The sequence below is a fragment of the Rhinoderma darwinii genome, chromosome 9 (assembly GCF_050947455.1).
Source record: "Rhinoderma darwinii isolate aRhiDar2 chromosome 9, aRhiDar2.hap1, whole genome shotgun sequence".
In the NCBI taxonomy this organism is placed as follows: domain Eukaryota; kingdom Metazoa; phylum Chordata; class Amphibia; order Anura; family Rhinodermatidae; genus Rhinoderma; species Rhinoderma darwinii.
The window spans coordinates 99,589,453-99,650,400 of NC_134695.1; the positions used below are offsets into that span (position 1 = coordinate 99,589,453).

At 40.8% G+C, this 60,948-nt stretch overlaps 1 long non-coding RNA gene across 1 annotated transcript; it reads left to right on the forward strand.

Annotated features, from left to right (window-relative positions):
* Nucleotides 1-16,371: 16,371 nt before the first annotated feature.
* On the forward strand, nucleotides 16,372-39,086 carry LOC142660523 (uncharacterized). Its single transcript, XR_012850507.1, has 3 exons — nucleotides 16,372-16,423; nucleotides 37,599-37,878; nucleotides 38,838-39,086. It is a non-coding gene; the product is annotated as an uncharacterized LOC142660523 (long non-coding RNA).
* The last annotated feature ends 21,862 nt before the right edge of the window (nucleotides 39,087-60,948 follow it).

The following is a 60,948-nucleotide window of genomic DNA, read 5'->3' on the forward strand; positions in this document are numbered from 1 at the left end:
CTTTGAATCCAATTGGATATATTTAAAGCGTGTATTTTTGGATAAACTCATGTTAAAATGCCCTTTACTTTAATATGACATCCATCCATTATAGACAGTATATTTAGTAAGTCATGAAACCATGTAAATTTAATTCGTACATTGTCCTACACGCTCAATCCCACTTTGTCAGTAAACTACAATTTGTGAGTATATCTGGTATAATTTTCTCTTTTAAATGACAGTTACTTGCTCAAAATAACCCTGGAAGCTTCTAGGCTTTGCAAGACAATAACATTGACATTGCCGAACATCACCCATTAAGGCAGAACAGCGTTGGATAATTTTATTCTTTCCTTAATCTAAACCATTGTTCAACTGCCTGCCAAGATCTAGCACCTAATGATGAGAGGAGTACTGACAGATTGGGATCTGACTTATGACCGAAAGTTGTTCTGTGCTTATCTCCAACAAGGACGTCTCTATTTTATGTATAGTATACTGCTTTAATGCCTACAAATTAACACATTCACGGCTGGCATTAATTATAAATAAATAAGTGGATTATATTTTTTAATATTTATATATATATATATATATATATATATATATGTACATATATATATATATATATATATATATATATATATATATATATATATATATATATATATATATATATATATATATATAAAAAACATGTCCCTTCACTCTCCAATCTCCACTGTGTAACCCTTCGTACATCACCATCAGTACTATTTGCAGTGTAAACAATGGGGACCCCCTATGACTTCATAACTGGGTCTTTGGAAATGGCCATAGTGCCTGTTGGAAGGGTATACTTAAAGGGAATGTGACGCTAGAAAATTTTTTATTTTTTTTTTAGTTAAACAATTAGTGTATAGGTGATTAAACATTGTTCTAATTTTTTTCCCGAGTCAGGAAATATTATAAATTAGATTCTAATTTATATTTCCCAGTGCTGGTCACTAGATGGAGCAATTCCCGAAATTGCAGCATTGCATGTGGTAAAGCAACCACATTACTTTATGCTGCAAAATTTGAGAAAACTCACTCGCTCTAGTGAGCTCTCAGAATCCCCCCTCCTTTATCTTGGCTAGTGCCGGGAGAAACGAGGGGATTGAACGGTCAAACCTCCTACACTGTGTGTCGCTATTTTTTGAGCTAACACACAGTGTAGTAGGTTTACATACAGTAGTAAACACACAGTAAAACACGTACATACACAGAAATAACTTACCTGCTCCTGCCGCCGCCGCTCCCTCCGGTCCGTCCGCTCCATCTGCTACCTCCCGCTCCAAGTGCACAAGTCCGGAAGCCGCGACCGGAAGTAGTAATCTTACTGTCCGGCCGCGACTTCCGGTCCACAGGAAAATGGCGCCGGACATCGCACAGTTCAACTTGGACTGTGTGGGAGCGGCGCATGCGCCGTTCCCACACAGACGGCGTGCAGCATAGTGGATGGAACGGGCCCCGTTTGCATTCACTATGGGACTGGGGCTGCCGTATGTCATGTCTGTATGTGTCGTTAATCGACACATACAGAAATGGAAAAAAAAGTGGCAGCCCCCATAGGGAAGAAAAAGTTCAAAAATAAAAAAAAGTAAAACACAAACACACAAATAAATATAAACGTTTTTAATAAAACACTAAAATCAAACTGATGTAAAAAAAAATTTTTTTGTGACACTGTTCCTTTAAAGAGGCTCTGTCACCACATTATAAGTGCCTCCTACATAATCTGATCGGCGCTGTAATTTAGATAACAACAGTGTTTTTTATTTTGAAAAACTATCATTTTTGAGCAAGTTATGAGCAATTTTAGATTCATGATAATTAGTTTCTTAATAGACAACTGGGCGTTTTTTAACTTTTGACCAAGTGGGCGTTGTAAAGAGAAATGTATGACGCTGACCAATCAGCGACTGATCAACATCATACACTTCTCTCCATTTATGTCCATTTGTACTCAGCACAGCGTGATCTCGTGAGATCACGCTGTGCTGTCACATACACCCACATTTACTTTACTGAAGTGTCTTGAGAGTGAATAGACATTACCTCCAGCCAGGACGCGATGTCTATTCACATTCCCAACACTTTGGTAAAATTTGTGTGGGACTTAATCACAGCACTGTGTGATCTCGCGATATCACGCTGTGAATGACAGCACAGCGTGATCTCGCTGTGCTATGTCATTAAGTCCCACAAAAAGTGGGAGTGTCGGGAGTGTGAATAGTCATCGCGTCCTGGCTGGAGGTGATGTCTATTCACTCTCAAGACACTTCAGTAAAGTTAATGTGGGTGTATGTGACAGCACAGCGTGATCTCGCGAGATCACGCTGTGCTGAGTACAGCTGAACATGAATGGAGAGAAGTGTATGACGCTGATTGGTCAGCGTCATACACTTCTCTTTATAATGCCCACTTGGCCAGAAGTTGAAAAAACTCCCAGTTAGGTATTAAGAAACTAATTAGCATAAATCTAAAATTGCTCATGACTTGCTCAAAAATGATTGTTTTTCAAAATAAAAACCACTGTTGTTATCTACATTACAGCGACGATCAGATTATGTAGGAGAGAGGGCACTTATAATCCGGTGACAGAGCCTCTTTAAGTGAGAACGAGTATTTGTCTGTGTAAATATAAAAGATAGTAAGATATCCCATATTTTTTTTTAAAAATCCCTTAAAGCGGTTTTCCCATCACAGCAAAGACTGATTCTTGATAGAGTATTCAGCTCTCGCTAATAAAGGAAGATCCCATCAGCTCAGAATGCAGTCGAACTTGAATTGGAGAAGACTGTAATACTGTGAAATGCCCCTATTAAGTGTGTCGGTGATTCACAGTACGGAGCAGGTAAGGAATGAAGAGGAAGCAGTCCTCGCATGAGCGCCGCAAAACCCTTAAAAACAGCTGATCAGCGACTGTACCGAGAGTCAGGGTATGTTCACACGAGGTCATTACGTCCGTAATTGACGGACGTATTTCGGCCGCAAGTCCCGGACCGAACACAGTGCAGGGAGCCGGGCTCCTAGCATCATAGTTATGTACGACGCTAGAAGTCCCTGCCTCGCTGCCGGACAACTGTCCCGTACTGTAATCATGTTTTCAGTACGGGACAGTAGTTCCACGGAGAGGCAGGCACTCCTAGCGTCGTACATATGTATGATGCTAGGAGCCCGGCTCCCTGCACTGTGTTGGGTCCGGGACTTGCGGCCGAAATACGTCCGTCAATTACGGACGTAATGACCTCGTGTGAACATGCCCTCAGACGCCCAGTGATGGCTTATCATTTGAATAAGTCATCAATTTCTTCTAACTAGAAAATCCCTTTAACCCCTTGGAGACGCAGCCAATTTTCTTTTTTTATTTTCATTTTTCCATCGTTGCATTGCAAGAGCTATAACTTTTTCTTTTTCATTGAGGGCTTGTTTTTTTTGTGGGGCAAGTTGTAGTTTTTAAAAGCAACATTTAATCTACCAGATAATGTACTGGGAAACAAAAAATATATATTTGTTGGATGGAATGGGAAAAATGTGATTCCGCCATTTTTGGGTTTCGTCTTTACAGGATTCACCATGCGGTAAAAATAATATGTTAACTTCATTTAATGGGTCAATACAATTACCAAATTTACGTAGTTTTATTAATGATGTTCTACTTTTACAAAGAAAAAATTATTTCTATAATATAAAAAAAGTTTTGTGTTGCAAACTTGCAATATTCTTAGAGCCAAATGAGTGGTGCGAGGGCTTGTATTTTGCAGGCGAGATGTATTTTTTTATTGGTACATACAACTTTTTGATCACTTTTTATTAAATTTAAAATTATTTTTTTGGGGAAGCAAGTTAAGCAAAAAACAGCAATGCTTACATTGTGAATTTTTTTCTGTACTACGGCGATTTTAATATCATGATATTTTAATAGTTCGGACTTTTTTACGAATGCGGCATATCAATTATTTTCATGTTTGTATTGTTCACTTATTATACACATTTTATTTACATTTTGTACTCTTTTTTTAGTCCTCTTAAGGGACTTTAGCATGTGGTTTATGCTCATGCAATACACTGTAATACTTAAAGGGAATGTGTTGCCAGAAAAACATGTTGTTTTTTTTTTAATTAAACATTTAGTGTGTAGGTGATTAAACATTGTTCAAATTTTTTTTATTTTTTTCACGAGTCAGGAAATATTATAAATTAGATTCTAATTTATAATATTTCCCATTGCTGGTCACTAGATGGAGCTATTCCCAAAATTGCAGCATTGCAAAATTGGGTAAAAAGCCCTCGCTCTAGTGAGCTCTCAGCATCCCCCCCTCCTTTATCCTGGCTAGTGCCGGGATAAACTACGGGTTTGAACGGTCTAACCTCCTACACTGTGTGTCGCCATTTTTTGAGCTAACACACAGTGTAGTAGGTTTACATACAGTAGTAAACGTACACAAACACGAACATACAAAGAAATCTCTTACCTGCTCCTGCCGCCGCGGCTCCCTCTGGCCCGTCCGCTCCGTCTGCTGCCGCTGGTCCAAGTGCACAAGTCCGGAAGCCGCGACCGGAAGTAGTAATCTTACTGTCCGGCCGCGACTTCCTGTCCACAGGAAAATGGCGCCGGACGGCGCGCATTTCAAATTGGACTGTGTGGGAGCGGCGCATGCGCAGTTCCCACACAGACGGCGTACACAGAAGTGGATGGGACGGGACCCGTTCGCAGTCCCTATGGGACTGTGGCTGCCGTATTCCATGTCTGTATGTGTCGTTAATCGACACATACAGAAATTGAACAAAAAATGGCAGCCCCCATAGGGAAGAAAAAGTGTAAAAATAAGAAAAAGTAAAACACAAACACACAAATAAATATAAACGTTTTTAATAAAGCACTAACATCTTTAACATATTAAAAAAAAAATTGTGATGACACTGTTCCTTTAAAGGGGTTGTCCGAGATTTAATGACTTTGTGTTAATGCTTGTAAATTATAAATGTAAATACATTTGCAATATACTTACATTTTCCAAAGTGGCCACGCTTCCAGACCCTGCCGTGGGGAACTTGACAGGGGACATCATTCTCTGCACTGGCCGCTTTGTTGATCTTGAATTCTTTGCCGGGTATACGACACGTCACTAGTGACGTGTCATGTATGGGCTGTTCTGCTTCACAGCCCGTAATGCGCATGCGCTGTCACTGCTATTTTCGCGGTCCCTGCTGTTCTCGAGATAACAGCAGGGGCCGCGCATGCACGTTACAACAGAACAAGCCGATATACACCACGTCACAAGTGACGTGACATATACCCGGAAAAGAATTCAAGATCAACAAAGCGACCAGAGCCAGAGCAGAGAGTGACGTCACCCGTCAAGTTCCCCACAGCAGGATCTGGAAACGGGGCCACTTTGGAAAATGTAAGTATATTACAAATGTAAATATAAATGTGTATATATGTGTATATAAATTACAAGCATTAACAGTCATTAAATCTCGGACAACCCCTTTAAGTATTGCAGTGTAATGCCTTTAGCTGTGCTCTACTATTAAGCCTTGCCTCTTGCAAGGCTTAATAATAGATCACAAAAGGCAGACCTGGAGGCCTTCAATATGACTCTGGCTGCCATGGTAACCGATCGGTACCAAGCAATTTCATTGCAGGGGGGCAGAGGGAAACCCTTCCCTCTGTCTAACAGCTCTGATGCCGTGGTTGCTGTTGACGGTGGCATCTGAGTGGTTAAACTGCTGCGATCGGCACCCGGCACAGACTGTGATTGCTTACTCTATAATAGTACGTCAGATGTTGCCAAGGGGTTAAGAAATGGATAGATAGCTCAAATGATTTAAAGGATGTTGTGTTTATAAAAGAATCAGATAGATAGATAGATAGATAGATAGATAGATAGATAGATAGATAGATAGATAGATAGATAGATAGATAGATAGATGATAGATAGATAGATAGTGTAACGTTTATGGCCGCGGACCGTCGTTCTGACTTACCCTCTGAAGGCCGTGGACGTGTGAGTTATCGGCGGCATCTCCCTCCTGAGAGACGCCAGCACTCACTTCCTGGTACAGTGACTATCTCCCTCAGGGCGCGCGCACAGCCTTAAAGGGCCAGTACACGTCCAGTTGCAGTGAATCTGCAATCAACCCAGAATGCTGTTGGACTATAAAAAAGGGCTCTGCCCTCTTGATCATTGCTTGAGCTTTGTTGTGTTACCTTAGTTTTTCTTGCAAATGGTTTCCTAGTGTTTTCCAGTTCCCAGTGTTACCCGTTCCTGCTGCCTGTACCCTGTATCCTGTGCTACCTTGCCTCTGTGCCGTCTAGAGTTGAAGTCGAGTTGTATCTTCCGCTGCATCTACTGTGTTACACCCACCGGGTGTCTGCCTGCTGCCGGAGCCTGATCTTAAGCCTGAATCACCGCTACTGTCTACATTGCCACAGGTACCCTTTCTGGACTATAGACATTGTATTGTAACTGGTTGGCTAGCTGCCTTTCCGCTACGTGGTACTGCCCAGTGGGTCCACATCCCTCATCGTGACAGATAGATAGATAGATAGATAGATAGATAGATAGATAGATAGATAGATAGATAGATAGATAGATAGATAGACAGACCATTTTCAAAGTTTTTGGTACATTTTTTAATTACATTTTAGTAAAAAAAAAAATATAAATTCTTGTATAGTTTTTCTCTTCAAAGCATCTCAAGTGACCATGTCTCACATTTGTTATCCTACTTACCGTATTTCAAAACTTGACTCAAGAGCGTAAATATTTTTTTCCCAATGATCACCAGAGTAACTCAGCCTTCCTTTGATATATTTTCCTTCCTGAGTTTTATGAATGCTCTGTAAGGGACTGTGTGAATATTATCTACAACAGTTTGAAATATGGCTTTACTATTTGTCAGGTTAAAGAAAAAAAAAGAAATAATAAAAAAATAAACTGGGAACATATGAATTAACTAAGCAAAGGTTATAAAACAATCCCAGTTTTCCACTTGAGAAAATATGTCGTAGATCATTTTTATTAATGTCTTTCTAGGAACCTTTCCACTAGATATGAGTGATAGAAACAGGTGAGTTTATGAAGGTTGATTTAGCTGCTGGAAATTACATTTTCACTCTGGGGTTTCTCCATTGATGGAATATGCTCATTTTCCGTCAGAAGAAAGTAAACAATTCCAAAGGGAAACAAACAACGACCGAAAAATAAAAGTCCAGACCGAAGCATATTTGTTCTCCATACGTGGGGACGATTCATCAGGCCGCTAGGACTCCACAGATGTGGGCAGAAGGCACCATTTCTCACCGCTGTCATCATGCCATTGTCTTTTCTGTAACTTATCACATGTACACACTTGGAAAACAAATCTCTCCGACAATTGGGCAGATGTTTTGTTGTATTATGGATATCTGCTGACACTCGTTCTTTGTCTATCTGCAGATTGTCCATTTTCTGACTCATTTAACAACCATCCTTGTTTTGCAGTATGTGTGTGATGTGTTTATAAGCTCATGAAATGTTAACGTTCAAATAATTTTATATATTGTCATAAGCATAAGAAGGGTTGATTTTTATATGATGTATCACTGTCTGTGGAGATTATTATTTTCTTTTAAACTCGGTAAACAAACTTACTTCATCTGTAAATCCACATTTTTAGTAAAAGGGTCCCTCCAATTCCACTCTCCTGCCCAATCTGATATGTACATGTGGGACAATAATGCTGCCAAGGCAAGGCAACTGTACGTCGCCCAGAGAGTATCATGCGTGGGACCAATTTAGTGCGGGATACTCTCCGGGCGTCATAGAGTTACCTTGGCAACTATACTGCCCAATGTGCACTAGCGTCTCTCCATCACCGATTTCAGATTGGACAGGGAAATTGGCAATGGAGGGACGCTTTTAGGGCTCATTCAGACGAGCATGTTCCTCGCCCCTATGCTGTGCGTTGAAATAACTCACAGCACACGCACCCATTCATTTCAATGGGGCTATTCAGACAAGCGTAAGTTTTCACGCAGCGAGTGTCCGTTGCGGGAAACTCACTGCTTGTCTTATATTGGTGCGTAGTATCACACATGATAGGATTACATACAGTGGCCCAGCAGACAGTATCACACATGATAGGATTAGATACAGTAGCTCAGCAGACAGTATCACACATTATAGGATTACATACAGTGGCTCAGCAGACAGTATCACACACATGATAGGATTAGGTACAGTGGCTCAGCAGACAGTATCACACATGATAGGATTAGAGATAGGGCCCAGTAGACAGTATCACACATGATGGGATTAGATACAGTAGCTCAGCAGACAGTATCACACATGATAGGATAAGAGATAGGGCCCAGCAGACAGTATCACACATGATAGGATTAGATACAGGGACCAGCAGACAGTATCACACATGATGGGATTAGATACAGTGGCTCAGCAGACAGTATCACACATGAGGATTAGATACAGTGGCTCTGCAGACAGTATCACACATGAGAGGATTAGATACAGTGGCTCAGCAGACAGTATCACACATGATAGGATTAGATACACTGGCTCCGCAGACAGTATCACACATGATGGAATTAGATACACCGCTCAGCAGACAGTATCACACATGATAGGATTAGATACAGTAGCTCAGCAGACAGTATCACACATGATAGGATTAGATACAATGGCTCAGCAGACAGTATCACACATGATAGGATTAGATACAGTGGCTCAGCAGACAGTATTACACATGATAGGATTAGATACAGTGGCTCAGCAGACAGTATCACACATGATAGGATTAGATACAGTGGCTCAGCAGACAGTATCACACATGATAGGATTAGATACAGTGGCTCAGCAGACAGTATCACACATGATGGAATTAGATACACCGCTCAGCAGACAGTATCACACATGATAGGATTAGATACAGTAGCTCAGCAGACAGTATCACACATGATAGGATTAGATACAATGGCTCAGCAGACAGTATCACACATGAGGATTAGATACAGTGGCTCAGCAGACAGTATTACACATGATAGAATTAGATACAGTGGCTCAGCAGACAGTATCACACATGAGAGGATTAGATACAGTGGCTCAGCAGACAGTATCACACATGATAGGATTAGATACACAGCTCAGCAGACAGTATCACACATGATAGGATTAGATACAATGGCTCAGCAGACAGTATCACACATGATAGGATTAGATACAGTGGCTCAGCAGACAGTATTACACATGATAGGATTAGATACAGTGTCTCAGCAGACAGTATCACACATGATAGGATTAGATACACAGCTCAGCAGACAGTATCACACATGATAGGATTAGATACAGTGGCTCAGCAGACAGTATCACACATGATGGAATTAGATACACCGCTCAGCAGACAGTATCACACATGATAGGATTAGATACAGTAGCTCAGCAGACAGTATCACACATGATAGGATTAGATACAATGGCTCAGCAGACAGTATCACACATGAGGATTAGATACAGTGGCTCAGCAGACAGTATTACACATGATAGGATTAGATACAGTGGCTCAGCAGACAGTATCACACATGACAGGATTAGATACAGTGGCTCAGCAGACAGTATCACACATGATAGGATTAGATACACAGCTCAGCAGACAGTATCACACATGATAGGATTAGATACAGGGCTCAGCAGACAGTATCACACATGATAGGATTAGATACAGGACTCAGCTTGCTGACATTGCGGCTCCAGCGCTGGACCCAGGAAAGGTAAGAATAATAGTTTTGCTTCTTTATGTGTTACTGATTATTTTTGTGTGTTTGTGTTTTTTTACAGGTTCAGTTGTTGGACTTCGGATACGAGGACTTCAATGACGGCGTTTTTTTTATTCTCAATAAAATGGTTAATGGGGCTTGTGTTTTTTTATTTCAATAAAATATTTTTTCTATGTGCTTGTACTTTTTTTAAACTTTATTATCACCGCCTTAGTAATGGCCTACGGCTGATTGACAACCTCCATTACTAAGGCGAGGCTTAATGTTAGCAGGTGCAGAGGCCAACACTAAGCCCTATTATTACCCAGATACCCACCGCCACCAGGGGTACTGGGAAGAGCCGGGTACGAACCAGTACCCGACCATCTGTAGTAAAGGCTAGGCACCGGGGCGGCCACAGGCTGGTATCATTAGGCTGGGGAAGGCAAAAAACAGTGACCCTTCCCACCCTGGTAATGCTGCCTGCTGCTGCTGTGTTGTATCTGGCTGGTTATGAAAATTGGGGGGGACCCCACATCGTTCTTTCCAATTATTTTTATTTTATTTTTTTTAAATGACGTGGGGTCCCCCCCATTTTTCATAACCAGCCAGATACAATAAAGCAGCAGCAGCCTAGCATTACCAGGGTGGGAAGGGCCACTGTTTTTGGCCTTTCCCCTCCTGATAATACCAGCCTGCGGCCGCCCCATTACCCGACCATCACTACAGATGGTCAAGTACTGGATCATACCCGGCTCTTCCCAGCACCCCTGGTGGCGGTGGGTACCGGGGTAATAAAGGGGGTTAGTGTTAGCCACTGCACCGGCTAACACTAAGCCCCGCCTTAGCAAAGGATGCTGTCAATCAGCCGGCGGCCATTACTGAGGCGGTAGTAATATAGTTTAAAAAAAAACACAAAGACATAGAAAAAATATTTTATTTAAATAAAAATAAACCACACAACCCTCATTAACCATTTTATTGATAATAAAAAAAAGCCGTCATCGAAGTAGTCCTGGAATCCGACGTCGTCCAACGACCGAACCTGTAAGAAAACACACAAAAAAACGATTAGTAACACATGTGTTAGGCTTAGATACAGGGCCCATGTGTGATAATGTCTGTGGGACCCTGTATCTAAGCCTACCACAAGGTAGGCTTAGATACAGGGTCCAGCTGACAGTAATCTTATACAGTAATACAGGGCCCATCAGACAGGATCACACATGGGCCATGTATCTAAGCCTACCATGTGATTGGCTTAGATACAGGGCCCAGCAGACAGGATCCTGTCTAATGGGCCCTCTAAGCCTGCTACATCGTAGGCTTAAAGGGGTTGTGCAGTCCCTAAACATTGATGGCCTATCCTCAGGATAGGCCATCAATAGCTGATGTGTCGTTGTCCATCTCCCGGGACCCGCCAATCAGCTGTTTTGAAGGGGCCGCAGCACTCGTACGAGAGCTGCTTCCCCTTCATTTCCCAGACTCTCTCACACTGTGAATCGCCGACACTGATTCACAGTGTAAACCAGTGACTGGAATGAAGGGGAAGCAGCTCTCGTACGAGTGCTGCGGCCCCTTCAAAACAGCTGATTGGTGGGGTCCGACTCCCGGCCAATCAGCTTCAGCAGACAGGGATATTAATCTTACCCTCCTCTTCAGCCGCGGCGGAAGCTCTGTCTTAACTCTATCCAGGATCACAATGTTGTGTGCGGCGCATAGCGTTGTGACGTCAGGACCTCCACTGCGATTCCGGAACCAGGAAGGTAAGTACTGTCAGTTACTATAGTAACAGGGGCCCGCGGCCCGACTTACTATAGTAACTTTTTATTGATGTGGTGCGGGGGGCTGCGGGCCCCCCTGGCTTTGGGGCCGGTCGAAATTGCGACCGCTGCGACCCCTATAGCTACGCCACTGCCTATAATATTGCAACATACACTACGCATAATACTGCTACACAGTCTACACACACAATACCAGTATATACACTATATACTCTACACATCAGTTTTCCCACTATTTACACAAAAGCACAGCAAAAAACAGTTTCTAAATTATTGCTGCAAAACTACAATGTGTGAATGTCCTTACAGCATCATATGTACACGAGAATCATATATATCCACATACATAGATTATATATACATATATATGTATATATATATATATATATATATATATATATATATATATATATATATACTGTATATAAAACACACGCATTTACACACTCATATAAACACTTCCCTTCTATGTAGGATCTCTAATGCAGACAGTCTCATATATAGACGAGAATCATATATATCCACACAGATACACACACACACACAAACATTTACACACTCATACACACACTTACCTTCTATGTAGGATCTCTCATGCAGTCTCCTGAAGCAGAAGGGGCTTTAGAAAATGTCCCATCCCAGGACAGCAGATATAACAGGCTGCAGAAGTAGCTGGTCTGTTAGAAGAATAGGGGGACACAGCACACGAGAGGAGGGGGGCAGAGTAGAGGGAAGCAAGGGGACACAGGAGAGGAGGGGGACACAGGAGAGGAGGGGGGCACAGGAGAGAAGGGGGGCACAGGAGAGGAGGGGGACACAGGAGAGGAGGGGGACACAGGAGAGGAGGGGGACACAGGAGAGATGGGGGGCACAGGAGAGGAGGGGGCACAGGAGAGGAGGGGGACACAGGGGAGGAGGGGGGCACAGGAGAGGAGGGGGACACAGGAGAGGAGGGGGACACAGGGGAGGAGGGTTATACAGGAGAGGGAAGCAAGGGGATACAGGAGACACAGAAGAGGGACACAGGGGAGGACTAGACACGGAGCTTCCTCTCTGCAGACGCTGAGGCTGTGAACTCTCCCCTCCCCCTCTTCTCTGTTCCGACTGTTTCAGACGAAAAGGGAGAGAGAGGGAGAGGAGGTAGTTTGTAATCACAGCAGTCCACCGCTCACCTCATGCGTCTCGTCACTAGTCATCTTGCTTGAGGAGAGAGCGCTCCTCCTGCAGACCTGCTCCTCTCTGGCGCGCATACAGCGTCAGAGAGGAGGAGGAGGAGGAGTGTTCTCACAGACGTGCCCATCATGTGGCACGTCTGCTAAGTAAAATAAGCCCCCTCCCCCGGTCCAGTCGGTCCCTGGTGCAAAATGCCGCCCCCCACTTTCGGCTAGGCTGCGCCGCCTGAGGCTGTCAGCTCACCTTGCCTCATGGTAGATGCTGCACTGCAAATCGGGCACGCTCGTCTGAATGTAGCCTAACTTTTTTGCTTTTGCTACATTTGGTCTATTGTTAGTTTTTGTATAACTACTTAAATACAGTTGAAAGCTAACAAGCAGTTCAATGAGGAGTCCAGGGCTACAGGTGGGGCTTCTTTCAGTGATACAATTACTACCGATACAGAAAATAGGGAAGCAAAGAAGTAAGAAAAAATGTATATACTATATTTATAGGATATTTTAATGACAACAACAGAACATCTGGTCGAAATTCACACATTCAAGAAAAAATATGCCTGATTTCAAACAGCTTATTACATAGTTTACAATTGTCTTCTGTTCAGTTCATTTTAAAACCATTTTGTTTTGTCTAAATCTTTATGATTTGACATCTGGAAGAAAATGTGAGAGGATTATCTTGAATTCACATATATTCTTTGAACCATGCCATCAAGTGAAACTAAACAACTCAACCTCAAACATTATGTTAATGTCTTTCGGACCATCTTACACCCATTACTAAAATAGTCCTTTCCCTCTGTTCCTTGATGTCTATCAAAACAAGACATGTTGCAGCATATTTCCTTGAACTTTATGTCTTAAATCTTCCAACGCCAGCTGAAGAAGATGTTAGACACGACAAGCTGTTCATGGCAACTGGGATTTGATAGTGAATAACCAACAGCAACATTGTTTACCTGTTGATTGCCTAAGACAGATGGCGAGAATGTATTTAAAAACTGGAGGAGTCTTCGCAATCTTGTGATATTAGGAGAATGTTTAATTAAGAATTCATCGGCATTTATTTATGTTATATTTTATAGTTTCACTTTGCCTACCTTTTGGATTGGAGCTGGGAGCCCATCTACTATACAATACATCATGTGCATGGGGGTTATTGGACAATATATAAGATCCGATTTTATATTATTTTGTATCCTATCAATGGAGAAGTGCTGTCATAATGGCCATCAACATAACGTGGCTCTTTTTATTGACAAAATACATCAGACAGGGGATAAAAGGACAAAATTGCTTGGTCAATTAAGCTAACAATCTAAATTATTAAAGGAGCACTCCCACAAAAATGTTAATTCTCTGGCCCAATAGAGAGGCACATTATGTAAATTGTGGTTAAGGTAATTTTCTTACCGGTGGCTGTACTTGTGAGTTATCCACTCCCTTCTGGTCCTCAGCGGTGTCATGTGACCAGAAATAGGACTCTCCATCTGTCACAGCGTCTCATGTGCGGAGAGGAAGTCAGTTTTTCCATTCGTTACTACCACAGCCTCGATGTGAGTCTTACAGGAATGAATGGAGAAACTGACTTCCTGTCCACACATGAGACGCTGTGACAGTTGGAGAGTCCTATTGCTGGTCACATGACACCGCTGAGGACCAGAAGGGAGAGGATAACTCACAAATACAGCCACCGGTAAGAAGATTACCTTCACCACAATTTACATAATGGGCCTCTCTAATGGGCCAGAGAATAAAACATTTTGTGGGAGTGCTCCTTTAAAGGGATGATAATGAAAGACGGTGGAATGTATTACATTGTGCATTTCTGTGGCCAATGATAGGTCATATGAGCATAGGGGATGGAGAATAGTTACTATGAATTGAGGTTTCATGTCTTTCTAAATTTGTTGATTTAAAATTCACTTATAGTATGAGAACAAAGAAAAGAGTCCTGAAAGCCACAAAATCTAATAAATAAGACATAGTCGTGGAAGTATCAACTTTACCATAAAGATAACTGAATAGCTTGTAGAATTAAAGAGGTTGTAATATCCGGAGACCTTATGTCCCATGAAGTAGCAGCTGTAGGTGAAATGAGTGTCGACATACGGCTTTCCGACACAATGGCAACAAAAAAGGAATTCAGGCAGCATATCCAAAAAAACAAGTAACTTTTATTCACCCATGCGACGTTTCAGCTCCTCGGAGCCTTTCTCAAGCATAACATAATACAAAAAATGACAAGTATTTAAAGTGCAAAACACCAATTACAATATATCAAACAATTAATAAGAACAAGTGCCAATGTTAGTGTAACATCCACGGCCGTGGACCGTCGGGACTACTCACCCCCTGACGGCCGCAGCCATGGACTTGGGAGCGCTGGTCCGCATCTCCTACCCAGGAGACGCCAGCGCTCACTACCGCTCCACTCTGCTGTGTCCCGTAGGGTGCGGACACATGTTTAATCTCACTAATTAGCCCATGACCACCCTGGACTTAAGAAGGGCCTTGCCCTTTTGCTCACTGCCTGAGCGTTGTTCATATTCCTCTGTTAGTCTTGCAAATAGTCCCTTAGTGTTATCCTGTTCCCATGCCCTGCTACCTGTATCCAGTATCACGTGTTGTAGTTGTTCCTGTGCCCGCTATAGTGTTGGAGTTGAGTTCTGCCATCTGCCACGTCTGTTGTGTTACACCACGTCTGGTGTCATCTGTCTCGTATGCATCACCTGCCATCAAGATCCCATCTGTGCCCAGGCGTTGCTACTGTCTGGACTATCACTGGTACCCTTGTGCTTGGACTATATATATTAACTTGGTACACTGTAGTTTGGCCAGCTGCCATCCCGCTATGGCAGTGCGGCCCAGTGGGCCCACACACCCACATATCGTGACAGTTAGTATATTCAAAAATAAACATTATATCATATATACAAAAGTGTGAAGAGCAATTCAAAAAGTATACAGAAAATTCATATAATAATTAATAAAATCGTGCTAAACATTGTGAATTATTAGGGATAGTAATAACTATCAATCATAAACATATGTGTATAAATAAAGAAATTACGTAAAGGAATTAAAAATTCAGTGATCCGACTCTCCACTCATTGTACCTGGCATCTACAAGTCACAACTGCGCATGTCAGCACTAGAAGGAACCAATCAATGCCGTCTACGCCATATACAGAAATAGACCTACCGCGCATGCGCCAAATACGTCATACACGCATGCTCAGTAGGCAAAAAGACACAAGAGCTTCCATATACAAAAGGGCATAGCCCTTAGCCTACTAGCTCCATGGAATACATATAAATGCAGCAATCCATAGATATAACCATAATTATAATAGCACCACTGATCTAATAACACCATAGATGAATATGGTGCATCTTATAACAGGGGATAATTGCTATTTCAGAGAAAACGCTATTACCTAATGCATTGCGTGTGTACAGCGCTCGGAAGAAATCCATAAATCTATCATAATATGACGATCTCTTTTCTCAGTTTCAAACTGGTAAAAAATGTACAAAAGAATTTAGTGGATACAATGTTTCCATCTTGGGATCTAACCACTTCTCTTCATATTCTTCATACATGTGTTGATTACCTGGTTGAAATATTGTTTAAAAATTTTTCCAGATTTAAGAGACTTATGATGCAGAGCGTCATGACGTCAGGGCGAGTCGCCATGGTAAGTATAATTTTTTCTTTTTAGTTTGCAGTGTTCCGTAGCGGACATTCTGGCCAGAAAACGGCACCACAATTGGGTGCGGTTTTTCAAACGGAATTCCCGGCGGCACACAGGGCGAATACGCTGTGTGCTTTTACGCAGCGTATGCGCCCTTTGTGAACATACAATAACAGTGACAATTGATGCTGAAACAGGGCAGACCTCCCCTGTAACTGTAGTACAGTGTAAAAACAGAAAAAGTGTATTACAGTGAAAAAGTATAGTGTAAAAAATAAATGAATAATATTGTCTCCCAATGATCTTTTCTGACCTTTGAGGGACAAACCATAAAAAAAAACAACAATAATAATATTAATAATAATAAAATGAAAAATCTAAAAATACAAAAAACAAAACAAAACAAAGCATGAATAAGCACAAAATAGCCCTCAGCCCAAAAAAAAAAGGCTCCCGTGTCGTACCGCTAGCCCCGGTCCAATTACCCTAAATTGAACATGGAATACATCAAAATTTATGGTAGACAATTACAAACACTAATAAAAAGTCTATTTTAGAGTCACACTTTATTGGTACCAAAAAATGAACTAGAATGTAAAAAAGTGTTTTTTTACTATCTTTTGAAATTATAAATCTAGAAAATTCAAATTAAAAGCAAAAATGTAGTATAAAAATAATAAATAGGTTTCCTACGTAATACAACCGTGTACATGATGCCTAACAGTGCTTACTATTGACTATTGGATTGTTTGTAAAAGACTGCAATTATTATTTGCTTCTGATTTACTAATGTATGGACAATCTTACATTTTGAGTGGAAATCCTGATAACAAATTTTAAAGGTTTTTATTTAAAAAAATGTAAACATTATTACTGGTGTTTTGGGTTGGGGTTTTTTCAGATTTTTTATATGTGACCATCCAATTCTAAAATATTCCGGTTTTCTCACTAGCCATTGAAGCACAAATAATAGGCTGGCATTTCGTATTTTCGGCAGTTCTATTTTCATCTTTGCTGTGTAAACTGGGACAGAGCTCTGCAGAGTCATCTTTTCATAAGAGGCAGGGGATTTAATGATAGATGACTGCTCTATTTTACTGCTGGAGGCCATGATAATGCAAGATAGTAACACTATACACACAAGTGAGGCTCTGTATACACCTCCACTACCATTGCCTGGAATCTTGAGGAGGGGTGGAATTCCATCTCTTTGTGGAGGTGGCATTATTCTACACTTTTCTGTCCATTATTGATTGCAGATACCATAAATTACACACACACTTTGCTGCACTGTCTATGCAAACAATACAGAAAGATGTATGAGCCTCCAATATGGCCACCCCAGCAAAGTTTTTAAAAATAATCATAAATAACTACACATTAAAAACATAATAAATTATTTCCTTTCTTACATTTAAATAATTAAACTAAAATTAGAAACACGATACATTCCATTTAAGTGCAAAGGTTTTCAGGGCTAAACACTCACACGGAAAATTGTAATAACTTTACATTGTGCTATCTGCCAACTGTTTACTGCACATATCATGTGTTGCCTCTAGCGGCACTTACTTCCTCAACACTCTACACCCATCTGACTCAATTAAAAACCAAAAGAAATATTAACAATTAGAATTTTTTGTTTCCGGGGGTAATGTATGTATGCAAGCTTATGGGGTTAAATGTAAAAAAAACAATAATGCCAATTCAGGTAAACCCTTATAGCATTTTAGAAGAAATGTATCCAATTCACTACATAGCTGTACCCTAAATACTAGTTACATAATCTGTATGCATACTTAAAAATGAACTCCGGGCAGCCTGGAGTTCCTGAATGACACTATTTTTTTTGTAGATTACCTACAGTCCTCTACTGGGCCACAGGTGAAGCCTGTGCTGGAAATGGCAACATTGCATGCGACACGCGCATGAGTTGCTTGGCAGGCAGGATAGAAAATCACCTCTTGGACTCCCATTGTTTACTAGAACGGGGATCGTTGCCCCCCCCCCCCCCACCAGCTTGAATGGAGCGGAGGATGATAATGCACCCTGCAGCTCTATTCAATGTCTATGGAACTGATGGAAAAAGCAGAGGTTTGTATTCAGTTGTCTTCTTTAGTTCCATAGACTTTAAATGGAGCGGTTCCTGCATGCTTGTCCACCGGTCCATTCAGAGTTATCCTCACTGCCATGGTGCAGGGAGGAAGAACGGATGACTTGGGACCTTGTTCTAGTAATCGGTTGGGGTTTCAGCAGGGAATAGGTGAAAAATTACTATTCTAGGAATATCCCTCTAAGTCCCTCTATATTTCATATGTACAGAACCCTGGAAGTTAATAGCACTATTTAATAAACAATAATGCTGAATTATGATTCCCACAGCTAGCACCATGAGGATTTTGTGTTAGTTTATAGGTGCAAATGTGTGGGAAAAGTGAGGATCCGAAGACATGTGCAGAGATTGGTCATAGAAGACGTCACCTTTGAGTCACTGAATGTAAATATTTATTCTCCCTATAACTGGATTTACTATATGATCTGAAGCAAGATGATAGTACCATTATTTTTTGTGAAATATCATATCCTTACCATATTGGTTCTGGGACTTTATATACTGAGGTTGGTTCTGATGCTGCATATATGTATTGAGCTTGGTTTTGATACTGTATTTATGTACTGTGTTTGATTCTGGTACTATATTTCTGTACTGAGCTTTTTTCTGGTGCTATATATATGTGCTGAGCTTTTCTCTGGTGCTGTATTTATGTACTGAGCTTTGTTCTGGTGCTATATTTATGCACTGAGCTTAGTCCTGTTGTTGTACCTATGTACTGAGCTTGGTTCTGGTGCTGTATTTATGCACTGAGCTTTGTTCTGGTGCTGTATTTATGCACTGAGCTTTGTGCTGGTGATGTATTTATGTACTGAGCTTGGTCCTTGTGCTGCTATATTTATGTACTGAGTTTTGTTCTGGTGCTGTATTTATGTACTACACTTTGTTCTGGTGCTGCTATATTTATGTGCTGAGCTTTGTTCTGGTGCTGTTTTTATGCAGTGAGTTTTGTTCTGGTGCTGTATTTAAGTACTGAGCTTGGTCCTGGTGCTATATTTATGTGATGTGATTGGTTCTTGCACTGTATCTATGCACTAATCTTAAATCTGGGTCCACATTTATATATAATATTTGAAATATTTTATTGTTTTATTTGATGAGGGGCCCAATTTGTAGAACACCCAGGCCTTATGGTCTACTTAATCTGCCACTGGTGGGGGAATGTCGAAGGAAGTAACAGTACAATACTCATTTATAGTTTGAAGTGGTAGGTGCGTTGGTGATGATAGATAGATTGATAGATAGATAGATAGATAGATAGATAGATAGATAGATAGATAGATAGATAGATAGACAGACAGACAGACAGACAGACAGACAGACAGACAGACAGACAGATAGATAGATAGATAGATAGATAGATAGATAGATAGATAGATAGAATCTTGTACATAAGGGGCAGTATTATATTAGTTTTATTTTTGTACATAAGAGGCAGTATTGAAACACTTTACTATAGTAATTATATTCTTGTACATAGGAGGCAATGTTATAGTAGTTATATTCTTGTATATAGAAGCAGTATTATAGTAGTTATATTCTTGTATATAGGGACAGTATTATAGTAGTTATATTCTTGTATATAGGGGGCAATATTATAGTAGTTATATTCTTGTATATAGGGGCAGTATTCTAGTAGTTATATTCTTGTACATAGGAGGCAATGTTATAGTAGTTATATTCTTGTACATAGGAGGCAATGGTATAGTAGTTATATTCTTGTACATAGGGGCAGTATTATAGTAGTTATATTCTTGTACATAGGAGGCAATGGTATAGTAGTTATATTCTTGTATATAGGGGCAGTATTATAGTAATTATATTCTTGTATATAGGAGCAGTATTATAGTAGTTATATTCTTGTATATATAGGGGGCAGTATTATAGTAGTTATATACTTGTATATAGGGGCAGCATTATAGTAATTATATTCTTGTATATAGGAGGCAGTATTATAGTAATTGTATTCTTGTACATAGGAGGCAATGTTATAGTAGTTATATTCTTGTATATAGGAGGCAGTATTATAGTAGTTATATTCTTGTATATAGGGGGCAGTATTATAGTAGTTATATTCTTGTACATAGGAGGCAATGTTATAGTAGTTATATTCTTGTACATAGGGGCAGTATTATAGTAGTTATATTCTTGTACATAGGATGCAATGGTATAGTAGTTATATTCTTGTATATAGGGGCAGTATTATAGTAATTATATTCTTGTATATAGGAGCAGTATTATAGTAGTTATATTCTTGTATATAGGGACAGTATTATAGTAGTTATATTCTTGTATATAGGGGGCAGTATTATAGTCGTTATATTCTTGTATATATAGGGGGCAGTATTATAGTAGTTATATACTTGTATATAGGGGCAGCATTATAGTAATTATATTCTTGTATATAGGAGGCAGTATTATAGTAATTGTATTCTTGTACATAGGAGGCAATGTTATAGTAGTTATATTCTTGTATATAGGAGGCAGTATTATAGTAGTTATATTCTTGTATATAGGGGGCAGTATTATAGTAGTTATATTCTTGTACATAGGAGGCAATGTTATAGTAGTTATATTCTTGTATATAGAGGGCAGTATTATAGTAGTTATATTCTTGTATATAGGAGGCAGTATTATAGTAGTTATATTCTTGTACATAGGAGGCAATGTTATAGTAATTATATTCTTGTATATAGGAGCAGTATTATAATAGTTATATTCTTGTATATAGGGGCAGTATTATAGTAGTTATATTCTTGTATATTGTGCAGTATTATAGTAGTTATATTCTTGTATATAGGGGCAGTATTATAGTAGTTATATTCTTGTATATTGTGCAGTATTATAGTAGTTATATTCTTGTATATAGGGGCAGTATTATAGTAGTTATATTCTTGTATATTGTGCAGTATTATAGTAGTTATATTCTTGTATATAGGGACAGTATTATAGTAAGTAATATTCTTGTATATAGGGGGCAGTATTATAGTAGTTATATTCTTGTACATAGGAGGCAGTATTATAGTAGTTATATTCTTGTACATAGCAGGCAGTATTATAGTAGTTATATTCTTGTATATAGGGGGCAGTATTATAGTAGTTATATTCTTGTACATAGGAGGCAATGTTATAGTAATTATATTCTTGTATATAGGGGCAGTATTATAGTAGTTATATTCTTGTATATAGGGGCAGTATTATAGTAGTTATATTCTTGTATATAGGGGCAGTATTATAGTAGTTATATTCTTGTACATAGGGGGCAGTATTATAGTAGTTATATTCTTGTATATAGGGACAGTATTATAGTATTTATATTCTTGTATATAGGGGTAGTATTATAGTAGTTATATTCTTGTATATAGGGGGCGGTATTATAGTAGTTATATTCTTGTATATAGAGGGCAGTATTATAGTAGTTATATTCTTGTATATAGGAGCAGTATTATAGTAGTTATATTCGTGTATATAGGGACAGTATTATAGTAGTTATATTCTTGTATATAGGGGGCAGTATTATAGTAGTTATACTCTTGTACATAGGGGGCAGTATTATAGTAGTTATATTCTTGTACATAGGAGGCAATGTTATAGTAATTATATTCTTGTATATAGGGGCAGTATTATAGTAGTTATATTCTTGTATATAGGGGGCAGTATTATAGTAGTTATATTCTTGTATATAGGGGCAGTATTATAGTAGTTATATTCTTGTACATAGGGGGCAGTATTATAGTAGTTATATTCTTGTATATAGGGACAGTATTATAGTAGTTATATTCTTGTATATAGGGGTAGTATTATAGTAGTTATATTCTTGTATATAGGGGGCGGTATTATAGTAGTTATATTCTTGTATATGGAGGGCAGTATTATAGTAGTTATATTCTTGTATATAGGAGCAGTATTATAGTAGTTATATTCGTGTATATAGGGACAGTATTATAGTAGTTATATTCTTGTATATAGAGGGCAGTATTATAGTAGTTATATTCTTGTATATAGTGACAGTATTATAGTAGTTATATTCTTGTATATAGGGGGCAGTATTATAGTAGTTATATTCTTGTATATAGTGACAGTATTATAGTAGTTATATACCTGTATATAGGAGCAGTATTATAGTAGTTATATTCTTGTATATAGGGGGCAGTATTACTAGTTATATTCTTGTATATAGTGACAGTATTATAGTAGTTATATTCTTGTATATAGTGACAGTATTATAGTAGTTATATTCTTGTATATAGTGACAGTATTATAGTAGTTATATTCTTGTATATAGAGGGCAGTATTATAGTAGTTATATTCTTGTATATAGTGACAGTATTATAGTAGTTATATTCTTGTATATAGGGGTAGTATTATAGCAGTGCTATTCTTGTACATAGGGCCACAATACATAGGGAGTACAATTGGGAGAAAGAACAGTAATAACACAAGACTGAGTAATAACAGATAGACAACGAAGTAAGGGTGCCATTTTTTCAAACTGACAGTGTATAGCTATGCCCGCCCATGCCACCTCAACACTAGTCACACTTCTGCCCTGCTACATCTATACAGCCATTTATTTTATTTAAACTGTTTCATTAACTACATTCAAGAACAGTTCAGTATCTGTAAAGTCCTTGCCACCACAATGCTCTGCTAAAAGGTTGAATGTTTAAAATGTGTTGGTTTTCATAAATAATTTGCAGGGGTTTCTCTTTATTTATTTATTTTTTTGTGCATCTACAATAATTTATGCTTGAATAAATAATACAGCCAGTAGCAAAAAGTATGGCCTCAGCCCAAAATTATTCCATTTGGCAGGTTCGGGATCTGTTTTTAGTTTACACATGAGTAGCATCAATCTGCATGTAAATAAAGACCCAAGCACATGGCTCTGCGGAGCTCAATGCTCCATGTTAACACTTCTATGCTAGAAAAAGTCATTGGACACATGAATATTTGTCCTTGTGCTGACTTGCCAAAGAAAACTATTAAGTTTCTTATGGCCAAGTTTACTTACTTATTTTTTTACAAGGAGCAATACTGAGAAACTCCTTAGATCTTGCTTGAAGCTTTGGGTTCTGTAGTGACATTGATGTTGTCAGTTGAGATTAAGTGCTGTTCCTAATGCATCTTGACAGCTGTTTTCTTATGGTATATACTACTTATCCTTATGAAAGAAAGTGGACAGCAGTCTTATCTCCTTTGTCTATTCTTTATCAATGGTAATGTATGCTGTTTTTAGCAAAAATTCAAGGCTCGAGAGAACTCAGATAATCTAACAGGGTGAATGTTGGGCATTTAGAAAAAATTTGCATAAATTGAAAAATGTTCATAACTTGGTCAATAACAAATGTTTTTTTAAAAAAAAAAACAGTAGTTATTTATCTACATCAAACCTAGTAGATTAGGTAGGAGATAGGGAAGTTATAAACTGGTGACAGAGCCTTTTTAAGACAGGTACTCAGAGGGTAAGAAGTAGATCATTTGAGGGATCGGTTGAGGTCCCAGTGTTGGGACTTCTAACAATCCAATAGTGATGGCATATCCTAGAGTTAGAATATATTTGGCATTGGCGATGGATCAATACAATGGATATTGAAGTGATCTTAGGTGCTCTTATGTAGTCTCTTGTAGGTTTTTTTTAAGAGCATCCAGTTCCTCAAGTACCTTTTAGTTAAAAAGTCAAGAAGACAACCCTGTCTATAAGCCCTAATAGGTTATATGAATGTCATAAAGGAGTTCCCTTGTTTAAGATTCCACCTCTATTAGTTGCTAAGAAAGAATAGCACCTGCTCTGGCAAGCTTGGCCCCGCCATGTTTCACCTGGTTGCCCATTCATTTGAATAGGCACCATGTAACATATTTGCCAAAATTCCCAATTTTGGCAAGACAATCCCGCAAATCTAACTACAAAGGATCAGAGTTTATGCAAATTTGAAAGTGAACATTTCCGTGTATGGGGGTTGTTTATGGGTAGAATGTGGTGGGGCTTAAAACGGTCGTATGAGTACGGTGCGGTTTTTCATACTGATGACCTATCCCTAGGATAGGTCATCAGTATATGAGCGGTGGGGGTCTGACACCCTGACCCCGCACCGATCGATCAGCTGTTCCCGCTGCCTCCGGGCATCGGATGTTAGTCAGTGTTCAGTGCCTGGAGCAGATGGCTCTGCACAGTGCATAGTAACGGGGCTGCGGAGCTGCAACTCTACTCCTACTTACTTTAATAGGAGCAGAGCTGCATTACATCTGCACGGCCGCTATACTGTGACCGGAGCCATCTACTTTTGGCACGGACATCCTGTGCCCGGAGGCAGCCAGAGCAGCTGATCGTGCGGGGTCCGGTTGTCTGACCCGCACCAATCATATACTGAAGGCCTATCCTGTGGATATGTCATCAGTATAGAGAAACGGACAACACATTTATTATGTCCCAATTTTGGAAATTTAAATCTTGGTGTGTATGCATGAAATACTACATGTCTACTATAGTAGCTACTGTTGAAGTAATGTGTGGTCGCCCACACACAATATACAGATGCAGCATACTAAAACTATCATTCGAAGGGTTTGTCTGCTTTTTGTGTAGAGACTTTTATCTACAGGGTGTATCTTGTATTGCAGTTTATCCCCATTTTCACGAGAGGACCTAGACCGCAATATCAAATACAGCCCAAAACAAGAGTGGAGCTGTTGCTGAATAAAAGCAGACTCTTTTTTTTATCATCCCAGACAACCCCTTCAGGTGTTATTTTTGTGCACCATGATAACTCTTTGAGTTTTGATAAGGCTGGAATCACACATCATGTATTTGTTGCAGGTTTTGATGCCTGAAGTGGTTTAAAAAAGAGTGATAAATACAAAGAAATTTTTGTTTGTCCTTTCTTTTGGATTAACTTCTGGTTAAAGAGGCTCTGTCACCACATTATAAGTGGCCTATATTGTACATGATGTGATCGGCGCTGAAATGTAGATTACAGCAGTGTTTTTTATTTAGAAAAACGATCATTTTGGACGGAGTTATTACCTATATTAGCTTTATGCTAATGAGTTTCTTAATGAACAACTGGGCGTGTTTTACCTTTTGGCAAAGTGGGTGTTGTACAGAGGATTGGATGACGCTGACCAATCAGTGACCAATCCGCATCATACACTTCTCACCATTCATTTACACTGCACTAGCGATATAGCTATATAGCTATGTGCAGCCACATAAACACACTATAATGTTACTGCAGTGTCCTGACAGTGAATATACATTACCTCCAGCCAGGACGTGATGTGTATTCAGAATCCTGTCACTTCTGTAGCGTCTCTGTGATATTTACAGCAAGGCAAGCGTAATCTCGCGAGATTACGATGTAACTTGTCATTTCAAGCGAGATTACGCTTGCCTTGCTGTAAATATCACAGAGACGCTACAGAAGTGACAGGGTTGTGAATAGACATCACGTCCTGGCTGGAGGTAATGTATATTCACTGTCAGGACACTGCAGTAACGTTATAGTGTGTTTATGTGGCTGCACATAGTGATCTAGCTATATCGCTAGTGCTGTGTAAATGAATGGGGAGAAGTGTATGACGCTGATTGGTCACTGATTGGTCAGCGTCATACACTTCTCTCCACAATGCCCACTTGGCCAAAAAGTAAAACACGCCCAGTTGTTCATTAAGAAACTCATTAGCATAAAGCTAATATAGGTCATAACTCCGTCAAAAATGATTGTTTTTCTAAATAAAAACAATGCTGTTATCTACATTACAGCGCCGATCACATTATGTAGGAGATAGGGCACTTATAATGTGGTGACAGAGCCTCTTTAAATAAAACTGCATCAAAATCTGCAACAAATACACGATGTATGAATTCAGCTTTACACAGTGATTTGTACAACATGTCAAACTCATATGTCTATAAATTGCTTTGATTTGGAAACAGATGAGCAAAATGTTCAAAAACAGATAAAGTGAACCCCCTTTAGCTATAACACATGCATGAGATACAGTATACAATACATTCATCTAATGCCAATATTCCAAAAACTGGAAAGACTGACATTCTGTCCATTAAAAAGTGATTTTGAATATAACCTAATGAAAGAACGTATGCACATACAATATCTTTTATTCAGATTTAGCCAAGTACAAATAAAACCATCCACCATCATTATATTCACAGAGCTGATAAAATGTACATAAGTAATGCGACAGAAAGGGCAATGTATTCTTTATAACATCTGATCAATAGAGAACTGGTCTATATCTCCTGGTACACAGGGAAACCTAAAAAAGAAAAAGTCTCCTGCAGCTTTTAAATCAATTTAATTGTACACAACCATGGGATAATACAAGCCTTCCATTTCTTCTCTCACAAATCATTAGCCGGGATCATCGGCAACGAAAGGAAAGATATGGAAAAAAACGCAGATTAATATTGGTTCAGTCACTAACTGTTTGTTTCAGTGAATGTACTTAGCTGATATTCTGTAGAGTAGGAATGTAAATATATGTTCCTTGGTTTCCTAGATATAAAACCTAACCCCCTGGAGATTATAGGCTACAGTGTCAGTTTCAATTTCGCTGTTTAGAATAGAATTTAATTAGTGTTTAAACCACAAAGCTTCTCAACACAAAATCTAGTACCAGCTTTATATCACTCTCTTAAAGGGGAATGAAAGTGAGAAAATATTTACGGGGTTGTCTGCTTTTTACAATCCCCTTTTTAAAATGAGCAGATTACAGGAACAAGGACCATGTGACCTCCAGCGATCAAATGTGATCTGCTGGGGAGTCTAAAGCCAAGTGATTAAAGAGGCTCTGTCACCACATTATAAGTGCCCTGTCTCCTACATAATGTGATCGGCGCTGTAATGTAGATAACAGCAGTGGTTTTTATTTTGAAAAACGATCATTTTTTAGCAAGTTATGAGCAATTTTAGATTTAGTTTCTTAATGCCCAACTGGGTGTGTTTTTACTTTTGACCAAGTGGGTGTTGTAAAGAAGTGTATGAGGCTGACCAATCAGTGACCAATCAGTGACCAATCAGTGTCCTACATTTCTCATTGTTCCAGCCCAGCTTCTTTCACTGCACAATCTCACTGTGCTGTGGATCATGCTGGGCTGGAACAATGAGAAGTGCATGACGCTGATTGGTCACTGATTTGTCACTGATTGGTCAGCCTCATACACTTCTTTACAACACCCACTTGGTCAAAAGTTAAAACACACCCAGTTGGGCATTAAGAAACTAAATCTAAAATTGCTCATAACTTGCTAAAAAATGATCGTTTTTCAAAATAAAAACCACTGCTGTTATCTACATTACAGCGCCGATCACATTATGTAGGAGATAGGGCACTTCTAATCTGGTGACAGAGCCTCTTTAATTTCCCTGCAGCACCACCACAGGGGAAATAAGGCATTACATGATACCCAGTGAAATCAATCGTCTGTATGTGTAATGTACATAATGCGTTCTTCAATGGAACAAAAATACACTTTGTAGCTCATTTATAAATGAGCCTCCCCCTTTTATTAACTCAGAATGCCTTAATAGAGCAGTTGAAATCAGGAATTTTTAAATTATATCAGGTACCAATTTTCTAGAGGTATTCAGTATTAGTTTTGACATATTCCCTTGTAGACATTCAAGTAAATTATAGCTTTTACATTTTGTCTGTTTTAGCATAATTTTTCAGTAACTTTCACCTTGAAGCGACTGAGTCTGAAGGGTCAGCTTGTTTCTGAATTGGTCTAAAGGCTAGAGCTGCAGTGAGGTCCTTAACCAATCAGATTTAGCAGAGTATGTCAGGTGACATGATAGACCCATGTCACGGTGCGGGGTGTGGACCCACTGGGCCATACCGCGTAGCGGATAGGCAGCTGGCCAACCAGGTACAATACAATGTCTATAGTCCAGAAAGGGTACCTGTGGCAATGTAGACAGTAGCGGTGATTCAGGCTTAAGATAAGTTTCCGGGAGCAGACAGGCACCCGGTAGGTGTAACACAGCAGATGCAGCGGAAGACACAGCTTGACTCCAACTCTTGACGGGACAGAGGCACCGTAGCACAGGATACAGAGTACAGGCAGCAAGAACGGGTAACACTGGGAACTGGAAAACACTAGGAGACCATTTGCAAGCCAAACTTTAGGTATACAACAATGCTCAGACAATGATCAAGAGGGCAGAGCCCCTTTTATAGTCCGGCAGCATTCTGGGCTAATTGCAGATTACCTGCAATTGTGCGTGAACTGGCCCTTTAAGGCTGTGCACGCGCGGGCGCACGGGCGAGCGCGCCCTGCGGGAGACAGTTTCTGAAGCAGGAAGTGAGTGCCGGCGTCTCCCAGGAGGGAGATGCCGCCGAGAACTCACATGGCCATGGCCTCGGCCGTCAGAGGGTAAGTCAGAACGACGGGCAGCGGCCATAGACGTTACAACCCATCAGATGCTAAATGCTGTTTTCTAAGAGGACGAGACCAAAAAAAAATTCAGGACAGCTGCAATGTAAGATACTATCATAAGATCACAATCACATAGAGCAGAACATTTTTATCATAAGATTCTATAATAATTGCTTCAAAGACCTAGAAAAACAGCATTTTGATGACAGACTTTTTAACTGCACAACCCAGTTAAATTGGACCTGTCACTAGGTCATATAAGTTAAACTGGTAAACTGACCTGAATAGCGCTGTTCTTTTTTTCCTGGACACCCCCTGTTCCAGTGATATGGCCCACTGTTGTGTTGGCTCCCTATTTTCGAATTTGTTGTAGTTAGCCAACAGGGTGTGAACTACCCTTAAGCTACCTTCCTCGGATTGGTCAGCAATGAGCACTGTGTATAGAATAAAGGCAGCGGCACTGGTCCCGGTGATTATGTGACTGGTCACATGATAGCCGGGAAGCCGTTAGTGAGAATCTGCTGCTGGGTCAATAGTCACTATAAGAGGGCTAATTTCCCCTGTGACTGGGGCTGCCAGTTACATTGGAAAAACAAAGTGTAAAAGAAGAAAAAATAAAGTCCCTCAAAGGACTTTTCTGACCTTTGAGGGAGAGACCATAATAATAAAAAAATAAAAGTAAAATAAAGTGCAAAAAAAGTAAGAATAAATACACATAAAATACCCGCCCAAAATAAACGTTAAACCCCCCCGCCCGCCAATCATTATTGTAATGCTTGAGCTGACCCATGTACCCTAAAATAGCTATGTAATATATCAAAATTTACGGTAGACAATGTCAATCACAAATAAATGGTCTATTTTGGGGTAAAACTATATTATTACCAGAAAAAAATTAGCTGAAAAGTAAAAAAGCATATTTTTTTACTATTATTTTAAAACTTTAAGCCTAGAAATTCTAAAATAGAATAAAGGATGTGTATAAAAATGCTAAAAAAAGAGAAACCTGCTGTAAAGGATCTGCCAGACACAGCTTCTGTGTCGACACCCATGGTTAATCAGTCTGCACCTGCTCCTAGGTCTGATAGAGTGACTCGATCTGCTACCACTCAGACTGGTAGGCTCAGGATTGGGAGAACCTATCACAGCCTGGCCAGACGGTTCTAGCTCCCGCCCTCGGCCTATTTATACCTTCATTTCCAGCTTGTCTTCGCCTGTGATTCTTTCCTGTTTCCCGGCTCTGCTGCTCCTGCTATTATTATTGACCTTGCTTCATTTTGACCCTGGCTTTACTGACTACGCTCCTGCTCTGCGTTTGGTACCTCGTACACTCCTGGTTTGACTCGGCTCGTTCACTACTCCTGTTGCTCACGGTGTTGCCGTGGGCAACTGCCTCATTTCCCTTAGCTTCTGTGTACCCTTGTCTGTTTGTCTGTCGTACACATATTGAGCGTAGGGACTGTCGCCCAGTTGTACGCCATCGCCTAGGACGGGCCGTGCAAGTAGGCAGGGACTGAGTGGCGGGTAGATTAGGGCTCACCTGTCTGTCTCCCTACCCCGTCATTACACCTGCATTGTCTATGCAGAAAACATTGCAAAAATCAAGTCGCTATCCGTTAAATTAAGGTGTGGCTAAACGGTGTCTGGTCCTGAACCGGTTAAACTCCTTGGTAGCATATTTCAAATGTATTTCAATGGACTATTCTTTGGGTACTGTGTGGCACTATTATGTAGGCATTACAGTCATATTACGTGGGCACTGTGTTTGTTGCACTTTGAGCATTGTGTGGTTGTATTATTTATTCATAAGGCACAATCTCTTTGAAAATATTATGACAGTACAACAACTCATTTTACGTCCATTCTTCCCACATATGGGATACCCATAAACCTCCACTAATCTTGAAACAACGCTGGTCTTTGGTGATGGAAAAAAAATAACTAAATATCAAAAGGTTTGGTCCTATTGTTAAACAGGAAAATTTAGCCCAGTGATTCTTTTGATATTACTGAACTAAAGTCTAAAACATAAAGTGCTGAACAATTTGTCTGTCATGTAAATCGAGAAAATAAAACGCAATCAAACAGTATTAGATAACCTAAACATCAGAGAGATTTTCGGAGATTTTACTACAACATACGCATAATGCATCATAATAATACATTACAGAAACACGTTTTACATTTTAGAAGCATTTTAAAATGCATAGTGCACCACGCTCAATTTGTGCTTTATATAAGAAAAATTGCTTGCGATTACATAGGCTGTTGGCATATGAAACCTTTTATACCACATAGTGTAGTGTAGTTGAGATAAAATATGCTAATTAAGACCAAATTTACACCTTCATTGACTCTGAAAGCTGTGTGGGAAAGCAAAATAAATAGGAAATATTGCAGAATGAACCTGCTCCAACATTGAGTTAAAATTATACACATGAAAAGACTCTTTCAGCTTAAATAGCCCAGTTGTGGTGAACCTACTACTCCATGGAGAAAGCCATTAATGAGGTGATCAAGCTCATTAGGTAGAACATTAGTAAACTATGAAAGGAACATTACTAAATATAGCAATTGAGGAGGGATGGGGAAATACGAAATCAGTATAGGTTCTGTATTTTAATACAGACTGCAAAATGTTTAAAGTTGATCAGACGTTCATAGAAAGAAAGGACTGATATTAAACACAAAGCAAATTAGGCAGATAAGGCCCCATAGGTAACTAGACCCTAAGCATGACCATCTAACTCATTACCTAAAGTTGCCTTTGTGGTCCACTTTGGACAATCCCTTTATGTTGGAAGAGACCACTGTCAATACGTTGATCACAGGAGGAACCTGGCAGCAAGTGTTCAATTTCCCTACAGTGCCACCACAGGAAAACTTCAGCATTACACAATTCCTAAATAAAGATGACTTGTCACTAGGTGATGTAAGTGGAACTGGTTTACTGACCTAATTAGCGCTGTCTCTCTGATTCCTGCACTGTTTTTCTTTTTTTTCCTGAACCCCACCCCCCCCCCCTTCCTTTCCAGAGATATGGCCCACTGATGTGTTGGCTCCCCCTACGCTAATTTTCTGCAGTTAGCAGACAGGGCGTGAACTACCCTCAAGCTGCCTTGTGCTGATTTGTCAGCATCAGAGGCAGGGAAGCTAGCTCCACCCTGTTGGCCAATTACAGCAAATAGGGGGCCAACACAACAGTGGGCCATATCTCTGAAATGGAGGGGTCCAGGAAAAAAGAAAAAACAGTGTGATTCAGGACAGTTAACCAGTTTAACTTATATGGCCTAGTGACAGGTCCTCTTCAAATCAATCTGTCTGGGCTGTCCATGTAATGAAAGGACAGGTCCTCCAGAGTGAGAGATGTCCTTTGTAGCCATTCTACACTTTTACTAATAGATAAGGGGTTCTTAATTATATTAACATAGAATTCTCTAATAGGGAATTAATTTTTTTTAAACTAGACATCCCGTTTAAATACGCACGTTGGAACCACGAAGACTCCACATATGTCTCAGGAGACAACCACAAATTATACTTGCGCTAATAATGCTCGTGAATGGTCACATTGCTCGGCTGTTTACGCAACACCCACAGAACATAATGGAGAGAGCCACTCACATGCCCGACCCCCTCTTCACTTTGTCCCAACGGAATTGGCACCCAGTAGCCGCCTTACTAGGTGAAGCGGTGGTTGGATGACCCCTCCCCTAATCTTGATATAGGAGTGGGTTTTAGAGCTGGGCCCGTATCTTTCAGACATTTATGGCATATCCTGTGGATCTGACGTGAATGTCTAATTTGGAAATAACCCTTTAAACTATTATTATGTGGTAGATTTTGCAACAAAATAGGCATAGTCTGATATATAATCCTTAGGCCATGTTCACAAGTTCAGGACTGTGTCAATATTTAGTTGCCGCAGATTCTGCGCTGAATAACCGCAGATTAGCTCCATTTAACTACAATGGGGCTGACTCGCGTGCGCCAGTCCGGAGCTAAAATTAAAGTGTCAGCTGCGTATTTCTGCCATGGAAAATCTTAAAATCAATGCCGTATTTGCCGATGGCAATTTCGTGTGTGTGAACATATCCTCAATGTACGGCTAAGGACTTAGGGCTATGAAAATTTCTATTGGGGGTTTTATGTCGCCTTTTAAAAAACTAATTATTTTATAGAGTGTTATAAGAATAATGAGATTTTGGTACAAACACTAGGGCTGTTGATCACTGGATTAGACCATCCATAACCTTAAAGAGGCTCTGTCACCAGATTCTCAAATCCCTATCTCCTATTGCATGTGATCGGCGCTGCAATGTAGATAACAGCAACGTTTTTTATTCCCAAGCACTGTAAACTTTCAGATTGGTTGCGCTGTGAATATTCGGAGAACGTGATTGGTTTATGTGCAGGGTAATGAACATACAGACAAGCAGTAGAAGACTGACTAAGGGCTGAGCATTTAATTGAATTCAGTCTTCTACTGCTTGTCTGTATGTTCATTACCCTGCACATAAACCAATCACGTTCTCCGAATATTCGCAGCGCAACCAATCTGAAAGTTTACAGTGCTTGGGAATAAGTGACTGGGGCAGAAGAGGATGGAGGCGCAGCCTTATATAGTGGATCGAGCGGGTTCCCCAGCAGCATTTTAAAAAAAAACAGGATCCTGACCTGTCCACAGAGTTTAAGGCAGCACAGAGTATTTCAGAAGCCGCGTTCTGCTCCCGTAGGTAAACAGGGTAGCAGCACTGCGAAGACCGCACGGTGAATTCACCGGCGGTCAGGATAGAACGTAGCAGCTAGATGAGGGGAACACACCCAGCTGCTAAGTGAGACACAGCAGGGCGCCCTTCCAACACAACCGTGCTGTTAGCTATACAGCTGACGGCTGTCAGCCGTGCAGTAGGATCTTGTGCGGGGTGGTGACTTGCCAATCATGTGAAGGTGTTATTGAGGACAGGAGTGGAGGAGAGGTAACAGACTGAGAGCTCCGTAATGGTAAGAGCAGAGTTCACAGCAGCACAGAATATTACAGGAGAGGAGCGTGCAGATGTTGAGGAGTGTATGACGCTGACTGGTCACTGATTGGTCAGCATCATACACATAAACACGCCCAGTTAAAAACACAATACACGCCCAGTTGGACATAACGAAAAAAAAACGCCCAGTTGTCCATTTCAAAGCTCATTTGCATATATATAAAATAGCTCATAACTTGGCCAAAAATTAACGTTTAAAAAAAAACAAAAAAAAAACGTTACTGTAATCTACATTGCAGCGCCGATCACATGCAATAGGAGATAGGGGTTAGAGAATCTGGTGACAGAGCCTCTTTAACCAGCTACTGGCAATTCTCCATGAAAATCTATGATTCCTACAATTTTTTTATCTGCATTATTGTATCCAAACACGTCACTACGACTCTATTAAGCTTCCAGTTTTATCTAACTAAAGCTTGACTAAACTTGATACAATTTCAAAACAACCTATAGAGGAAATGGTCAAGTACAACTCAAACATAATATGTAATAGAAAAAACATCTTTATTAATGGACAGATACATGAACAATTAAAAAATGAGTCATACAATGTAAAAAGGCGTCAGCCCATGCAGGATATATGAAATACTAATGTGACATGAACATATATAGAAAGACCCAATTACATGGATACCGATGTTAAAAATAGTAGGCTAAATCCACATGACTTGTAGAAAACAATGTGTATATAAAGTGCTAGTGTGCAAAGGCAATGTGCTTCCTATGGAAAGGACACAATACATTTGTGTCAAAGTATAGCAGGTAAATATACGAAGGCATCTGCCGAAACGCGCGTCGGGTCTGGCGACTCCTCCATGCGGTGATATGAATCTGGGTACGTACCATCATTCTTGTTATCTGACTCTTTTGGCTGCTTATTGACTGCATTCAGGCTATATCTTGGGCATATGAGCCCTTTGCATTTATTGCTACCTAACCTGCCTTTACCTGCTATACTTTGACACAAATGTATTGTGTCCTTTCCATAGGAAGCACATTGCCTTTGCACACTAGCACTTTATATACACATTGTTTTCTACAAGTCATGTGGATTTAGCCTACTATTTTTAACATCAGTATCCATGTAATTGGGTCTTTCTATATATGTTCATGTCCCATTAGTATTTCATATATCCTGCATGGGCTGACGCCTTTTTACATTGTATGACTCATTTTTTAATTGTTCATGTATCTGTCCATTAATAAAGATGTTTTTTCTATTACATATTATGTTTGAGTTGTACTTGACCATTTCCTCTATAGGTTGTTTTGTATGTGTTCGGTCAAAGTACCAAGTTATATTTGGTTTACCTGTATGATCTTCCAACGGTATAGTCTCGGTTATACACATACCACTAGACTGTCTTATATATAAAAGAGATATATACACGGTTTCCATTGGGCTAGTGATCATACTGTTGCTGCATGTGTACAAATTGGTTATTGATACAATTGCAGCAAACTCTCACCTGTGAGAAGTATTAGGTCTGTTGGAATTTTCAGTCACTGGAAGAGATTTAGAAAAGGACTTGAAACACAAAAATATATTAGAAAGTCCCAAAACTTTTTATTGTACTTTAACTAAGCTTTATGTTCATTAACCCACAGGGTCCCATTAAATAGTTACAGAAATGTAAAAGGGCATTATTTTTTAGGTTAAGACTAAATGCCTACATGTATGACTATGACAGATGTAGATTCTGTAGATGTAGCCCATTGGCAGCTCCACTAACATTGAGGTGTTGTAGAAGCTACTGGACCACTCACCACTTATTTGACTGGATGAAGGTGTGGGATGACTTACACTCACCATGGACGAGTGAGTTCTCGGCGGCATCTCCCTCCTGAGAGACGCCGGCACTCACTTCCTGGTTCGGACACTGTCTCCACAGTTGCAGAGTATCTGAAATTAGCCCAGAATGCTGCTGGACTATAAAAGGGGCTCTGCCCTCTTGATCATTGCCTGAGCGTTGTTGTATACCTAAAGTTTGTCTTGCAAATGGTCTCCTAGTGTTTTCCAGTTCCCAGTGTTACCCGTTCCTGCTGCCTGTACCCTGCATCCCGTGCTACCGTACCATCAGGAGTTGGAGTCGTGTTGTGTCTTCTGCTGCATCTATTGTGTCACACCCCGGCAGGTGTCTGTCTGCTGTCAGAGCCTCATCTTAGCCTGAATCCACCGCTACTGTCTACTTTGCCTCAGGTACCCCTTCTGGACTATAGACATTGCATTGTACCTGTTTGGCCAGCTGCTATCCCTCTACGCGGTACGGCCCAGTGGGTCCACACCCCGCGCCGTAACAAGTGGCTTTATCCTTATTATGCATCAGAAAAATCAGTTTAAACATTGCAACTCCATGTACCACAAACAGCAAGACCTTGCCTATGATCAGATAATTAGGGACCTGAGGACAACCAAAAATTAGCTATGTACCAAACAGATAGACATCATCTGTGGTGTCAATGGTCATTTATGGTGAAATCCTCCAATCACTTCAAGAATTACTCATAAAAAGAAATGAAGAAAAAAAAATGTGGCGCTTTCCATATTAGGAGACCACTTTCGAAATCCCAGTTGACATCTGATCATTTGAACAATGAGAAAAAGGCCAAAATTCCACAATATTAAGAACTGAACGACTTCTTTATCTACTAAGCAGCATCTGCTTCACTTCGCATTAACAAGGAATGACATCATTAAATGCTTCTGGCATCCATTTATTGTGTATGTGGAGATGAAAGCGGCATTTCTGTCAACACATAAAGACGTCAGCATTTTGTATTTCCCATTCTCACATAGTCAGGTCTAGGTAGGCCTTTTAAAGTATTACAGTAGCATTATGTTAATAAACATGATCAAGAATACGTTGTTAATAGTAATGTTTAAAGGCAATCTCTACTTTTAAACCATAAAACGAAGCAGCTATTCAAATATTCTTGATTAAAAATCTCCTGCCGTTTTGTGTATACAGCTCGTATGTAGATCTTTGTATCTTCATGGCTACAGATTGAAACCATACTCTTCTTGCGCAGTCATGTGTTACCCTCTGCCACTTCTACATTAAAGATGAGGAGTCGGTTGTGAGGCTTTGTTCCTCAGATCCATATGTTGGAGGTATACTATTTTTCAAGATATATCTCCGACGGGAGGCTGCAACATATCCCACTTTTTAGGCCAACAGCAGGATACATCACCCATAGGATCTCATTGTAAAAAGAAAAATGTATACTGCACAGTATACTAACGTTTTTTTACTGTATATCTTTTGCCATATGGCATGGGAATGGAGGCCTAAGAATATGTTTGATATAGGGCTCTGATGTGATGTGAATGGAGCTTTACTGGTACTGTACACTTAGCACTTGTTATGGAAGGTGGGAGGCAGGATGAGTATGCGCCTGGTGCACATGGGGAAGACATTGGTTAAAAGTCTGGTGCACATAGAGGAGTGAAGGAAGGCTGGGTAAAAATCAGGTGGCCAACCTGCTGCTAGGATTGATGATGTCATCAAGACTGATGGCTAAACGTGCTGTCAGCGCAGTAGAGTGGGTAATGATCTGTTCCACTGTCCGCTACGGTCAAGCACCCACTCTCCATTAATATTTAAAATTGAATTGCAGATTCATGGTAAACTCTCAAGATGGCAGGTTAAGTGGTTACCCTTAGGCAGTAGCTGAATGACGTTCAGTCCCCACTGAAACGGGAGTGGAAAATAGCTGAAAGTGGCACAGCTATGGCACCCAACTCAATATCAGCAGAACCAGTGCCTTACATGCAAGGACCATGACGTCCCTATTCCTCTATGAACAGGAGGACCTCAAGGAAAGAAGACTCAAGTCCTTTAATATGGCCGTGAAAACGTTCGCCGATCAACAAGACAATCACAAGGAGCAATGATCGGTTAAGTATGGGGATGAACGATCGTCACTGCAATCATTTGTCCCAATACATTTCCATCATGTCGGCAGCACACTTCCCTGTGAACACAGGGAGATATGCTGCCGACTAGCGACCATTTTATTGGCCGCATAAACCACCAGATCATTGGCTGATCATTGTCCTCTTTACACATGGCAATGATCCGGAACAAGCGTTCACATGAATGCCTTTAAAAATATCAAGTATAATTAGAAAAATAATCTTCTCGTTGTTCCCCCCAGAACCAAACCACTCATGTCCATGATATTACAGCTCAGCCTCATTCACTTGAAATAGACTCAGCAGCAATACCAGACACAGCCTGCAGACAAGAGTAGTGCTGTTTCTAGAATAAGGCAGCCCAACTATTTTCTAATCTTATACCACCCCATTAAGAACAGTGGGGTAGAAGTCTGGGAATTAGTCTAAATTAGGATTCCTATTATTTTTTTTGCTATATGCCAAATCTTCTATGGTTTCTAGAACTTCATTCTGTATCACAGCCCTGCAGATCCTGACTATTTAACAAAAGGCATACACTGTATCCGTACAGCACAATCTACTAAAGAGGATTAGCGGCCGGCTTTAGACTAGAGCCCATACTATTGCTTTATAGTTGTAAGGAGCACATCAGTCGCCTTGTTGAGGATAAATTCTCACATCTTTCACTCCCGGTAGATTTGAAAGGTCATGAATGTATAGAATTGTTGCTCTTAAACTTTCCAGAGCTTAAAGTGCTCCAGTTTGTCATTTCTTTCCACTTGTCATTAATTGGAATTGAAGGCATGCACATTTGCACAGCCAGCAGCCGAAGGATCTGAGGGACAGACAAAATACACTATATCCACTAACACACTTGAATTTGAATTTTTTTATTTTTTTTATTTTTTTTGAGGCATCATTTAAATTTGTAATCAATCAGATTTTCTAATGTTTTCCAGATTAAGCAGGACCACCTCCACTGGCTTATTATCAGCAATCAGTTTCATGCTGCGGACAGAGAACAGAACAAGTGTGCAGCCCTCTAAAAATAGTCATCTTTTATTAATATGATGAACAGAACAAATAGATAGAATGGGTTGTGATTCTCCCGTCTCCAATCTAATCATGAAAGTAGCAGAACAGTCAGGCTTCAAACAAAAAAGCAACTACTTTTCAGTGCCTGGAGATAAAATAATGCCGATATGTATATTCCTTCTATATGACTTGTTTGTTCAATTTTACTCATAAAAGAAACAGAACTCGGCTTAATCATAGTGTTTAGATTTAATTACATTATCGGTGCAATATTAAAGTTGGTCGAGGGCCCAGTTTATCTGCTTATCAAGTCATGGAGATTTGGCAGTCATTAAAAAATACATTAAAGGGACAGGAGCTAGAGTTGAACTAGAAATACAAGATTATTCAGAAAGGATATTTATTTTATTAGGAAACTGTACTCGAAATGCAGAGGTTACCTATGGTGATCTATACTTTACCTGGGTGAATAGTTTAACATTTAAAGCATAACCATTATTATTTCTTTGTGTCCATAAATAAATAGTGTATGCAAAGATAAGAAACTTTGTAATATATCTTGTTAAAAAAAAATGCCCCCTTCTCTGATTATCCTTTTGCCCCTATATCTGGCTATTGCATTGTCTGTAACTGATCAGAATCTCTGCACTCACTGAAAAACCACCACCTCTATGAGACATGAAAGTTGTTGGAGCTTCTCACTGAGGGATCAGATTACACAGAGACAAGAGACTTGGGGGGAGTCTGCCTGAACACACAATGAATCTCAAGGCCCTTTTAAACGGACCAATGATCGGGCAAATGAGCGTTCATATGAAAGCTCGTACAGGATCATTGTCTTGTGTAAACAGTGCAACGATCAGCCGATAAATGGGCAAACGCTCGTTCATTGGCTGATCGCATCTTTTTTTTTTTAATCTGTTTTTATTACAAGTAGTAGAAGCATATATAGATTCATAACTTGATGATATACAATTTTAACAAGTGAACACATAAAACAAAAGAAGCAGGAAAAGAGGCAACACCAATCATCCTAGAAGTCCAACTGAGCAATATTGGCAGAGACCTCCAGAAGGAGAGGATGGGGAAGAATATGGAGAGGAGGTGGAGAGCGAGAAGAAAGGTAGAAAGAGAGGGGGTGAAGAAGGGGGGCGAGGAAGGGAACACTCCTCAGCATCCAACCAATAAACCTCCGTCCCATATTGATTATGGTATTAAGACAGCAAGGAGATATACTCCAAAGAGTTCTCAAAGCTTACCCAGGTAGACCAAGATCACATGAATTTATCATGAGAGTCCCGTATGGATGTTGTGAGCTCTTCCATGCGTTTCAGTTTTTGGATCTTCTGAAACCAAAGGCGCATCGTGGGTTGTTCGACCTGCTTCTGTAACGTCCGTGGTCGCTAACCACGAACTCCTTCAATCCAGTCGACGCCCTTCTCTGAAGACATGTCTGTACATACGGCCGTCCTGCTCCACAGTGACCACCAGGGTGCGGTCACGAGCTCAGTCCAGACTTGAGAAGCCAGAGCGCACGCATGTTGGTAGTTGAGCTGATTGCTTCAAAGCACCCTGGGCTATAAGAAGGTCCCAGCCCCATCCTCCCATGCCTGAGCTTTGTTGTGTATTCCTAGTCTGTCTATGTGATGGCCTCCTAGTGTGTTACCTGTACCTGTTCCAGTTCCTGTTCCTAGCATTCCATACCTTCCTGGTCGAGCACTGGGCTGTGCCAAAGTCGTGTCGTGCTGTATCCACGTCTGACCTGCTTCACCTCGCCTGACGTCTGCCTGCTGCCTAGTCCCAGCTGAGCCTGCCCTGCTGCTGTCTGAGCTGCCACAGGTGCCTATACGAACTATAGACTTCCACCTGCGCCCTGTTGGCCAGCTGCCTTACCGCCAAGGTGGTACGGCCCAGTGGGTCCTCAGACCCTTCGTGACAGCTTCCACATAGCTGGAATGCAAGCACGAGCAGCTGATCGCATCTTTTATGCAGCACTAAATATTATTGTTGTCGGCAGCACATCTCCCTGTGTAAACAGGGAGACGTGCTGCCAACATGATGCAAATGCATGGGGGGCAAGCAAGCGTAGTAATTAAAGGGTAACTAAACGTCCAACAAACTTCTGACATGTCATAGTGGCATGTCAGAAGTTTTGAATGGAGGGGGTCTGATCACTGAGATCCCCACCAATCACTAAAACGAAGCTGCAGATGCTCATGTGAGTGCTCAGCCACTTTTCTGTTCGGCTTTTTCCAGAAATCAATGTATCGGAGTACGGGCTCAATAGAAAGTCTATGAATCTGTACTCAGATACATCGGCTTTCCAGAAAAAGTCAAACAGAAACTAAGCGGCTGAGCGCTCACACGAGCACTTCGTTTTAGCGATTGGTGGGGGTCTCAGTGCTTGGACCCCCACCAATCAAAACTTCTGACATGTCATTATGACATGTCAGAAGTTTGTTGAATGTTTAGTTACCCTTTAATGCTCGTCCCCATATATAACCAATTAATGCTTCTTGTGAAAAGAGCTAACGAGCGCCGAGCAATGAGCTGTCTTGTTGATCGGCGCTCATTTTCACGGCCCATGTAAAAGGAGCTTTTTTTCCTTCTGAACATTTGAAATTTTAATGCTTTTACGCCACCTCTGCAATTTACTTTTTAAAGTGGTGGGGGCTATTGGAATTAATGGGGTCACCTACAACCCAAAACATATACTTTAATTCACGCCAAAAAGTAGCATACATTTTTGCAGAAATGGATACCAGGCTAAAGCAGATGAAGATTTCACTTTCAGGAGCATGGACAGTCAGAGATGTGCCTTATTTATTAAGAGGTGTGTGTCTCTAATTAATTTAGACACATTTTACTCCAGCACTCTTTATTTTAAGACTGATGTATGAAATTGCCGCAAAATGGCATGGATTTCCCGCGATTTATGGCAAAAACGCATTTTGACGTGACGTGTGAACCCATTCTTAGATAATTTTACTACCATTGCTTTATTCAGACCTGCTCTGCTCAGTCTTTTCAGTGTAAAATCTTCTTTATAATGTGTTAGGCTTCATTCACATCTGCGCTAGGGTCCTGTTTCCTTTGGTTTCCGTTTGTGTCAGTCAGGGTCCCATTCCGAAGGAAAGCTCAGACGGAACGTCGAAACGGCACCCTATTGCAGATGTGAACGAAGCCTTACTCAGTTGCTGCTGTGTCTGTCTATGTGTGCCTGGGGTGGGGGCGGTAGGGATAGGCTTCTAGATCTCAGGTCCCATGAAGCAACACCAGATCTGTCTGGGAGATCATAGGGAACGAACCCATGGTACTGATCAGGACCCTCTACTATTTTATTAGAAGCAGGCACATTGGGCTGGGGACTGAGTGCAGTGCTCCTGAGTGAGGGAGAACATCATACGTCAACATTACCCTTCTGGACCTGAGCTCAGGAAAAGCTGACAATTAGAAATGGAGCCCGCAGATGAGGAAAACTGCTTAAAAATGTATCATACAGGTGACGTTGTGGTCAGGAATACTTATTCTGATAATTTAACTGGAATAAAAGGAGAAGAAAATTGGCGTTCGTGAGATTTATCACAATTACATAGAAGTTATACTATTGATTCTACTCTGAAAACGACTACTCTATTCCATATGAAAGAATGAGAAGTCGTCACAGTCATGCCAATTAATAACATGGCAATCACATCATAAAGGAAGTCCCTGCTGCTACTAGTCTATTACTTCAGGGCTCTGTCTTATCTACATTTGCCATGTAGTTTACTGCAGTCTTTTGCTCCATCTATTTAAAAAGGGTTATTCAGGATTTCAAAATTTATGAACTTTCCTCAGGAGAGGCCATCAATATATGATCAGTGGAGGTTCGACTCTCGGTACCTGCGATGTTCAGCTGATTGATCGGTCCGTGTCGCTCGTACTCCTCATCGTTTTCATGGATAGACCATCAATTTTGAAATCCTGGATAACCCCTTTAAGGGTATTACTATTACATGCTGGGAAGAGGCTGACTGTAGCATTCTCTAATGTCTGGGATTACTAATGGGAACCTCACAAAAATAACTGCCTTGTGATAACTGCTTCAACTAACATATCTCCTTTAGAGGTTAAAGGTCCTCTTAAACTGGCCAATTTTGGCCGGTGCAATGAGCGCCGACCAACGAGACATCATTGATCGGCGCTCGTTTGCCCCTGTCACATGGAGCCATGGATGAGGACGAGCGGTCATTACTCCGATCGCTCGTCCAGATAAATTATTATCATGTCGGCAGCGCGTCTCCCTGTATACACGGAGAAGTGCTGCCGACAATGATAATATTTCACTTTTTTAAAACAATACGATCAGCAGATGAATGAGTGTTTTCTCATTCGTCTGCTGATCGCTGCCCAGTTTACACAGAGCAATTATCGGCAGCGAGTGTTCTATGAACGCCCGTTTACCGAAAATTGGCGAGTGTAAAAATGGCCTTTAGTCTTGTTTGGTCTCCATTACAGACACAGCAGTGGGAAAAGTGTTTGTTTTAGCGAGCTGCCTTCTAGCCAGAGAACCATCAGACAAAGCCCAAGTTTGAATTTCTGGTCACAACGTAACTAGATTCACTTACATTACTACATTATGTGCCCAGCGTGACACAGTGATCTTTAAATGTGCGAACTATGTTGCGGCCTAAGTCGCCATGTAGATTTGGGGGCTCCATGTTCACTAGAAAGGAGCTTTCTGATCAGTTGGAGGGTCTTTCTGCTGGGACCCACATTGTCCCTGAGAACAAAGGGGCTACAGCACTGCTAAAGTGCTGCAGCCCTTTTAACATCTTCCAGCACAGCGCGCTGTAAAGGGAACTGCAGCATGGCCCTATTTAATTCAATAGGGCTGTGCTGCACTTTTGTGCACAATGGGAGGCCAGGAGTGCAGTTGTGCTGAGAAAAATTGGAAAGAGGCCCTTCACTTTCAGAATCCGTGGAAGTCGTGGCAGTCGGACCCCCGCCAATAAGAAAGTGATGGCAATTATGTGAGATGGAAATACCCCTTTAAGCATACCCGCTTACCACTCAATTTAAACTCCATGGAATTTATAGACACAGCAAAGTGAATCAGCCGACAACAGTTACCCCCAGCACTTTGCTGGGGGTCTCTGAGTCCTGACCAATGGTGATCACAGTAGAGGTGGCTCTGTAATGAGACAATCCCTTTAATAAAAGCTGATGCAAAGCAGGTATATTCTTATTATAGCCAAATCACACAACCATAGCTTATGATATCCTTAGCGTTCTTTACCAATGGAAGGAATTTAATTAATTTCCTGCATAGCATTGTTACTTTCTGAAAAAAAAATATGTATATTTTTTTTCGGAATGAAACATATAGTCTGTATTTTTCTTACACCCTTTGTCAATGTCTCCTCAGAATACGAGAGTAGCAACTAAAGCAGGTGACACATACACCTCACAGTATTCCAAGCATATCACAGCACAATCTCGCAGCTCAGTGTGACAACAATTGTATCTGCTTTATTGCCTGTGGAGATTATAATACCGCATACTTTGGAGAAAATGGAAAGAAAGATATTTCTTTGATGGTCACATTTCACATAGAAAGAAAAGGACAATTGCACTATAGTTTTGTATAACACTCGCTCTGACCCAGAGATAGAAAAAATGTTATGCCATCTCCTTCAAGCTAATACACAAAGTCTGCATCGGGCATAATATAATAGCACACAACACGTCTGAAAGAGAAGTTATATTTTATTATGGAAAAACGTAATTACCCTTTCAGGCATAATTGGCGTTCCTGCTGCTTCTACACTTTTTTAATGGGCAAAGATACAGTTTTCTCATTTTTATTAGTGAAATTTATAAGTTCTGCAGGTATCCATTTTCCCTCTAAATAAAGAGACAGGATACTATTGTTACCTTCTCTAATATGAATACTCATTAAGTATAAAATCATATAAACTATGCATTTCAACTAATTAATATATATCTTCTTTAATGGTATTTAAAGGGGTTGTATGGAATTCGACACGTCTGCTTTTTTTTTCACAGAAACAGTGCCACTCTTGTCCATGGCTGTATCTGGTACTGCAGCTCAGTCTTATTCACTTGAAAGAGGCTGAGCTGCCATATTAGACGTAGTCCATGGACAAAAGTGGCGCTGCTTCTGGGAAAAACATTTTTAATTTTTTTTTCTAGTCCTGTGTGATCCTTGGCGCCAGGTATTATCCACAATAATTTTGCAATAGTACTTGTATTTTTCACACAACTGTATGAACAGTGGTCAAAATATTATAATAATAGATAGGTATCTTTTACTTTTTTTTGTTATTTAGTCAAATTATATAGTCAGAATCGGACATTGCTGAGGTTTGTGGACACAACCTTTGATTACCAGTTGCACATTATTGGTAGATATATTTTAATGCACCGATGGAACATACTTAGCATCCTGTTACTTTGCACTATTCATGCATTATAATAAACTTTTTAAATGATGATTATATTTACCCTTTAAAAAATATATGTTTTTAATTGCAGTACCATAACTGACCCCTTGGTGTGCTGTTATAGAGAGACATCACTATGGAAACACTATAATACTCAAGAACTAGAAATATTTTGAGATTAACTCATAATTTTTGGTCTCCAAAAAATTAACATCACACTGTTGTTTTTGTTTTTTTCTAGTGAGTAAAACACCTGAGGCAAATAATACATTATAAAGCTCATTATTATATCACGATTAGGAGCTGTTTGCCCCACATAACATCCTTTTTTTATTTAGGTTTTTCTTTTTTCAAGAACTGTGAACATAAATCACTGTCCCTCCCAGTATAAGCCATAGGACAAACCTAGTTGGATGGTGAAATGGGGCAACAAGTGACACCAGTAATAAAGGGGCCCATCTTGAATGTATTATGTGGCCCTCTTCTTACAATGTATACCTTAGAGCAGCGTGGCAGAGGTAACAATCACATCTGGGTCTCGGTGCATGAAGAGGCCCAAAGGTCCCTCTGGCTCATAAAAAAGACACCAGTGTTATAAATGCCCCATGGTAGGTGGATGAGATGAAGCAAAAGACACGGCGCCACATAGTGCAGGTTACCCAGGTAAAAAAGTTGGTAGATGAGAAGAGTGATACTCACCTGGTAACGATGTTAAAAAAGCAATGGAGAGATGAGGTGCTGCTGCTGCCAGGACTCAAGGCTGGTGATTCAGATGAAAGACCGCGAAGAATATGCTGGGTGAGCTGGAAAGGAGTCTCCGAGGGCGCTGCTGCACATGGATAGGACCGAAAGGACACGAACTTCGGAGTGATGATAATAAATAGAGTTTATTGGTAATATGACTACGCGTTTCAATGCCGTACCGGCATCTTCATCAGGTCACCTGATGAAGATGCCGGTACGGCATTGAAACGCGTAGTCATATTACCAATAAACTCTATTTATTATCATCACTCCGAAGTTCGTGTCCTTTCGGTCCTATCCATGTGCAGCAGCGCCCTCGGAGACTCCTTTCCAGCTCACCCACCATGGTAGGTGGGGGACCCTGTTACAGATGTTGAATTGAGGCCCATATTCTTATGTCCCATAGCTTAACTATAAGGAACGGTTCTAGAGTAAATTGTTTTGGAGCACTGCCTTCCAGCTTGTTACAACACACATAAAATGAATAGGACTTCAAGTTATAAAGGAAAATATTTTTAGTCTTATCTACACAACTGGATTATAATATATAAAGAGCAAAGAATGATATTACCAGCGATGAAAGTTTGTGGGGAAAAAGGAACGCAGCAATTAGACTTACAATGTGCAATGATTACATTGATATTGACTGAATTATTACTGTGCAGGCTCTCTGGGACCCGCAGAAGTGTGGTAGGTTATGAAACCATAATGAACCTGCGAGAGGCCTATGGAGAGCAAAGAAAAATACGTTTTGTTTGCCTTTTCACTGCAAAATGGCCAGTTGTAAACTAAAAAGGAAGAATATTAAATGAGTATAAAGCTCAGGCAGGAGAAAGTCTTTGAAATTGGTTCACAAAGAATTATTAACAGGGGTATTTCTAGAACAGTGGATTTTTTTTTTACAAACTTTGCAGATTTAAAGCCCGGACTTTGATCAGACGAACATTAAAGGATTAAAGGGAAAAAACGTGTTCAATGTTAGCGGATTTCTTTTTTTTTTGCCTATTCTAATACACATAGCAAATGAAATATTGATGAAAAATTTACCAACAGAAAGAAAATGTGGATGGAGATCTACCGCTTACAGTAGAATTAGAGAAGGCTACAGTCACACCACAATAACCCGACGATTTAGACGTCTTGGCAAAAAAATGCTAAAATGTGCCATGTCCTACAAAAATAAACATGTGTTTACAGCATTGATTTAGTGCATGGACACTACTGGTGGTATAGAGCATGGAAGATGTAGATAGTTGCTTGGAGCCCGATTCACAACATCTTATGAATGCCCCTTCCATTATGGCGTACCATATAGTGCCCGAAGAACACTACCAAACTATAAACTAGAGAGTGGAGCAGCTATCTGTGGAGTTGCCTTTCCATAAGTTTGGGCACCAAATGTGAGATTAGAGTATAAACTGTAGGAGCTCAGGCCAACAGGGCCAGTGAACCCCCTTTCAGTAGTTACTGGTGATGTCTCCTTCGTGACTGCACTAACCCTTAAGATCGGCCCTAGTTGTTCGGAAATCCTTTAATGATTGTGGGTCAAAGTCCATAGTTCACAGGTTTACGTTAAGGGGCATAAAGGTGGTATTTATAGGGCAGATATCACCCGTGTTCACAACTTTTAAAACAAGTCCCAATCGACAATACAGCTTGTGGAACAGCGCTCGTTGCTCCAGCACTTTTTATCCTTTAGTATGGGGACAAACGATCATTACTCCGATCGCTCGTCCCGATTCATTTTCATCATGTCGGCTGCACATCTCCCTGTTTACATAGGGAGGTGTGCTGCTGACTAGCAATAATTTTTTTAGCTGCATAAAAGATGCGATCAGGCGATGAACAATCGTTTCCCCATTCATTGACTGATCGTTGCCCTGTTTATACAGGACAATGATCGGCAACAAGCGTTGATATGAACACTAGCTTGCCTGATCATTTGCTCGTGTAAAAGGGATCACTTTGTACAAGGGGCAGACCATGAAGCCACTATAGAACCAATGGAGAGAGAGCCCACACCAGGTTGCCTGCAGGTTTTATTTTAATGGGTGATGAGAACCCATGCAGGAAGCCCCATCTACAGGTCCTACAATTGTGTGAGGAATTAACCCAAGGATGATCGAAAGGAGTGGAGGCAAATCCTCCCATCCCAGTTAGTTGTGGATGTGTGGAATTAACTAGCAACACAAGGGCCCCAATTTAAACTTTTGTCTGGGGCCCACTCTTACTTTTATTTACATCCCCTGACTAGGTATACAGTCTACAAAAGGTCATCAACATCTAATGATTATATTGCCTATTTTAAAGTACTAAAATTAGGGGTTTCAAGTAAAAAAAGCAACATTTGTCGCCTATCCAAAAGATAGGTGATAAATGTTAGATCACTGGGAGTCTCACTGAGCCTGTCTCTTTCCGTATCTCCCATACAGTTCTGTGAGTGAGTGGCAGTGTGATGCCCAAGCTCCGTTCTATGCGGCACCTCCTCACGGCAGAAGTGCTGGTGAGGAGGAACAGGGGACTGGAGTCGGGGCTGAACTAGGTGCAGCGACTGTTACATTATTTTATATATTTATGTATGTATATATATATATATATATATATATATATATATATATATATATATATGTGTGTGTGTGTATATGTTTATCTATTGTCCCATCAGACATGGGTTTGTATTTACACATATGCCCATGGGAAAGTGAACCAAGTAATGAGATAAGACAGTCGGCTGCATTGTCTTGTTTACAATCTGAAGATTTCCTTTGATCGTCTTGTCTCCTACCATCTGGGGGGGGGGGCCATAAACAGTGGACACATTTTGTATTGTATCCCACGTCACAGGAGGTTCCCATGGCCTGCCCCCTCCCCTGCATGTGCATGAGTGCATGGAGAGGGTTTAAAAAGACAAGCAGGCCTCCTGAGCTCTCTCTGTGTTCCCGCTCCCACCACCAATGAAGGAGCTCTCCTCTCCAGTTCCCTGCACGAACACTCACACCCACCGACGAAAATACTAAGTATCTTTCCCCCCCTCTTCTCAACGTGCAGCAGCAGCTGCACGTAACTCTCATCCTCCACCTCTCCTCTCCCTCACTTACCTCCCCTATAAACCGCGTGCAGCAGCAGCAGATGCACTTAACCCTATCTCCCCCTATACAACGAGCATTCCACTGGTTAACCCTTTCCCCTGGTTAACCCTATCTCCCCTATACAACGAGCATTCCACTGGTTAACCCTTTCCCCTGGTTAACCCTATCCCCTCTGTACAACAAGCATTCCCCTGGCCAACCCTTTCCCCTGGTTAAGCCTATCTCCCCCTATACAACGAGCATTCCCATGGTTAACCCTTTCCCCTGGTTAACCCTATCTCCCCCTATACAACGAGCATTACTCTGGCTAACCCTTTTCCCTGGTTAACCCTTTCTACCCCTGGACAATGAGCATGTTCCCTGGTTAACGCTTTGCACATTTTCCCCTGATATTTTCCCCTAACTTTTCATAGCCCTGACCTGCCCATTAACCCCCTCCTATCCTAGCACTACAGCAGAATCTGTATTAACCCTACATTACCAAAACCTCCCTACTGTAACCCTTCCACTGCCATTAGCAGCTAAGGACGTTAACCCATTCACTGCCATTAGCAGCTAAGGATGTTAACCCATTCACTGCCATACAGCTGCAACTCTCTTTCCCTACACCCCTTTTTGTTAATCAACCCCTTAAAGGGACAGTTAGAATCAGGTGGTGGTGGGACATAGAAGCAAGCGTGAGTGTGCTGTATTTTATATGTATGTTTAGGTACGTGGGTGGGTATTAGGATAGTATTGTAATATATTATACTAATTCTGTGCCGCGTGTAGTATTAGTATACTCAATACATATTAAGTTATTATGTGTATTGCGGTATACTGATACTATACCGTGAATATTTACTGTTGTGTATTTCGTGTTTAATATCTAAGTATGATTAATATTAGTTAATAAATCTTGATTTTATTTACTATACAATTGTGTCGTGAATCACTGCATGCACACTTAGTAGCAGGCAAATAGATAGCGTTATACAAAGAAAAAGGTAGGGAAGCTAGGCATAACCCTAGTGACCCTCGTAAAAGGAGGTAGTAATAATGGGGGACACGCCTATCCCACAGTGAGTGACCCACTAAATATTAGTCCTTTAAAGGGAATGTGTCGCTAGAAATTTTTTTCTATTTTTTTTGTTAGTTAGTGTATAAATGATTAAACATTGTTCTAATTTTTTTAATTTTCTCAAGAGTCAGGAAATATTATAAATTAGATTCTAATTTATAACATTTCCCCGTGCTGGTCACTAGATGGAGCAATTCCCAAAATTGCAGCATTGGCATGGGGTAAAGCAACCACATTGCTTTATGCTGCAAAATTTGAGAAGACACACTCGCTCTAGTGTGCTCAAAACTCCAACACTGTGTGTCGCCATTTTTTGAGCGAATACACAGTGTAGTAGGTTTACATACAGTGCTAATCACACAGTAAAACACGAACAAACACAGACATAACTTACCTGCTCCTGCCGCCGCCGCTCCCTCCGGTCCGTCCACTCGGTCTGCTCCCTCCGCTCCTAGTGCTTGCTTCAGAACTTATGTCCGGTAGCCGCGACCGGAAGTAGTAATCTTACTGTCCAGCCGCGGCTTCCGGTCCACAAGAAAATGGCGCCGGATGTCGCTCGGCCGAAGACCTTCCATTTGTACTGTGTGGGAGCGGCGCATGCGCCGTTCCCACACAGACGGCGTACACCATAGTGAATGGAACGGCTCCCGTTCGCATTCTCTATGGGGATGTATGTGCCGTATTCCATCTCTGTATGTGTCGTTAATCGACACATACAGAGATGAAAAAAAAAATGGCAGCCCCCATGGGGAAGAAAAAGTTAGAAAATAAAAAAGTAAAACACAAACACACAAATAAATATTTTTTTTTTAAATAAAACACTAAAAGCAAATTGATATAAAAAAAATATTTTTCGCCACACCTGTCCTTTAACAGTGCTCTTCTCATCAACAATATTTAGCACTCTCTTCAGTCTGCCCCTTGTCCCTCCATGGGTGTTCTTCTCTCACTCTAAGGGTATGTTCACACGAGGGCGTCCGTTACGGCTGAAATTACGGGGATGTTTCAGCCTGAAAACATCCCCGTAATTTCAGCCGTACCGGCATGTGCAGGCGCTTGAACGCCGCGTCAATTACGGCCGTAATTAGCGCTGCTATTCATTGGAGTCAATGAATAACGGCTCCAATTACAGCCAAAGAAGTGACAGGTCACTTCTTTGACGCGGGCGTCTATTTACGCGCCGTCATTTGACAGCGGCGCGTAAATATACGCCTCGTGTGAACAGACAAACGTCTGCCCATTGCTTTCAATGGGCAGATGTTTGTCAGCGCTATTGAGGCGCTATTTTCAGACGTAATTCGGGGCAAAAACGCCCGAATTACGTCCGTAAATAGGCCGTGTGCACATACCCTTACAGCAAGTACAAAATTAACCTAAAAATATCCATAATTCATATATGAATGCACACTGTTTAAAAATTTTCCCTTCAGCCTATTGTGCCTATAAGTTAATCGCCCCCCCCCCCCCCCCCCAGGAAATAAAACAAAAGCTGGCTGCAAAGTGCCCTTAAAAATTAAATTAAAGCACTAGGCTGCTCCTGTTGCATGATAGATAAAAGTATTGGTCAAAAATCATCATGTGTATGCTTGCAGAGAGGTAAAGCTCACCATTAACATATGCATTACATGGACAAAAGTATTGGGACACACCTCTTAATCATTGAATTCAGGTGTTTCATTCAGTCCCATTGCCACAGGTGTAGAAAATTCAGCACTAGCCATGCAGTCGCCTTTACAAACATTTGTGAAAGAATGGGTCATTGTAAAGAGATCACTGATTTCCCATGTGGTACCGTAGTAGGACGCCACCATTGTAACAAGTCAGTTTGTGGAATTTCTTCCCTCCTAGGTACTCCACCATAAAAAAAAAGGGATCAAACTACTTGGAAAATTCCAGCCATTTGTCATTCAGTATCTGTATTCCTAAGCAAAAAATTGGTATTAGAGACACTTGAATGTCTAGGGAGATGTCACTTCAAAGGACTTGGTCGATAAATGTCTGATATGTTGTTGGGACTATGGGCTTAGAATAGTCTTTCCTTGAGGCGGCAGACTTAACCCCAATGTCTAAGGCCTACTTTAGATTCTACTTTGAAAAAGTTTTACTTCTAGTAGAAAGTGCATGGCTGCATTGGTGCATGGAGATAGAAAAATGGATGTTATTGAAGCAGAAATAAAAGTAGATTTCGGAGCTGCTCCCACTGTGTAAAAATCCGTCTTATAAATCAAAATTAAAAGGATTCACTTCAACAACTACAAATCGGTTTCCTTAAAGCATTCTCCAATTTAAATTATAAATTACAAGATGACCACCTCCAAACCCAAGACGTTACCATGGACTTGATCTCAATGGCAGGCACTGGACATAATATTAATTCACCGCCACATATCAGATGGCTTACGAGTTTGAATTTAGTGAAGCCAATGGGAACTAATGAAAAGGCATTTTTCATGTCTGTTACATTTGACTTAGCACTAAGTTGCTTAATGAATTGCATTTCAGATTCACTTAGAGGCTCATTAAGGATTTACATACTAACATTTTAAATGATACACCAGAAGATGAATTATGAGAAGAGGCTAGGAGTCGACTTTTCTCTTAATATCATAGCCAGATCTTGTATAGCTTGTATTGCCCTTATGGTGGTGTGATCGATTTTATACTATTGGCCAATGTAGACGGATATAAGTAGATTCCATATGGAACTTTAACAATTGACATGAGTTTTAGAAAAATTATATTATGGGGGTCCTGTGGCTGTCACTGTCATGAGGTTCCTATGACAAGCACTGTTATAGAGGTTTGGTTTATTTCACTGTTATCGGGGGTATTGTGCAGCATCAGCCTGGAATGCCTTGGGTCCACAAGAAGAAAAAATTCTGAAAGCCCATATCCATCTTTACAGAAATTGGACCATAAACTTTATTTTTATTATTGCCCGTACAGGACATTTTATTAATAGACTCCAATAGGTTATTAGTAAAGGAACCTATAAGATAAAGACTAGTAGAATTGGTTCCAATGGCAACTCTAATTGGGGGTTTCTTCGTTGGACATTTGGTATTTTGTTGTTTCAGAGCCGGGGTCCACCAGAGAATCTATGCTATGAAACCTTTTTGGGCCAGTTTGGGCAAACTCTTGCAAATTTCCCTGTTAAGGTATGTTGAGGTAAACAAGGCACATACTCATATCCTGTATCGAGGTCTGGGGGGGCCTGTAAACGGGGGGGGGGAGAAAAGGTGGGAAACAGAGAATAATGGTACCATAATACTACATTAATAACATGCCATATAGTCCAGTAATAATGCCACCATATAATGTCAAATAAGGCTCTGTTCATGCCACGTTTGCAGTGTATGTTTGTTGTATACACTGGGAAACGCTCGAGATGTACACACCAAATGTGTCCTTGTGATAAAATAGGCACGATGAATGCCAAAAGACTGTCCTATTGTTATGTGTTTAGGCAGGTTCACTGTATTGAAAGTTTAATCCACATTGTATATGGGTTTTTTTACATTGGGAGTCAATGGGCAACACATTCAACTATGTGCCATACAGTTGCATACGTCGGAGGCTATATGTTTGACTTATATGTCAGAATATTTTCCAGGTGGGGTCACTGAACATGCATCACAAATGTGTTGTGAACAGTCCATACAGCCCCCATATAATACTGCATATAGTGCCTACATAATAGTACTATACAGTGAACACATAACAGCAGTATATAGTGCCACATCTACGCTTAGTATTTCCATTGCTGTGCTTCGTCATAAGAGAAGAACAACGAATACCAGAAGCACTGAATCCGTAACATGATGGACACCATCTAGGCCTAACAGGACCTATAGACTTTAACCCCTTCGGGACGAAGACATTTTTTGATTTTTCATTTTCGTTTTTCACTCCCCGCATTCCAAGAGCCATAACTTTATTTTTCCATCAATAGTGTGGTGTGGGGGCTTATTTTTTGCAGGAGGAGTATTAGTTTATTTTGGAACCATTGATAGTTCCATATAATGTACTGGGGAAACTGAAAATAAATTATTTGCGGGCTGAAAATGGAAAAAACTGTGATTCCTGAATTGTTGTTTGGGTTTTGTTTTTACGGCTTTCACCGTACGGTAAAAATGACAACTTTATTCTGTGGCTCAATACGATTACGGTGATATCAAATTTATATAGTTTTTTTTAATATTTTACTACTTTTATTGATAATAAACTTTTTGTTAAAAAAAAAATGTTTTGTGTCGCCACCTTCTGTGAGCCATACATTTTTTATTTTTTCACCGATTGAGCGATGTCAGGGCTTATTTTTTGCGAGACGAGCTTTAGTTTTTATCGGTACCATTTTTTGGTACATAAAACTTTTTGATCACTTTTTATTACATTTGTTTGCAAAGCTAAGTTGACCAAAAAACAGCAATTTTGGTGTTTTTTATTTTTTATGACGTTCACCGTGCGCGCTAAATAACACTATATTGTAATAGTTCAGACTTTTACGGACGCAGCGATACCAATTTTGTTTACTTTTTTTTTTTTTTTTACATTACTTTAGGGGGGAAATGCGAAAAATATTTTTTTTTAAACTTTTAATATGTTTTATTTTTTTCCGTACTAAAAACTTTTTTTAACTTCTTTTCACACACTTTACTAGCCCCCCTAGGGGACTTGAACCAGCGATCATTAGATCGCTGGTACAATATACAGCAATACTAACGTATTGCAGTATATCGTCATTTCTACAGGCATCTGTTAAGTTGAGTAAAGGCCATAACAACCGTCGTCATACCCAGATCTCACTCGGACGGGGGGGCGATGAGCTGTTAGAGTGGGCCGTCCCCCTCTTTTCAACGCCTCAGATGCTGCGGTCGCGATTGATCGCAGCATTTGAGGGGTTAAACACCCAGGAGCAGCATGATCGCTGCTCCTGGCTGTTAGTCTCAGGTGTCCGCTGTCAAATACAGCCGACACCTGCAGCATATGGAGCGCGCTCCAAACATCACCCCCCACACCCGGACGTAATGGCACATCTGGGTGCGCAAATGGGTTCCGTCGGCTTTACACCATGGTGTCTGTCATTTTACCGGACAAAACAAAAAAATGTTGCACTATTTTGTCTGCCATTTTTGCCCGGATTTGCGATGGAGGCCCCAACGCAGATAAATGAGGTAAGAGAGGCCAAAAAGTGCAGTAGGGCTCATACTATCATAGTTTGTAAGGCCAAAAAAAGACAAATGACCATCCAGGTCAGCCCATTATTCTGCAATCTTGATCCAGAAGAAGACAAAAAACCCCATGAGGCAGAATCCAATTTTCCTCATCTTAGGGAAAAAATTCCTTCCCGACTCTAATATGGTGATCAGAATAATCTCTGGATGAACGACCCAGCTACAGTAATATAGTAACATAACTTGTAATATTAATATTATTATACTCAAGAAAGGAAACCAGGCCTCAAATAATAACTTCATACAGTACCAAAATAATTCTAGTTCTGACAGACCTACACCGGACAAGGGGTTATCTACGTTGGACAAGCCCAGCAATAGAGATGTATGGGTGAAGGCATCAAACAATACTTTGCTCCCTTTGTACCTTCCATATTGACTCATTCGTCTTTGATCAATTAGGCCTCATACGCACAAACGCAAAAATGTGGATGAATTGCGGACCCATTCATTTCTATGGGCCCATACACACGACCGTGGTTTCCACGGTCCGTGCATTGCCCGGGGGCCCGGCCCGCAAAAAAATAAGACAAGTCATTATACGGGCCGCATTTGCGGTCCGGGCTCGTTGAAATCAATGTTTGCACGGTCCGCGATTTGCAGACGGCCCGCAGACGACACTCCGCGGCCGTGTGCACGAGGCCTAATGATTTACACTTATGCAAAAACTTTTTACATATCTGCGCCCAAACCTCCAAGTGTCATTTATAATTCACACCTCATTGTCTTTATTTCTCCATTTTTAAAGTTTTGCTTTTGAAGTTTGTACATGGGCTAAAACATTTTTTTTTTTTTTATCACAGTAAACAGTATAAACAAAGATCAGTAGGAAAGTGGGAATTGTTGAAAGGGGTGATAAAAAATAGCTCCAGGCTTCATATTCACACGTTGGAGCCCGAGCAGCAGAATTTCCGTATGACAGCTCCTCTCCTACCAGACTCTATTACATTATTTACCTCTTATAACATAACACTCCATTAATGCTCCTTCAGGTCCTGTTGCTTTTCCCGAGTTCAAGAAAAAAAATAAAAAATTTCGCCGGCGCAGAATTCTCCGCTGTTAGTGACTCGTTAATACTGCTCGGTAGAGATCATTATTAAAAAGACTGATCTGTGGCCATTATTTCATGGCTCATTTTCTGCTTCAGCTACTGGATTTCTAGGGTATTGGTCTCCAGTGAAATTAGTGGTAAAGAAGGCGCCAATATTCGCTTTATAGGAAGAGTTTGTTCCCTGCTGTCATCTTACAGTTTATGTCTTTTAGTCACATAAAGAACACAGTGCAGATCTCGTTGGGCATTTCAATCAGTGCTCCTTCTAAGGGGGGAACGCTGCTGCCCATGAGGACGGTTAAAGCAAGGGTTAACAATAGTCAGATGCAGTATTTAAAACAGAGCCCTCCCGGTCAGCGATCAAACGACCGTCCGCCGCGGCTACATCTGTATTCTGTTCAAACTTGTTCAGTTGAAGAAGAAAAAAATTGCTTTTAACACATGTTCTGGGCTGAGGCGTTGGATTTGTGAGAGTGTCAGACTCTAAATATACAAGCTTAGTTTTGTACATCAGAAATATAATGAAGCCTTGAGAGACACTGGTCTGCCAGGGTTTTTATGGCGAGATCCAACGCTGCATTATCTGATCCGTTTATAGAACAGAGGCTTCTAAAAAGATAACAGGGATCTGTAGGTAAGAATTCCCTTTAATATCAATAATTTCAGGAGTTGCTGAAAGAGCCGACATAATAGCAGAATCGGTTAGGGCCCACACAGGTGCCTTCTTAAAGGGGACACGAACCTTTAATCATCTACTAGAATACATAATAATTTCCCTATATAGTGATGCAAACAAAATTGAGCGTGCATAATGAGAATGCTCCCCAGGGGCATAGCTATAGGGGATACCGAGGTAGCAATCGCAACCTGGGCCCTGTGGCCACATAAGACATCAGTATTATAAATGGCACATGGCAGGTGTGGAACCTGTTACCGATTTTGCATTGGGGACCAGAAGCTTCAAGCTACACCTCTGTCCACATTATATTTAAAGGAGTGTTCCAGTTTCAGTAAATATTGCTTATTCATAATATATTGAAAAGTTAAACGTTTTTCCAATATACTTTCTGTATTAATTCAAAGCCGTTTTCAAGATCTCTGCCTGCTGTCATTCAATATTAACCTTCATTAAAATCTGCTCTGGTCACGTGATGGACACACAGGTACACGGCTCGTTAGAAGAGACACACTGTAACAGTAAGGCCATGTTCAGAGGTGGTGAGTTTGTCGTGAATTTACAGTGCAGATTCTGCATTGACAATCCGCAAGTACTGTACAATGTGGGTAAATGGGGTTTTTAAAAACCCATTGTCAATTCTCACGTAGCGGATATTTCTTCTGCGGATTTTAGGGCATGCTGCAGATTTTAAATTTATGTTGCAGATTTGCTATGGATTCTTAGGGCATGACCACACATGGCGGAATTCCTCCGCAACTGTCCGCATCAATGCCGCACCTAATCCGGGTTGCGGATTACGGCTGCGGATCTGCACAAAATGTGCAGAAAATTGATGCGGACTGGCCGCTGCGGACTGCAGGAAAAGTGCTTCCCTTCTCCCTATTCAGTGCAGGATAGAGAGAAGGGACAGCACTTTCCCTAGTGAAAGTCAAAGAAATTCATACTTACCGCCCGTTGTCTTGGTGACGCGTCCCTCTTTCGGCATCCAGCCCGACCTCCCTGGATGACGCTCCAGTCCATGTGACCGCTGCAGCCTGTGCTTGGCCTGTGATTGGCTGCAGCCGTCACTTAGAATGAAACGTCATCCTGGGAGGCCGGACTGGAGACAGACGCAGGGAGTTCTCGGTAAGTATGAACTTATATGTTTTTTTACAGATACATGTATATTGAGATCGGTAGTCACTGTCCCAGGTGCAGAAACAGTTACTGCCGATCGCGTAACTCTTTCAGCACCCTGGACAGTGACTATTTACAGACGTCTCCTAGCAACGCTCCCGTCATTACGGGAGCCCCATTGACTTCCTCAGTCTGGCTGTAGACCTAGAAATACATAGGTCCAGCCAGAATGAAGAAATGTCATGGTAGTAAAAACAATACGCTCCGCAGCACACATAAGATCTGCGGACTTCATTGCGGAATTTTGACTCTCCATTGAAGTCAATGGAGAAATTCCGCCATGAGTCCGCAACCAGTCCGCCACTGCTCCGCAACAGACAGAGCATGCTGCGGACACCAAATTCCGCTCCGCAGCCTATGCTCCGCAGCGGAATTGTACGCATCGTGTAAACGAACACTGCTAAATTAAAGTGAAAGTCAATGGAGAAACGGCTCCGCTGCGGATTAACGCTGCGGAGTGTCCGCAGCGGAATTTAAGTGAAATTCCGCCATGTCTGAACCCGCCCTAACAGCACAAAAATGTGTTACATGCGGCTGTTGCAGAGATTTGCTGTGGTTTTTCAAAGGCAGATTTTTTTCTGCATCTGGGACCTAACCTAATTAGTTCTGCACATTTGAGTCCATCACATGACCAGGAAAAATATCTAACCACTCTAGCGCTAGCTAATGCTCTGCCCGGGGACTTCGGCCATGGGGAAGCTTCTGACGTCACTGTCCATATATGTACAATGACTTCCAGAGTTTCCCCAGGGCCAGAGTCCCTGGGCAATATATCCCACTGAATGGCATACAGTGGGATACATTCTGGTTTGCCATCAGAAGATGAGGGCCTAAGTTGTCAATTAGGCCTGAGCTACACAAAGACTTTTTGTAGCGCTACTTGATTGAATGGCAGCTGCAGTCTGGGCTGGCCCACAGGGTGCATCACTCCAGCAGGTGGAAGGGGGCGCTGCGCTGGTTCCCCTCCCCTGCTTGTGTTTCAGAAGCGCCCGGGCCCGGCAACTCAGCAGCTGCCTTTCCGCCCGGGCACTACTCTCAGTGGCGTCGCTACCGCTGTAGCAGCGATAGAGGCGGCGGCGCCGCTAGCACCTGCTGTGGCTGCTACAGCGGTAGTGACGCCACATTCAATAGTATCTGCGTCCTTAGGACGCAGATACTATTGAACACTATAGCAGAGCAGGGAGGTATCTCCTTGCTCTGCTATCTACTAGCGCCACTGTAGCTCCCTGAAGGAGCGGAATCGCCTTGTGGCCGGGGATTTAGATCCTGGACGGAGCACTTGATGTCTCTGTCCATATAAATCAATGGGAAGCTGTTGGCAGACATGTTTCAAAGCGTAATACAAGTATTTTGCGATCCACAATACACCTGAAAATAAGCCGTGTGAACATGGCCTCACAAATCAAGGCAATATTTACTGGAGGGGAGAAGATAATTGATTACAAAAATTTGTTTCAGAACCCCTTGACATGTTTCTCTATCTCACGGAGTTCTCAAGGATTTTGGGGCTATCTTTGATCAGCATTCATTTACCAGCAGAAATGTACTGGTGTAAAACCACCTTAAATCATACATTTCCAGCAGGAATAATACAACTGAGTTCTAAATAAAGATGCTAGAGAATTGTTTTCTTATGGGGAATACAAGTATTTACTATAATAGACATGCCAGGATAGCTGATAGAACCTCTTTAAATCAGTGACTTACTGGTGACATCTTCTCTGATTAGTGTCATTCTCTTTCCTTTTCTTGTGCATCTGACCCAGAACGCTATGAAAACTTTGGGCTAATTCACACTTGCTTATGAAAAATACAGATCAAAATTGGATGCGCAAGACGGACAATTTGTTTTTATATAATTTGTTAAATTTTTGTGTGGGTTTCCGATGACAAGATCAAAGAGGGGATTCCCCTTTGATCATGTCACGGACCGCGGCGATCAAAGGTTTCAACAGCTGGGGTTGAAATGTTTTCCGACCCCAACTGTAATTAGCAGGCTGCCCTAATATTAGGAGCTGTAAGTTACAGCTCCTGCTTAGAGGATGAGCGCTCACAAAAGTGCTCATCAGCATCTTCTACAGCGACGCCAAAAGACGTCGCTGTAGACGAAGCACCTGCACCACTTGCCGTCAAAAGACGGTGGGCGGTCATTAAGGAGTTAATTGTTTTTATCAGGCAGCCTTTGTTATTTATTGGGTTACGTAACCTAACCTGATAAAGATATATAGTACTAATCATGTGCTGGTTTACTACATAGTTTTGTGGTATACTTTTATAGATGTTGTTACCATGTGGTATACCACAGTACGTACTAAGAGGGACATCAGATTTTGGATAGACCCAAAATAATTCAAACCCCAGACCAGACCCCTGAATTAATTCAGGCCCCAGACCAGACACCTAAATTATTTCAGACCTAGACCAGACACCTAAATAAATTCTGGCCCCAGATACCTAAATTAATCTAGATCCCAGACCAAATGCCTAAATTAATTCAGACCGTAGACCAGACACCTAAATTAATCTAGACTCCAGACATCTAAATTAATCTAC